This window comes from Humulus lupulus, chromosome 8 (assembly GCF_963169125.1).
Source record: "Humulus lupulus chromosome 8, drHumLupu1.1, whole genome shotgun sequence".
Lineage (NCBI taxonomy): Eukaryota > Viridiplantae > Streptophyta > Magnoliopsida > Rosales > Cannabaceae > Humulus > Humulus lupulus.
The window spans coordinates 13,691,853-13,761,556 of record NC_084800.1 but is presented as its reverse complement, the minus strand read 5'-3'; the positions used below and the strand labels follow the sequence as shown (position 1 = coordinate 13,761,556).

The window sequence follows — 69,704 nt, the reverse complement described above, 5'->3', positions numbered from 1 at the left end:
TCGCTAAACGAGGTTTTTAGAATAAAAGTGTGATTAAACAAAAAGACAAGGCTGTAATCTTTAAAAGTACACCATTTCAGTAACAGTTCCAAGAGTTTAACATTTGGGATCCCAAAACGAGGTTTGTAAAATATTTACAATTCAAAATAGATTTACATATGACCAATTATCAAAAACATAGCTTAGTACAGCCATTTCTCAAAATGCCCCCAACCAAAGCAGTCGGGCAAGCCAAACATGTACGCGCCGCCCCCACGCTCTCCGTACTCATGGCTGGTTGACTTTCTCTTTGCCCTTACCTGCAACACAGAGCACCCGTGAGCCGAAGCCCATCAAGAAAGCTGATGGCTGTCGTATACCACACAAATTTAACAATGATTTTTCTTTCAATACTTCCAATTATTTCAGTATAATAGCAAGCACAGGTCGAACCCACGAGGACTATCGTTCACTTTATTATTCAAGAATTAACACTAAAACTTAAAAGGGGATTTTGATTTTTAACTCAAAATTAAATAGCATAAACTAGAAAGCAATTAAAGATGGATATTACGATATTAAGAAGCCGTTAAAGGTTAATCTCCACCCTCAACAACCATTCCTAATCATTAATAATAAATATTATTCCAATTTCTCAATTAAACTATTAACCCCGCAGATGACGCTGAAGCAGTCAATTATCCTAGTCTCCCTATTATAAGTAATCAAGGCAAAGCGCCCAATAATTAACTCTTTTATCTAAGAAATAAATATATGAAGCATACAATCTATTTAACTTAGATAAATCATTAAGTTCTATGGAAACAAGTTAATCTAGGCAATAAATTAATGAAGCATATAATTCATTTAACCTAGGTTCTATTTTTCTTCACAATCAATTGCAATTTATCACACACACTTAGAATCCTAAACTATTAGGTGAGTAGTAATTCTAAGATGACAACTGAACAATGTAAAACCTTAATTAGTTGGCCACCTAACAAGAAATCACAAAATTCATAACATTCAATTGGAAAAATAGAAACAATTTAATATTGAGAGAAATTGAAGAACAATATTCATTATCAATAATCAAGAATTCATGTCTTGGGTTTTGAATTAACCCTTAACCTAAAAAGAATCTACTCCATAATTGTAATCATAATCACAAACATAATTATAATTAAAATTATAGAGGTTAAGGAAAGAAAAAAAACTAGATGGATGAACAAGATTGCTGTCGCGTTGTAGTCTTATTTCCAGCCCCTTCAGAGTCTCTTTTTCTCTCTAAACCGTAATCAAAACTTAATCTAAAATTAACCCTAATAATTATTTATAGTCTCAATTAAATTCTAATTAAAAAGAAATAAAAAATCTGAAAACGACGTCGCGAGCCGCGACCTAGAACGAAATCTGTGCCTAAATCTGTCCCTTAGGCAGCGGCCTGAGTTTTATGCGCAGCGGCCTGTCTGGAAGAAAAAATTCTGACATTACAATTTCCATTTAAAGTGCCGCGGCCTAAGTTTTATGAGCCGCGGCCTACCTCCGAATTCTTCAATTCTTGATCTTAGAAAGCTTCCACATTGCCACCACTTCCACATTTCAATCCCAAAAGCTTTGAATACTCCTAAAACTTTATTTTAACTACACTTGCCATCAAAATGTCAGATTTATCATCATAAAACGCAACGTAGAAAATATGTGGTAGAATCACAAAACTTAGTGAAAACTATTAAAAATGCTATCATAACACCATCCAATCATAGAAAAACTTAACAAATATTAATACAAAAATGACCTTATCAAAAACTCATACAGTTCGTAACATATGCATATCACACAATCACTATAGCAGATAACTCACAGTTAATTAGACAATCCACAAGATTTAAACACATATACGGCCGTGCCGTCCCAGAAGGGTTACCAAAGCCTAGGTTCTCGGTCCATACCGTAAGGATATCCCATCTATCCATTGGGGTCTCACCCTAACCACAAGCACCCCATGTGCTAAGTGATATTCCCGGCCCCACTGCCGTTCTCAGCCTTCTCCGTTCTCGGCCCTTCGCCGTTCCCGGCTCCTTTGCCGTTCATTCTGCTATAACCACATATAGCATTCTCAAACAACAATCAAACATATAATAATTCATTTAAAGCTACTTCCTAGCAATAATACAATCTAGGGCCGCGCCCTGCAACAACACTATGGGCCCATGCCCTGCTCTACGGGTGCTATAGTTTCCTTACCTGTATCCCACAATACATATAAAACACTTTTAATACTAACCAATCCCAAAACCACTTCCCGGGACCAATCCCGTACTCTCGGGACCTCTAACTCCCTAAAACAATGCATTGGAATCATCCCCCGAGTCCCCGGGCAAAAGCCCTAAAAATACAATATTTGGCTGTCAAAAATGGCCTAGGGCCGCGGCACTCCCATCAAGGGCCGCAGTGCCCAGAGGCTTTTCCCTCATCCTGATGCAAGCTTGCGCCGCGGCACCAAAGAACAGGGCCGCGACGCCCCTACGCGAACCCAGATTTCTGGGTTTTCTTCTGCATTTTTCCTCAGCCAAAACAACTCTAATTCAACCCAAACAAGTACCTAAGCCCCAAAATCAATTTAAAACCCCAATTGAACCATTTAACAACCTATAAACATCAAAAACAAACTCAATTACACAATCACACTCAAAATCCAATCTTGAGTTTCAAATTCCTGAAACTTAAACCATGGCTTCCAAGACTTAAACCAGAGCTTGAAAACTATAAATCATGCCTCTAAAATCTTAAACCACATCAGATATGGAAATTTAAACATGTTAGAACTCTTACCTCAATCAAAAATCTAGCTTGAACCCTTCTCAATTCCAGCCTCCTACCTCCTTCCTCTTGATTATCCTAACTGAATTTCCAAGTAAAACCAGCCAGATCTCCTTTAAATTCCCACACTCAATCTCTGAAAATTCAGACTCAAATCCAACGAAAACAGAGTACAAATTCTTACCTTTGAACAATCCTAGCTTAAATCTGGTTTTGGTTGCCTCAAACTCCTTTGAACTTCCTCCTAGGTTTCAAGTTCCAGCCCCCCTTCTTGCTTCCCTTTCTTTCTAGCCTTTTCTTCCAATTTTCAGCATAAACCAATATGTGACCAAGTGTTATACGTGAACCATCCTTCCCTTCAGCTCAAACTTATCTATCCTTAACCAATTGACCATTCTACCCTTCCCTAGAAATTCTCTCCTAACTTAACCTCAAGGGCACTCTTGTCCTTTCACCTATATTATAATTCTACCATATTTTCCATCTGAACTTGTTACTCTCAGCAGTTACTAATGGTTACACAGGTTACTCAATCACCAATAACCATTAACCTCTAATTCTCGACTCAACTTACAAAATTTCCCAGAGTACCCCTAGGCTCCTCCCGAGCTGGGTATAAAATCCCGTTGTGACTTTTAAGTTAACTAGCTCCCTAGGACCGTCTCGGCACGTGCATCACAATAATATCACCACACTCACGTGGTTCAAATCACATAACACAATTATAACATTTATGCCCTCACCGGGCTAAAATTACCAATTTACCCCTATCATGCAAATGGGGTCCACATGCATATTTATACCACCTAAACATGCATTCTAATCACATACTCATTTAAATTCATATATTATCATGTTAATTCACTTATTGCTCTCCAGGCACGCTAATCAAGGTCCTAAACCTTATTAGCAACTTGGGGTGTTACAAAATCCACCACTACGAATGTACAAAATTTGAACGAGCCTTGGATCTCGTTCACCAGTGTTACGGGCAACTGGATTTTCCCCATCGGGAGTATCGAATCTCCATTGAAACCGTAGATCTGGGTTGGGCATGAGGCCAGATCTGCCTCAGTCAAGCCAATCGCGACGAAGGCTGGCTTGAACAAGATGTTGACGGAGCTTCCGTTGTCCACTAACACTCAAGACACCATCTTATTGGCTATTTGGGGATCAATGACCAGAGGATCATGATGCGGGAAATGGACACTGCAGGCGTCGTCTTTTGTGAAGGTGATGGGGAGGTTCATCAACTTCGGGCGTTGAGCCGGCGCTTGCACCAAGGCGCATACCTCTTGGTCGTGGTCAAGCTCGCTGAGGTAGCGCTTTTGATCATTCCAGGACGGTCCTCTCAAATGGGGCCCGCCCGAGATGGTGGCTACGTGACCATTTACTCGCGGGGGCGTTGTCCCAGCAGGGTAGGGCATTCCAGGTCTGGGTGCCTGCACTGTGGGGGCCCCCTGAGGGGCCTGTGCTCCCGGGCTTGTCGCGTATCCTCCCTGGGGAGGCGGGTACGCTTCAGGTGTGCTCGAGATCGTGGACTGTCTGGGGATTGCTGGCAGTTCTGGAACGCCCATGGGCATCCTGACCCACTGGTGGAGATGTCCCAGCTTGATCAAGTGTTTGATCTCGTCCTTTAGCTGCCGACATTCTTCGGTTGTGTGGCCCACCTCCTTATGGTATGCGCACCTTTTGCTGGTGTCCCTTGGGTTCTTTCCCCCTTTGAACATGGGGGCTGGTTTCCGGTAATGAACCGTCCTTTCTGTGGCCAGGTATATGTTTTCCCTGGTATCCACTAGATTGGTGTACTCCGAATATTGGGGCTCGTATCCCCTTTTGCCCTTCTTAGAGGGCTCGGACCGATTTTGTCCCTTCGAGGGTGAATTTATATAATTATATTAATATAAATTCAAATTCAAATGTTATAAAATTTCATCATTATAACAATATATAATACAAGACTAGATATTTAATAACTATATTAATATAAATTTAAATGTAATAAAATATTATTATGATTATATCCTATTTCTTTACATATGAATTCAAATATTATAAAATATTATCATTATAATAATATTTGAGACAAGACTAGATATTTAATACTTATATCAATATAAATATAAATATTATAATAATAATAATAATATATAATACATAATCTTAATTTTTATTAAAAAAATTATCATTTGTGTTTAAAGAAGTTATCATATTATATATATTAAAAAAAATCGTAAACAATGTTTTGGTTTAATTTTTCATTTAATATATTTATGCTATTTTTTATATATAATATTATTTATTTATTTGAAATATTAACATGACAATGATACAAATTTAATAAATATAATTAATAAATTATATAAATAAAACTAAGTAAATGTGCATTGCGCGTTGCTTGTATCTAGTATATATATATATATATATCTTCTATATAATAAGTGTGTAGATAACAAAAATTCTTGATTTTAACGTTTTTTATTTTTTTTTCGTTAACTTTAACAAAATATTCTTATATTTAACGGTAGATTGTAAACATTTTTATATATAATAGAATATTCTTATATTTAATTGTCGATTGTAAACATGATTTAAACTTAAATCAAATTAAATAAATAAACAAATTAAAATATGATATTTTGAGATATTTTACAATGACAATTATTTAAAAATAATAAAATCATACGATTTATAACTTAAATAAAATTTAATTAAGCTTAAACTTAAACTTCACGTATTAGAATAATATCATATTAACACATATAACATAATATAATTTACAATCAACTAGAAAAAAACTTCTTTAAAAAAAAACTAGCAACAAACTTAAATTTAAAATCCATGTATAATATAAATATTATATTAAACATATAATATGTAATCTCTTGTTGTCAGTGTCAAATTCAAAACCTAGAGCAAACATAAACTTAAACAAAAATTAATTAATTAAAATATGATATTTTAAAGATATTTTATAATAATTTAAATAATTAAATCATATTTATTTAAAAGTAATAAAGCTATACATATCATTTTTTTTATCTTATAAATTTGTGCGATAGTTTATTTTTTATCAAGTGATTGGAGATCTTTTTCTTCATCAAAGGACATTACGAGTTATATTAGAAACTAAAAATAGTTGATGTATATATACTACTCTACACTATGACTTTTTTATATTCTTATTTTATTCTATTATTAATTTCTTTTTAAATATTATTGTAATTTATATATATGTCATGAGTCATGTAAATATAAATATATGTTAATATTGTGTTTAGATGTCATATATGTAGAGATTATTGATATAAATATTTATATATACTATAGAACTATAATTCATTCTATTATATATTGAAAAAAAAAGTGAACCAGTTTTTATTAAAATTATAGACAATGTTTTTCCCTGATTTTTTAATGCATTTAAGTCATACTTTATATTAAACATATTTTATTTATTTTTATGGTATTGTTTATTTATTTAAAATTTATATGATAATTAAAAAATAAATATGTTTGAATAAGCATGTCTATAACTTTAAAATTAAGCAAACGTGCATTGCATATTATTTTTACCTAGTATATATATATAAGTATGTTGTTTCTATATTAAAAATAGGATAGGTAACCATTTGGTACCCTGTTTTTTTGCAAAGTATTATTTTGGTACTATCTATTTTCAATAATGCTCATATGGTACCATGTATTTTAAAATCATACATATTTGGTACCCTAAACTCAAATTTAATTAATAAAATTTTACCAATTTAATCAAACTGCTGTCAATTATGTAAGTTCCAAATTTAAATTTAATTACTTAATTACATATAGCTGATGACAGTTTAATCATATTGACAAAATTTTATCTATTAAATCTGAGTCTAGGTTATCAAATATGTATAATTTTAAAATACAGGGTACCATATCAGCATTATTGAAAACAGAAGGTACAAAAATGATACTTTGCAAAAACATAGGGTATCAAATGAGTAAATTCCCTTAAAAATAAAGCCATGTTACCAATATTCTTTTACTCACTAACTTTAACTTCTATTAAGAGGGAAAACTAGTAGTGCTACAACCAGGGTTCAACCCTAGTTTTTCCCTCCTTCGACTCCTCCATTTCCAACCGTCATGAATTGATTCTAAGCTTCACCCAAACTCACAAAAGAACCCCAAAACCATATACACAAGTCCTAGGCATCATAATCAAAAAATCATAGCAAAAAACTCCCATCAATTCTCAATATCAACCTTAAAAATCCAGCTGAAAACCAAAATGAAAACAGAGCAATAACCAAACTTTTAATGGCTAGAAACTTACCTCAAGCTCAATATAAAACCCTCTTCAATGGTGGAACACAACCCTAAGCCCTCAAGACTCACTTCCCTAGCTTGGTTCTATTAAGCTCAAAAACTCAAAGAGAAAAAGAAGGAAAATGATGTACGAGAGAAGAAGATGAATGCTCTGTTTTACTTAAGCTTCTACAGCCTTCAAATGTCTATATCTATCATTAGGGTGAAAAGACTATATTGCCCCTAGGTCATTTAAAGTCCTTTAAAGGCTTCCAAGGGTAAAACCATCATTTCCCCCCTATCTCGTTAATCATAATTAACACCCTCCAATTCCCGTTATTTCTAATATTCTCAAATGCTAATAAATCATATCCCATTACCATTTAATTCCCAGTAATGTTCTAATCCTCAAATTACCCCGAGACTCACCCCGAGCCCCAAAATCAACCCCGTTATGACCAAACTGCTAACTTGCATTAAAAGATTGTCTCTTGCCGAATGGCTCAAACAAATCCACATTATAATGTGGCATCATCAATAATTCACCAACATGCATGAAAATACACAATTATGCCCTCAATGGACCAAATTACCAAAATGTCCCTATCATGAAATGTGGACCCACATGCATGCATTTAACATCATATAATAATATAATTCACCTAAACATGCATATAATCATTTAATGACATAATAAATCAATTATGGTCCTCCCAGCCTACTAATCCAACAATTAAACCTCATTAGGGATTTTGGGCATTACACTTAAGGTAAGAGGCATCTTCACTGGAATGAAGAGAGAGAATGAGAGCAATTTCAATTATTTTTTCTTTTAAAAGGTATTTAACAACAAAAGTTATCAGAATAAACGATCAAGACTAACAACGGCTAACTTTTATTAAGAATGAATATTTAATTGCAAAAATATAGAGGATAGGGACTTAAGTGCCAAAGGTGAGGTAGGTTGAGTGTTTTTAGTGCAAATAAGCCAATATATATCTCTTCTATATAATAAGTGTGTAGATAACAGAAATTATTGGTTTTAACATTTTTTTTAAAAATTGTTTTTTCGTTAACTTTAACGGAATATTCTTATATTTAACGGAATATTATTATATTTAATGGTAGATTGTAAACACGGCTTAAACTTCAATAAATTTAAATAAATAAATAATTAAACAAATTAAAATAAGATATTTTTGAGATATTTTACAATAATAATTATTTAAAAATAATAAAACTATATATTTTATAACTTAGATAAAATTTAATTAAACTTAAACTTAATATTATATTAAACATATAATATATAATATTTTGTTGTCACTGACAAATTCAAAAACTAGAATAAACATAAACTTAAACAAAAATTAATTAATTAAAATAAGATATTTTTAAGATATTTTATGACAATAATAATAATTAAATCATATTTATTTAAAAATAATAAAGTCATACATATCATTTTTTTATCTTATAAATTTGTCTGATAATTTGTTTTTTATCAAGTGATTGGAGCTATTTTTCTTCAACAAATTCACCAAAGGATATTGTCAAATACATCAGAAACTAAAAATAATTGATGCATGTATAATAATGTCTACACTATGATTTTTTCTATTCTTATTTTATTTTTATTATTAATTTCTTTTTAAAGATTGTTGTATTTTATATATATGTCATGTAGCCATGTAAATATATATCTATGTCAACATTGATATAAATATACATCTATTTTTTTTTATAGATGTCATATATGTAGAGATTATTGATATAAATATTTATATATAATATAGAATTATAATTCATTCTATTATATATATTTAAAAAAAATCAATTTTTATTAAAATTATAGACAACGTTTACAACTTTGAAACTAAGCAAACGTGCATTGTACGTTACTTCTACCTAGTATATAAACTAAGTAAATGTGCATTGCACGTTGCTTATACCTAGTATATATGTATTTATATATATACTAGATACAACGTGCAATATACACGTTTTCTTAGTTTTATTTATATAATTTATTAAATTTATATTAATATCATATAAATTTTGAAATAAATATCTTATTTTAATTGAATAATTTATTTATTTTTGTTTAAGTTTATATTTGTTCTAGTTTTTAAATTTGGGAATAACAACAAAATATTATATATTATATGTTTAATGTAATATTAAATATTATACATGGATTTTAAATTTAAGTTTATTTATAGTTTAAAAAAAATTGTTGCTAAGTGACAGTTGATTATATTATATGTTTAATATGATATTATTTTAATAAGTTAGTTTAAATTTAATTAAAGTTATAAAACATATAATTTTATTATTTTTAAATAATTATCATTATAAAATATATAAAAATTATTTATAAATAATTATCATTTTAAAATATTTCAAAAATATCCTATTTTAATTTTAAAAAAATAATAAAAAACTGTTAAAACAAAAAATTTCCACACTTATTATATAGAAGAGACATGAGAAACTAAAAATACCCAAAATAAATCTATAACAAACTTGAAAACAAGCCAAAAAAAATAAAAATCAAGACCTTAAAAATATAAAAGTTTCCCTAAAATCTTAAAATCCTATAACAATTTGCAAACAAAGATGTTTACTATTTAGTTAGAACTTGTATCCAAGATGATCATAATATTAGTGGGTTAGATGATGTTACACATGTCGATGTTGTTGGAAGACCCTATCATTTAATGAAATTCGCTACTTTATTAAAAAAAGTATTTATTTTAAAAATCTAAAAAAAAAAAGAAGAAGAAGAAGAAGAAGAAAAGAAGAGCGTGAGGATCCTCTAATCGATAACGAGTGAAAACAGTACAACACATCGCAGAAGTAGAAGACGACAAACAACATTAGCTGACAAAATTTGGAGAAACACGTCAAGTACTGTCAGACCCCCTTACCCTACTATACCACATTAGTCTATTACTTTTCCCCTTTTCTCTTTTTTACCATGAATCAATTTCAACTTCTCTGATTTTATATTCTTTTATTTGATATTATAATATAGCGAGGGGACAAAAATGTTGTACTATCTCGATCAATAATTCGTTCATATTATTTGTATTTTCGGTTCAGTCGAAGCTGGTATCTCCCATTGATTGGTGTGGTTGGGGTTTTAGGTTTCGAAGAAAGGTCAAATGTTTCCGAGATTGATTCAGACCCATGAAGGGATAATGGGTCAGGATGATATACAAATGCAAGGGATTGGTTCCAACCATGGACTCAATCAGAATCTGAGAGGAGACCCATGTCTCGTCTTGACCTCCGACCCCAAGCCCCGTCTTCGTTGGACTGCTGACCTTCACGAACGATTTGTCGACGCTGTTACTCAGCTCGGCGGCGCTAGTAGTTAGTGTTCTTCTCTCTTCCCTGATGTCTATTTTACTTTATTTGATCTTTTCATTAATTTCGGACTTCAGAGATCCCAAATGTGTGTTTTTGGGTAGCTCGATTTGATGTTCTTTCGGTAAACTTGATTTTTAGACTTGGTTCTCTTAGGTCACGTTACTAAGACCAGAATCGTATGGGAAAAAGTTTGAAAGGCAATGAAAAGGAATCGAAATTGAAGTTTTGTTTTGTTTTTTTTTATTATTATGTGAAAGATTCGCCAGTTGCTGCTTTAAATATGTAAAATGGACTAGTAAATATAGCTGTAGTACACTCTTGTTATAATCAAGAAATTCTTAGAATGGCAAATTGATTACAAGTAGCTAATTTGAAGAATTATTGTGTGTTGATCACTTTAGTCAATGATGCCTTTTCTGATTGTGCCTTTCTCTTGGTCTTAACGATTCTAGTATCTGTAATGGTTATGAGTTGGGAGGACAGGCTTTTTTGTCCTGAAGTTACTTAGGAGTTTAAGGTCATTGGACTTGTATTGTTCTATTGAAGCTTGTGTTCTTAAGTTCCTTATATTGTCGTGCAAGTTTCTTTATCTTTTTTGTCCTCCGTAGAATCAACTTGCTTTTAAGGTTGTTAGGATTTCTAGGAGATATTATCTTCTTTATTTAGGAGGCCTTTCGGACATACTTTCAATTCTTCTTTCCAGACCAATCATAGAATTTATGCAGTTTTTAGCTAGAAGATGTTTATGTATCTCTTGGTTTCTTCATACATTTTATGATCTTCTGTACTGGATAAATAAGCTGGATGCTCAGACTTATTTATCCCCTGGATCCCAACATTTTAATTTCTTGTTTCAAGATAAGTAAGAAAGAATTTGAACAATTTACATTCAGCCATTTTATATAGTAATTGTTGTACGTCTACTTCATTAACAAGCATGCTAACAAACTTGGTAACTTAATAAGGGCTTGTGAACAAATTGCGGTGTTGTTTTTATTGATTTGGTTCATTTGCAGTTTAAAGTAGGATTCAGGTTAGCTTATTTTGGCTTTTATATAAGTCTGATGAACCTCATATATCAAGCTTTCGCCACTCCTTAGTTGTTTATTTATTAGCACATCTTAACTTGTTATTTCTTAGTAGCTGATAACTGCTGGATTATCATGTGATTGGCATATTCTATTAATATAGTACCCTGAAATGATCATGATTGATAACTGCAGAAGCCACACCAAAGGCCATAATGCGGACAATGAATGTGAAGGGACTGACTCTTTTCCATTTGAAGAGTCACCTCCAGGTTTGTTTTCATTTTTTAGCTATTACTATGACAAACCAATTGGACTGTTTGGTGGTGAAAAGTAAATTCTTATTGACTTATTATTGATATGTAATGTTTCTTCCTATATTTCAGAAGTACAGACTCGGCATACAGTCAGGAAAAGATATGGGTGAGGCATCTAAAGAGTGGATTGTGTCATAACCCATTAGACCCCTTGCCACTTTTCTCTTTCCCTTTGTTTTATTCCCCAGAAAGGGACTATTATATCAAGAATTATGAACTCTACATTAGATATCCATGAATGATGAAACATCCATTGAAAACCACAGTAAGTATAAATCTTTTATCAGAATCTTGTTATTTAGACTGATTTCTTTAGCCAATTTATGCGAGGTATTTCAGCTTCATTCCTTATAGACAGCCCAAGAACTGGTAATTCTTCTCCAAATTTGCCTACTTCTGATATGAATGAGTAAGAAATGACTTCTTGTCTCTTTGTAAAATCATTTTATGGTTTGCTTTCATGTTATTGTTCATGGATTTGTTTAATAGGACTGAATTGTGTGAGGAACTGAAATTTATAGGGGTTACGAAGTCAAAGAGGCACTAAGAGCACAGATGGAAGTACAAAGTAAATTACATTTACAAGTTGAGGTAATTTTCTTTACCTAAACTTACATTTTTAAAGTGTACAAAACCTCTGTAATAGGTGGTAGTAGTGAGTAGTAACCTTGTGTTGAGGGACCTCAGAATTTGCTTTGACACTCTTGTAACAGCAAGGATGGACTTGAGAAAGTCTAACTATGACAGACTTCTCAAGTTAGGCTTTCTCATTCTTTTATAATTAGAATTATTATGTAAATTTGTTAGCAAGTAACTCGATGGTTAAGTTAGGTCCATCCAATTCTAAGCAACGCTCTTTTCTTTGCTATTTAGGCTGAGAAGCACTTGCAGATTCGCCAGAATGCTGAGCGAAGATATATGGCGATGCTTGAGAGAGCTTGTAAGATGCTTGCCGATCAATTTATTGGAGGTTCTGTTATTGACATGGAACACCAAAAATATCAAGGATTAGGGAGTAAAACACCAATAAGTCACACTGTGGATCCACTTGGCTTCTACTCTTCACAATCTACAGAGGTTGCCGGAGTGCAAGGCCCTGAAGAAGTGCCAAACAGTCTTTGTCCACTAAGAGCTGATTGCTCCACAGAGAGCTGCCTAACATCACATGAGAGTCCTGGGGGATTGACCCAAGGATCTCCAGGTGGAGGGAAGAAAAGTATGCTGAGCTTGGACTCAACCGCCTCTTTGATTTGGAGCGAAACCAAAGTGAGAACCCAAGAGGTTAACGTGACTCAAGTTGATCATCTTGGGATCACTAATTATGGCATGTAGAGTTGAATTCTGCTTCCATGATTCGTCATCTCTTAATTAGAGTAAGATATTTCTATGTACTCCACTCCATTCCTCAGAGTGTTGCTGTATGTGTAAAAGAAGGAAAAAAAAAAGAGAAGAAAAAAAAAAGGTTTTTCCTGCCTATGAAGTTGGCAAAAATGGGAAGTAGTCAGAAACAACGTTTTCCAAAATTGTAAATCCAAATGACCAGTGACTTAGAGATTAAGACAATTTGCGTCTCAATGTGATAAAACCGTGTCCCCAAATGCTTAAGTGAATTTCTATTTAACTTGAAAGCAATTTCTAACAATTTTTGCTTCAGCATGGTGATAAGCAAGTGCCCAAGTAGGCACTTGGCTCCAACAGGCAGCTTTTGTACCAATGAGATGAGATCCTTGAGTGCCTTGGTCTGCTCAAACTATTTTCTGTACCAAAATGATTGCATCAATGATTCTTGAACAAGTTTGCCGGTGTTAACAGTCATAGTTTTCAAGGTAAGAACAGTGGAAAGGGACATACACTCGTTTTGGATATATTAGTAGCAGTCAGTGGGCAACAAAAGAAGGCTCTGAAAGTGCCCAAATATCATGTGTTGCTACATAACGATAATGACTTCAAATGCAAGCAGCCAATTAAAGCTGATAGAGATTTTTTTTTTTTTTTGGGTTCTAAAAGCTGATAGAGAGTTGAACTAAAAGGCAAGTCCTTCTTTGTAAGTTGTGAAGGACCACTAAACTGGCCTCATAAACTGTTCGTTCAAGCTCTTTCTTCTTTTTGTCTTTACATAATTACCCTCCGTATTAGTGTTGATCAAACTGTGTTCTGTTGTCTTAAAGTTTGACCCAGTATGGTGTTCCCAGATGTTAACAAAGTTGGGTTTAATTAAAATAGCATTACAGGTAACAGGTTTGGTCATTAGTTATAGATTTGCCAAAGTGTCGGAGCATTGTTTTTGTAGCTTCGTTTTGGCCGAATTGTGGGGTATGTTCATTGTTAATGGATTAGTTTTAATTAGTGATTTATTATAATGAGCATTGATTAGCCACTCAACTAGGACAATTAATTATAATAAAGGAGAAGGCATAGTAAGACTAAGTAGGGAAATGGGCACTTTATAGATGCATTTGTTGATTTGTTTTATTGTAATTTTATAATTATAACAACGAGGAAATGGGACAAGTGCAGAAAATTCCAATTAGCACAGGTTGCTATTGAATATAAACATATATGAAAATGACAAAACTTGCCGGAACAATCTAAAGGACGGAATATTATTAGGCAGATTCCGTCTAAGCCGGTTTTCATGACGTTTTCCGTTTAATCACTATCCTCAATCCTCTTCCTCATTCTCAATCACATCAACGTTTTTTTATTAAAAAAAATAATATATATTTCTATATTTGTGTAACATGATAATTAATACACATTATAATATGGTTTTGTTTTCTTTGTTTAAATATAATTAAATGAACAATACTAAGCTGGCCATTCTCCGGAGGGATTGGACTTGGACTTTTATAATGCATGGGACCAGCCAACCTCACATAAATACATTTCTTTTCTATTAAAAAAATAACATATTAACAATTATATACCTATAATATAAAATAATTACAATATTCATCTACAAAATTTTATTTATAAAAATATTTTACCAAGTTATTAAAAAATAACAGATTCTAAAAGTAATATACCTAAATTTGAAATTTTCTCGAAATTCCGGTTGTTCCGTTTTTCTGTGTATAAAAAAGTAACATTTTAATTACTTAAAATATTAATAAGTTATCAATTAGTTATTTTTTTCACTATTTTTATATAGCTTTTTTGAATTTTTTTTCATTGTATGGGCCCCTCTCTCTCCACTATACTATTTTTTTTTATTAATTTCTTACATTCTCTCTTATCTTTAATTTCAAAAATCTTTTTTGGCCACATTGCTAGTCGGTTGGGCTCAAAAGTAGTACCATCATGACCTTCTCTTCAAGGTGATAATTTTGATACGTGGGAAGCATATATTTTTTGGCCATCGCCGGAGAAGATGACTAAAATAAAAAACAATATTTTAGTTTCTTTTTTTATATTGTGTTGACAAAAATTTAATATACTAAAATTTGTATTCTTATTTTACATATTGTATTTTAAACAACTTAAATTTATTTAAAAACATTCCAAGTAACTTTTTTAAAATAGATTCTTTAGAATATTGTTTGGTAACTTTTAAATAGAATATAAAAAAAATTACTATATGGTATATTAAAAACAACTTTTAATAATAAACTATAAAGTAATTTGTTATATTTTATTGTAACTCATTTGAGAAATGGCTAATCGACAACGTAAAATTATCTTAAGTAATAAGACACCATAATATAATTTTAAAATGACTAATCAGTGTCTTAAGATAAAAAAGTTTCAAAAAATAAGTATTGGAGATAACCAAAATGTATATAAAATAATATGCTATAAAAATAAATTTTTTCATGAGAAAAGTAACTAATTGGTAACTTATTAATATTTTAAGTAATCAAAATAATATTTTTTTAAATCCAAAAAAATAAGAAAAATAGGATTTCGGAAATATTTCAAATTCAGATATATTACTTTTAGAATTCGATATTTTTTGATGTCGTGACAAAATATTTTTGTAAACAAAATTTTGTAGGAAATTTTTGTAATTAAATTATAAAAAAACAATAAAGAATGTAAATTTCTCTTAAAAAATTAATCAACCCCTGTACTTATAGTAAATTGGGCTCGGATGGTAGCAATTAGTAATTTTTTCTTTTCTTTTTTTTTATTGGGAAAAAGTCAACGGTTGCGTCTATTGGGTCATTCGTAGTTTGGGTTTGACAAAACTCTCTTATAGTTTGGAAATTTCTATTTTCAACATCTAAATTGTGTCATTATTTGACATTAAAAGTATGATTGTTAAGACTTGCGAGCCAAAGAAAATGATGAAAAAATTCGCAAATATTTTTCTTGCCTTTGTTAGACCATCTTAAATATTGTACTAAATTTAGTAAAAAATAAATTAATAAATGATATATTTAGCACAAATTTTAGAATTATGATTGAATGTTATAAAATACTAATATAAACATTAATATTCAATAATCATTTAATATTTATTAAAAATAAAAAAAATTACATTTAAATTTAATGCCAATGAGCTAAAAATAATAACAATGGCAAAAAAAGTAAATATTTGATGCTTTATTAAATATGTTGTAAGAGTACTTCCAATAAATGCTCTTCTTTATTTTTTAAAATATCTTATCAAAACATTATTTCATTTATTTTATTATTAACTTTTACATTACATCATACATATATCTATTTTTATTTATATTGTTGATAAATATTTTTTATTATTTAAATTTTTTCTCTCATTATCAATAATATTTTTATATCTTTTAATACTTATTATATTTATCCATATATAATATCAAAATATAATTATACTTTATTTTAGACTATTCCAAAATCAATAAAATATAAATTAATACAAAATTTAAAATAATTCTTAATATAATAATTATAACAAAATATAAAAAGATAATATGTATATAAGTTTTAAAAAAATTACTAAAACATATAATATTATTCAAAATATCAAACATATATACATAGAAAAATTAGAAAAAATAATAAAATATTTATAAAGGAGTGAATAGTTGTATCTACATGTAGGAGTAAATAGTGTAATGACCTAATTTTTTTTAGAATAATAGCTCATTTGATGGAGAGGCATTTTATCACATTTGAGATATAATTTTAGATTATAACTATTTTAAATGAGTCATTATGAGTACTCTGTAGGTAAAATATAAGAAAAGAAGATAATTTGGAATTGTATTGAATAAGAATTTTCTGAGTATTAGCAAATATGTATGGTAGGTTGTTGGGGTGAATATTTGACCCGCAAAACTCAAAAACTCGCACAAGCCGTCTAACCTGCAACCCGAAAACCTTGTTTTTGACAAAATCTGTTAATTTCGGATCAGATTAGACCCGCACCTGAGTATGTTTGAGTCGGGTTCGGGTATGGTAAATACACATACATGGATTCGGGTTACACCCGAACCCAAACAAATAAAAGAAAATATTTTAATTTTAAATCAAATTTGATGACAAAAAATCAATTGAATCAAACTAACAACAAAGTTAAAAAAAACATGTGAAAAGTAAAAAAAAAAAAAAAAAGTGTAAAAAAGTTGATACTTTTGATTTTTTTTTACCAAGGCTCAATCCCACCTGAAACCTAACCCGACCAAACTCGAAACTTGAAATTACCCAAAAATTTGAAAAATTCGAAGTGAGTTCGATACCCCATTTCCTAACCCGAACCCGATATACTCGAAACCTGAAAATCCGACCTGTGTACACTCCTAATAAGTTGTATGCATTATTTTTTTAATACTTAATTATAAGAGCATTTCACAACATAATTTATTCTAAATAACAAAATCATTATTTAGATGATTAACAAATATTTTATGTTTCTCTCTTAAAAAAAGAAACAAACAATTTTATGTTTGAAAAAAAATTGCCCATTTTTCGTACACGTAAAATATGTATTATCTCCTATAATTTTCCAATATATTAGTTCACTTTGGAGTGAGAGATTCTAATTCGGAATCCCGCAATAAGATAAGATAAAGTTGATCATGACTTGAATGATCAATTAATTAAGCTCTTTCCTAACCAAAACAAAAAATAGTATTAATTAAAAGAAATAAATAACTACCATAAACAAGCATTACGGTTTAAAACTGTTTATTGAAAACAAACAATTACTTTTTAAAATTTTATATATTAATGGCATGTATAGGATGAGTGAATGGAATCTTTTTATTTGAGTTTTTTTTATGCATATATTATTAAATAAACTATACAATATTATGGTTATAAAATCATGTTTCGAGGGATCGGTGATTAATAATTGATGTGGCTATGAATTTCTAAATAATTACCTAAAAACTTTCCACATTAGAATATTACCCTACAACACACACTATAAAAACGGTTAATCAACCAGTAATTTATTAAAAAAAAGCAAAATTATGATTCGAGCATTATGAAGATCAGCACGAATGAAAAAATGTTTAAATTGTTATATAATGTAACCCTATATAAGTGTTAAATTATATGTAAATTTAATGATATTAATGGCGAAAGAATGAGTGTCTTTCACATTTTGATAATACCATCCCTAATTTTTTTAGTTAATAATTAAAAAATCCATTAAATCACAACTAATAAAGTGGTTTAAGACTGCTGATTAAAGTTTATTTAATGTCCAACTATACTTTATATTGAAGAGACATGAACTTCTATATTACTTTGAACAATCCAAATAATCAGTGGAAAAAAAATTAGGATTCCAAAAGGGAAATTTTACCCTTCATGCATCATAATATATTTAATTTTTTTTAAATGACAACATAAAAATTCTCCCTATATTATGCCCCCTCTTATATTTTGGACACAAATACCCTCCTCCCCTCCTCACTCAAATTTAACACTTCACTCTCTCTATCTCTTTCTCTCATCCCTCACCATTTTTTCACAGTTCGGAGGTGGAACGGATTGGAAGTTTCTTGGCATTTTTAAGAGAAAAAATCATGGGTAAGTATCATTTCATTAATTTACTTATGAATATGAAATGTCATAGTTAGATATTAGATTTGAACTGTTCCGCAGTTGAGTTTGTATTTTTTTCTGCAACTTTTGAACTGTTCTTCGGATCGGATCTGAGATTTCCAAAATCGATAGTACATCGTGCTCCATCGATTCCCCATCGATTCCATGTCGATGCTAATGCGAACATCTAAATTAGATGATATTTTCGATGTAATATCGATGGTGTATCGATGTTGCATCGATGTCATATATGTTGATTTGGTTCAGCGTCGATATGGCATCGATGTGGCATCGATATTACATCGAAATTGAATCGCATACATAGGGCAACCATCAGCATCGATGCCACATCGATTCCATATCGATACTGAGGCAAATTTCGACGTTAGTATCGATGTAATATCGATGGTGTATCGAAATGTCATCGATGCCATATATGACATCGATGGCATTTCGATACACCATCGATATTATATCGATACTGAGGCAAATATATAATTTCGATGTTGGTATCGATGGTGGTATCGATGTTGAATCGATGCCATATATGTTTATTTGATTCAGCGTCGGTAAGGCATCGATGTGGCATCGAAATGGTATCGCATCGAAATGGCAACCATCAGCATCGATGATGCATCGAAATGTCATCGATGTGGCATCGATTTTGAACTACAATACAGATTTTCATAGGCATCGATTTTGAACTACAATACAGATTTTCATAGGCATCGATTTACCATCGATTCTTCATAGATTACACTTTATTTTTTATAATTTTCTTATGTTTTTTTTTTGTAAATTTGCAGGTTCCAGAGTTAATATAATTGTTTCTTACAACGGTGTTTGGGAACAAAAAGGAGAAAAATGGAATTTCAAAGCTGGTTCGAACACTATAATACATGTACCAATTGATGTTGGTTACATAGAATTATTGGAGAAGTTGTATTCAAAGTTGAAAGTGGATAGGTCATTGTTTGACTTAAAGTTGGAAGTGCCGTTTACATGCAATGATTTTAGTGTAGATCCCATTGAAATCACAGATGATGAAGGAGTTAGTGCTCTTATTCTTGAAAATTCAAAGTCCTTAAAACATCGGGTTCCTTTATGCGTTAGTTCGATTGCAAAGAACATTGCTCTTATTGATCCATCTCCTAGAGCGAGTGTTAATATGGAAAATCATAATCAATCATGCACGGCTATTCCACAAACAGCTACTGGGCCAAGTGTATGCATGGGAGGTCCTAGTCATAATGAAACTTTTTTTCCCCCAACAAATCTCCCGCATGATGATGGGTATGAGTATGAGCCTTATGTCAATGACGATCCAGTTGCCCTTTTTGGTGATGATGATGAAAGAGTTGAGGGGTGCAGTAGTTCTGATGATAACTCAGAGGATCAGTTGTCGATGATACATGTGGTTCAAGTAGATAATTTAAATGTACGACCATTGCCAAGTCGTCAAGAAAGCCAAGGACGGAGGACTGCTGGATCAGAGAGCAGTCGTCCAACTACACAAGATGATGGAAATAGATGGAGTTCTCCAGCGTATACTGCTGAAGATATCCCATGCCCCTCTTATGTTATCCCCACGTTATCTGGGGTGAGTTGTGGAGTAATAGAAGTTGGGAAAGTTTTTGAGAACAAGTTAGAGTTGAAGACGAAGGCACACTTGTATGCAATGAAGCAGAACTTCGAGTTTGTAGTGAAGAAGTCAGGTACTGAAGTTTGGTATATCACTTACAAGGATCCTGATTGTGGGTGGAGATTGAGGGGGAAGAGAATTCCTAAATCTGATATGTTCGAGATAACTCGTTTCACCAACAAACACACTTGCTCACTTGACCTCCGACATAAAGGCCATCGCCAAGCTGCACCTTGGGTTATTGGTCATTGCATAAAGAAAAAATATCAGACTGGATCGAATGCGTACATGGCAAACAACATAAGAGAGGACATTAAGAATGATTATGGCATTGAGTTGTCATATGGAAAAGCTTGGAGATGTCGAGAGAAGGCTCTTTCTTATGTCAGAGGGACACTGGAAGCATCCTACCAGAAGTTACCATCGTACCTGTTCATGCTTCAACAGAAAAATCCCGGGACGTTGACAGATTTTGTCACTGAGGAAGATCGATTCAAATATTGCTTTTTTTCACTCGGAGTTAGTAGAAGAGGGTTTCGTACATGTCGTCCTGTGTTATGTGTGGACGGTACCTTTTTAAAGACAAAATACGGTGGGCAGATGTTATGTGCAGTCGCACTGGATGCAAATAACCATCTATATCCAGTTGCATTTGGTATTGTGGATAGTGAGAATCATGATTCTTGGAAGTATTTCATGTCAAAGCTAAAAGAAGCGATTGGGGAAGTCGAGGACCTGGCGTTTGTATCTGACAGGCATGCAAGTATTACACATGCCTTGGAAACTATTTTCCCCGATGCCTATCACGGTGCTTGCTACCACCACATTAGTATGAATGTGGTTGCTAAATTCAAGACTGATCATTGTCATGTGTTGATGTATAATGCGGCATATGCTTTTAGGAAATTCGAGTTCCACGCTAACTTCGAAAAAATCAAATCAAAAGACCCAGCCATTGCTCAATACCTAGAAGGAATGGGTTTTGATAAGTGGTCCCGTGCTTACTTTCCTGGAAATAGGTATGTCATTGTCAATTGTATTTTAATTTTTGAAATCTTCTAAATGTATGTTACTATTAAATTTTAGTTTTCCTGGATACTAGGTATAATATAATGACAAGCAATTACGCTGAAAGTTTCAACAATAAGACCCGGGATGCTAGGAGCTTTCCGATAACTACATTCGTCAAATTTATTCGCTTCACACTACAGTCCTGGTTCTGTAATAGGAGAGAAACTAGCGAGAAGACAACTACCACTCTTGCACCGACCTATGAGAAAAATTTGGTGGATATGGCTGAGAAAGCTCGATTCTTGATTCCTTATGCAATAGGGAGGCATGAGTTCCATGTGTTAGATGGTGAGCTGAATGGTGAAGTTGACCTCCTGAATAAGACATGCACATGCGGCGTGTTTCAGATTATTGGTATCCCATGTGCTCATGCACTATCTGGATCCCTTAAGCGAGGGGTGAACTTTTATTCGTTGTGTTCAGATTACTATAAAATTGAGACATGGAGGTCCTCTTACACATAATTTATATATCCTACTGGTAACGAGGAAGAGTGGATTGTTCCACATGACATTATGACAATAACAGTGAGAACACCTGCGCAGAAAAACCCGGTTGGTCGTCCAAAGAAGAAACAAGGTAGGCCTAAGACGAAACGCCATCCTTCCAATGGAGATAAATTGGTTGTTCCACGCAAGTGCAGCACTTGTGGAGGTCTAGGCCATAATAGGGCAACTTGTAAAGTTCGTGTTTGAAATTTATGGCATCAATGTTAAACTTTTTATTTGGGTACTAATGGTCTTTGTTACTCTTTTTATTTGTGTATTGATGGACTTTGTTACTCTTTATATTTGTGTATTAATGGACTTTGTTAATCGAAACGACATTTTTTATATACAATACTAAGGAGAAATATACTATTGTGTGTCATCGAAATCAAAATAAATGTTCTAACATCAAGGGTACACATTCTCATAAAAAATGTCAATACATAATTTATCCCTGAAGTACTGAATGTTGTCCTCGATGGCATATGATAAGGGAATGTCTCCAAGAATGAACTCCAAGTGTTTGATGGCGAATACACCGCAATCTCCGCTGAAACCAAGAAATCTTTATTGTGAGTGTATTGAAAATTAAAGGAGAACATTATTGAAAATCTGAATTTAGTACGTCTACCTGGTTCTAGACTGTGGGACAATATCAGTGGACATGCGCTGCCAATCAAAGTTTGGAACGGTGATCTTCGGTCTAGCTATTTTTAACTTGGGGTGTCCTTTAAACATACCAGAAGCGTTGAGTAAAGATGGAAGCATCCTAGTCCAAGGCTCCATCAACTCAGACAACTTATTATGGCTAAAGTTAGAATGATCTGAGTCAAATACAGTGATCATCCAATCAGCGAAATTTATTTCGCAAAGGACCCAGTGCCAATTTTCCATGCACCAGTGGAAGTAGACCTCGTTGCAATCACCCCAAGGCTTCTTGTACTTTTTGGCATCTCCCTTCAGGAAATCAAGAATGTCCGAGTCCCATTGGTAAGTCCTGCCATTTTTCTTGAATTCCTCGTATCTGGCAGGAATATATTGTGCAAATGATGAATCAAGTACGGTGGCTTTCACGGGGTACGTCTTCGGCAACTCAAAAAGACGTCTCCGTATAAGATAATTCGCAGCGTCGAGATGCTGCAAATAAATAGAGTAACGTTAAGGAAGAGTGGATTGTTAAAATGAGATAAATGTTCTAACAAACATAAGAGACTTACAGTTTCTGCCAACCATTCTTTTGCCACCTTCAACTTCAAGAACCAAACAGGGGTCCCATCACAACATTCCAACTTCCTCGGTCTGCTGTTATCAATCTCACCGAGTACCCATCGGTTAAAAGTTGTCAACATATCTTGATCCAACACCTTTAAAGGAAGGATCGTAACTGGGTCCTTGAACTTTGGTTTCTTGGCTGCTGGAGTATATTCCTCGTACCTTACTGGTCTCTGTCTAGTACGCTTACCTGTAAAGGAGCAATTAGTATCTAATCTTTTTAAAACAAAAAGAAACTCATGGATTAGTCGTACCTAAGACCGTCTGCACTGGCTGAGAAGGTGTGGCTTCTCCAACAGAAGGCTCGTAACATGAGGGGAGAATGTCGTACTCTACATCATCTGTTGGAGTGGGTGCATGAGTATGTGCAGGAGTAGGTGCAGGAGTAGGTATACTACCTAGTGTTGCCAGCTTCTCTAATATGACTTCTTGATTTTTAAGGACGATACCTAGAGTGGCCTTAACATCGTCCACTGCACCTGATAGTCTGGCTATCTCACCCAACACCTCCTCATAAGCCCCAGGAGCAGGAGCAGGAGCAGAAGTAGGTTCTGTACTAGTATCTGGAGCAGACTCTGTCGGGGCATCCTCCACAAATATGCCAGCCTCAACGGCTATCTCAGCCACCGCAACAGCCTCTGCCTCAGGATCGTAAGGTCTTCCATCCTCTGGTGCAGGCTGGATCATATTCTGCAGCATCGCATACCTAGGAGCATCCCCCTCTGTCCTCTGATATACGGCATCAAAGAAGTCTCGATCATTTGGTCGAGGCCTTAGGATAGAAATGCATGACAACTGTAATGGAAACACAACAATCAAATTAGAAATGACATAAGTTGATTAGTATAATTCAAAATTTCTTGAATTATTTAAATGTTTTATAACTTACATGTCTCCTCGCAAGTACATCCTTCAAATGCAAATGCTTCGGCTGGCCTATGCTCTCCCACTGTAGCATCCTAGGGAACTTGAATCCACAGGGCTTGGCGTGTTCCTTCTGTAAATCAAGAATCGTCTCGTACGCCCAATATTGCAAGGCTGGTGGATACCCCTTGCAAGTGTACTTTGCCTCCACCTTAAAACCCTTAGAAGACTCCGCCTCAATGATCTTCTTCACCTTCTTACCTGGTATTGTACCACCAATCGCTTTCATATCTCTATTGAATTGTTTCACAGTTGTATCAAATGAAAGGGATCCCCATGGATACTTCTCAAAATAATCTAAATCCTCGACCATCGACAATGAATCTCACCAAATAGCATTGTCGTTCTCAGCGCCCAATAGTATCCCCTCCACAAAGTAAACCAAACCGAGCTTGTACAAATCATCAGGTACATCGCACATACTAAAAGCTCGTTCCAAGATACTGAACCGAATGTCTTTTTCGGGTTCCACACTGAAATATGTATCAACTAGGCGGGAGGAAGTAATGTGAGGTTCAATGTCAACGGCAAGTGGTGGACAGGAGCAGCTCAGGCCGGTGATAATGGCGAACTCGTGCACCCCAAACTTACATAAGTTTGGGCCCATCAAGAAGTGCACCTCATCGCCACGCGGAGACTTGACCTTCCGCAAAAGTAGTGTGTGAACCAATGCCCCAGAGAACGAAAAGGGAGGGGCTGTGAAGAATGGTCCAAAAACAGACTCATTCACCCTCCCCAACAATCCATGCTCCTCAAATCTTTTCTTCAATTTTGTTAACCTCCCGGAACCCCTATAGGTCATACGACCGACATAATGATCCTCCATAGGGATCTCTAGTGGTGGGATACGTTTGGGTGGCATCTGCAAAATATCAAAAAAAAAAAAAAAAAGAATTAGTTGAATTTATAAAAAATACTCAATCTTTTGTTCAGCATCGAAATGGGCTCGATGTACCATCGAAATAGCATCGATGGAGCATGGAATCGATGCCATATATGTTCAGCATCAATATGGCATCGATGTGGCATCGATAAACCATCGTTTGCCATCGATTATGCATAAGTATCGACATGGCATCGATGTAGCATCGATGTAGAATCGATGTAGAATCGATGTAGCATCGATGTAGCATCGATGGCCTTTCGATGGTACATCGATGCAGCCTTTCGAGTCCACATCGATGCTCCATCGATGCCATGTCGATGCTGATGCGAACATCCAATTGAGATGTTATTTTCGATGGTGTATCGATGTCAAATCGATGCCATATATGTTCAGCATCGATATGGACTCGATGTGGCATCGATTATACTTCAGTATCGATTATGCATCGATTATGAAAGAATCGACATGGCATCGATATACCATCGATGGAGAATCGATGGAGCATCGATTACTCACTGTATGTCATCGATGGTGCATCGATGGAGAATCGATGTGGAATCGAAAGAACATCGACCCACAAAATTTTTGCAGAATTTGCAGAATGCACATAGAATCAAACCCATTTTAAGCTACATTTTTTGCAAAATAAAGATTAACAATCAAACCCATTTCATCGATTTATACATTACGATTCAATTTTTTTTTTTTAAAAAAGACATGAAAACCGAATGTCTTACCTTACCGTGGCCGGAGATGGAGAAGACGGTGGCGACGACGACTGTGGGGAGAGAGAGAGCTTCACCTGAGATGGTGAGGATGTGACGCGAGAGAAAATAATGAGATAGAAATGAGAGAGTTTGGCTGGGAAGAGAGAAGAATTTGGTTTGGCTGGGAAGAGGAAAGAGTTCGGTTTGGCTGGGCAGAGAGAAGGTGAGGGGTCTTGATATGGGTATTTTTGTCCAAAATTTTAAAATGGCATATATATGAGAGATTATTTTATGCTGGCATTTAAAAAAAATTAAGTATGTTATTACACATACTGTCTAAAATTTCCCTTCCAAAATAAAGTATTATTTATTACACCACACAACACCTTATTTTTTTTAAATCTTACTTTTAATTTAATTAAGAGAAAATTGCGGATAAATTATCTAAATTTTGTATTTACTTGTGAATAGATACCAAAAAAATATTTAGCAGTAAAAATACTTAAACTTTACTTTTACGGTCATTCCGTAAGTACCAACAATTAAATCTTACTTTTATTTAATAAATGTGTGGCTAAAATACCTAAACTTTGTATTTACTTGCGGATAAATACTTATTTATTTTTTGGTAGTAAAAATAACCAAACTTTAAAATATAAAAAAGACTAAATATATATTAATTAATTTAAAAATAAAAAACTACTGTAATTAAAATAAGAAGAAGATAATTAAAAATAAAAATCCATGTTCTAATTTCATTAACTCTTCAACAAATGGACTAATAAATGATAATGATGAATAAATTATATTTAAATGATAATAATAATAAATAAATAAATAATATTTATCTATTATTTTATTACATGGTATTGAAAAGAAAGCATAGGAATATATAGTCATATATATATATACTAGATATAACAAACGTGTAATATGCATATTTGCTTAGTTTTATTTATAAAATTTATTAATTATTTTTTATTAAATTTATATTAATTTCAAATAAATATTATATTTTAATTAAATAATTTATTTATTTTTGCTTAAATTTATGTTTGTTCTAGTTTTTTAATTTGAGAATGACAATAAGAGATTATATATTATATGTTTAATGTAATATTAAATATTGTACGTGAATTTTAAATTTAAATTTCTTGCTAATTTTTTTAAACAAGCAATTTGTTACTAATTTACAGTAGATTATATTATATGTTCAATATGATATTATTCTAATAAATAAGTTTAAGTTTAATTAAATTTTATTTAAGTTATTAAAAATGTATGATTTTATTATTTTTAAATAATTATCATTGTAAAATATCTAAAAAAATATCCTATTTTAATTAATTTAATTATTTTAAATAATTATCATCGTAAAATATCTCCAAAATATCATATTTTGATTTTTTTAATTATTTATTTTATTTTATTTAAGTTTAAGTGTTTACAAACTACCATTAAATATAAGAATATTCTGTTAAATATAAGAATATTCCGTTAAAGTTAACATTAAAAAAATAAAAAACCGTTAAAACTAAGAATTTTCGTTATCTACACACTTATTATATAGAAGAAGATATAAAATAAATATATTTTAATTATTTATAATTTTAAAATTATTACAGGATTTTAAAATGATAAAAAATAATTTTTTTAAAATTATTTTATCGTACTTTTACCGTTAGCAAATAAATTTTTGGTATTTATTTACAAGTAAATAAATTTTTTTGGTATTTTAGCTACAAATTTACTGAATAAAAATAAGATTTAACGGTTGGTACCTACGCAATGACATTAAAAATAATATTTTGGTACTTTTATCACCAAATTTTTTTTTGGTATTTATCTGTAAATAAATACAAAATTTAGGTACTTTATTCACAATTTTCTCTTTACGTAATAACTTTATCTTCTTCTGTCTAAAATTGTTTTATTTCATTTTCTCAAATTTGTTTATTTCTCTTCTATATAATAAGTGTTTAGATAACAGAAATTATTGGTTTTAAATGTTTTTTTATTTTTTTAATATTAACTTTAACTGAATATTCTTATATTTAACGGTAGTTTGTAAACACTTAAACTTAAATAAAATAAAATAAATAATTAATTTTTTTTAAATATGATATTTTTTTTAGATATTTTACAATGATAATTATTTAAAAATAATAAATAATTAAACAAATTAAAATAAGATATTTTTGAGATATTTTACAACAATAATTATTTTAAAATAATAAATATTTAAACAAATTAAAATATAATATTTTAGAGATATTTTACAATGATAATTATTTAAAAATAATAAAATCATACATTTTATAACTTAAATAAAATTTAATTAAACATAAATTCACTTATTAGAATAATATCATATTAAACATATAATATAATATATTATGAATTAGCAATAAATTACTTTTTTTTTAAAACTAGTAAGAAACTTAAATTTAAAATTCACGTATAATATTTTTTTTTTTTAAGAAAACAAAATATTATTACTAAGCTAAATCGGCTAATAAAAGAGAATTACAAAGAGCAGGAATACAATCACTTGTGAATTCAGGCGCTGTAGCTAAAAAGTGAGCCACCTGATTCGCGAATCGTTTAACAAAGTAGATAGAGGCATTCTTAAGACCAGAAAGGAAACTACAACAGTTAGAAATAATCAGGCCTAAAGGTGAAAACATCTGAACCTGATGTTGAATAGCATGCACTACAACTAAACAGTCAGACTCAACTATAACATTAGCCCAATCTTTCCTTTGGATCCAACTAAGAGCTTCCTTGATGCTTAGAGCTTCACCTAACACTGCAGTAACCTTGTCTCTCCTACGACCACACAGAGCTTCAAGAAAGAGACCATTACTATCCCTCGCCACACAACCAAAGCCAAATCTATTCTCAGTTTCATGAACAAACACATTGACATTGATCTTCATCATTCCATCGTGAGGTTTAGTCCAATGCTCTTGGTATGCGACTCAACATCTGAAAGGGATGGAAATACTTCTGAGCTTCTAACCACTGATGAAGACAAGACTGACTTATGGACAAAACTCGATCAACCGAAACCTTCAGCTGCTTCCAAACCAGATCATTCCTAGCTTTCCAGATAGCCCAACATGTCATGATAAAAGTAGCCATATCCGAGCTAGAGATATGAGAGAAAACTGTACTCAACCAACTTGTAAAATTGGCATTACATTAAACATATAATATATATCTTGTTATCAATCTCAAATTCAAAAACTAGAATAAATATAAACTTAAACAAAAAATAAATAAATTATTTAATTAAAATATAATATTTATTTAAAAATTTATATGAACATTAATATAAATTTAATAAAAATAATAAATAAATTTACTAAATAAAACTAACTAAACCTCCGTATTTTAATAGACCTCCATATTTCAGTTGCTTTCTATCTAGTAAACTTATAAATATAAAAGGGCGAGAGAGAGAGAGACAGAGAGTGTGACACACGCGTATAGACGAAGAAGAGGAGTCAATTTCTGCGGTAACTCATTTTCCAAAAAGACACACCAACACCTCCTTTTTATTATTATTGCTATTATTCGGTTTAAACTGCACGAAGCGAGCGAGCGAGGGAGCGACACAGAAAGAAGCGAGATACACATACATACATACATAACATAACATACACCACACACATACACATACAAAAAACCCAAGCAAGCATTGTCTCAAATTGGAGGGCTGGAGGGAGGGACGACGGAGACGATTTCAGTTCCTTCCAGATCTGTTTACGTAATTTTTCTTCACCCTTTCCTCTTATCCTTCTCTGGGCTTCCAAAAATCTGAACTTTTTACTTCAATTTGGGTTTATTTTTCTATGCTTCTACCTATTTAACTTTGTCCTTCTATATATGTTTTGTGATTGGTGACCTGAATTACGTTGTCTTTTTTCTTTTATTTTAATTTCTCTCCTCCACTCAGTTGTTGGTGTTTTTTATTAGTTTTTTTAGCCCTAATTACTTGATCACTGTGATTTAATTAACTGCTTTGTGTGCTTTGATTCAGATGTTTTTTGCTGCAAAAGGATTTTATCAATTATTGTTTATTTAAGGGGTTAGATGGGGTAATTGGAAATGGGAGGTTTTCATTTATGTCTTCATTGACTGTAAGGTCAAAGAAAACAAAGTTTTAGTTTTTGTGTCCAATTATCATCTTAATTACTTTCTTAATTTTTTATGACGAACTTAGTTGCCGAACTTTTCATGCTCAAGCTAGGGAAATTACTTAATTTTTTTTTCCTGTGAACTAGTAATGATTTCTTTTTATTGTACCCCGAACATATGACTTAAGTTATAAAGAGTTTGGGGTTTTGTTTTTGATGATTCACTAGAAAACTTGGAATGTAACTGGGCAGGTTAGTTTTTTGTCTGGTTATGACTACATCTCTTTCTAGATACATTAATAATTGAGTCTTGTAGGATAGACTTTTGAGGATATTATTAGTTGGTAGTTGTAATTTATATGGGCGGGTCTATAAGCTTTTGTATTTTCTTTATCTTATCCGTACATTGTATGACACTCTTATCATTTAACTGCAACTACTCAAGCTTAAAAGTGTTACAAAGAGACGTACAGTAGGCTTACCATCTTGCATCCGGATTTATTCATAGGAGGGACAGAGAAGTCTCAATTTTTTATCACTGGAAGAGTATAAGAGAAACAACAATTTGTTCCTGTTTCTTGCCTATATTAATTAATCTCAGCTATATTCCATTTCTTGATGATCTATCATTTCTTTTCTTATACTCTATTGAGGGATATATTTAGAGCTATATTCCTGTTTTCTTGTTCAATGTGGATCTTTTATAAATATTGGATTGGGGAACTTTTTTTATCTGTTGCCGAGACAAACTATTCAGTATTTAATGTTCATTAGATGCATATGCATTTCTGATGGGTAGATTATAAATCTCTAAGATTATTATCTGGGTATTGATTTTTGATTTTAGTTTCGTTTTGTTCTTTCTACTTATGAATAGTTTATAGCTTTCTGGTTTGTATCAACAGAAGGCTGCCTCTGGTACAGACATTTATGTACATGGTTGACATTTGGATAGTGGTGTGAACACTATGGATCCAGTCAATGGAGGGAACAGTCTTAGCAATCCCAGTCTTGCCTCAAAACAAAGGTTACGTTGGACCCATGAGCTTCATGAACGATTTGTTGATGCTGTGGCACAACTCGGAGGACCTGATCGTGAGTCACACTAGCTTCTATTTGCTTCGAGGCTGAATTTTCACAATATTTTTTTTCCCTAAAATTCTAGTTATGTCATTTGTTTGCTGGTTTTCAGAATTCATTCAATTATGCAACATTTATCAATATTATTTTATTTGATGTATCACTGCTGGGCACCGGGGTTTTGGAAGAAAGAAGGGGAGGGGGGAGTTGTTTATATAATATGGTAGAGATCGCCATTGATAATTATAAAACAACAAGGTAATGATATCTTAGTTAGATGGACTAACTTCCTCTCTTTTCTGTATTCTTCCCAGGTGCCACTCCAAAAGGTGTTCTCCGAGTGATGGGTGTCCAGGGTTTGACTATTTATCATGTCAAAAGCCACTTACAGGTATATATGGTTGAGTGAGTCATTGTTCTTTATAAAGTACTGGATTTGTTGGACTTAGCATCTATTGCTCCTCATTGTTTATTTTATTTCATTTCACTTCTGTGATGCATCCAGAAATATCGGCTTGCAAAATACTTACCTGACTCTTCATCTGATGGTATGTGTATTTGATTCAGTTGGTTCCTTTGTTTTTTTCCCCTTCCCTGGTAGCTGATAGATTCTATTAATAATTATATCATGTCCTGATTCGTTATGCATTACTGCAAGGGAAAAAAGCTGACAAGAAAGAACCTGGGGATACTCTTTCTAATATGGAGGGTTCATCGTAAGTAGAGTTTTACTTTATGTTATTCTATAGTTCTATTACTAGTATATAAGTGGATCTATCAAGTCTAGTCTTTTAATAAGAGTTTATGATAAAAGAATCATCTGATTAAATACGGGCATGCTATTGCCTGGTCTCACAGATAATGACGTGTAACTGAGCTAGGAGCATGAAATCATGAATGATGAAAATATCTTGTTCAATATTTCCGAATTATCATCAGTAGACTGATTTATGTGAGAATGTGTGTGCTGTTCTTAGCAGTGGGATGCAAATTACTGAAGCATTGAAGCTGCAGATGGAGGTCCAGAAGCGTTTGCATGAGCAATTAGAGGTTTGTTTTCTCTTTCCCATTAAGCAATATAAGCAGTACACTGCAATTGTTATTATTGTTATTTTTTTTACCTATACAATATTTATAACAACCTCGATGAAGCATATAAGTTTACCATGTCAATGCACAACAGGTACAGAGACAGCTTCAGTTACGTATAGAAGCCCAAGGTAAGTACTTGAAAAAGATTATTGAAGAGCAACAAAGACTAAGTGGAGTTCTTTCAGATGGGCCTGGTTTGGGTGACAATTGCCCAGAATCTGACAAGACTGAACCAGTAACCCCTGCTCCAACATCTGAGACACCCCTTGAACTCCTAGACAAGACTGCCAAGGAACACACCCCAGCTAAGAGCCTTTCTGTTGATGAATCCTTGTCATCTCACCACGAACCATCGACCCCAGATTCTGGCTGCAATGATGGTTCCCCAGCTGAGAGCCCTGAAGATGAGAGATTAGTGAAGAAGCAAAGGGTTAGCATGGGTGGGGCGTATACTAATCCAGATTTAGTGCTTACACACCAAATATTGGAGTCAAGTTTAAATTCTTCTTATCAGCAACCACAATCTGCTTTCCTGGCTGGTGAGCAGTTTGAATCATCAAGAAGTACCGTTGGTAATGATGATCATTTGGAAAATGTCACAGCTGGCAATATGTAATTCACTGTCTCGGGTAGCGCCTGCACTTGGGACTGTTCCAAGCTGCCTTGTATGAGTGTGTTAATTATGTAGATGTCTCTGATCAGGTCAAATGATGCTGGTAATCATAGATGTTTTGAGTTAACTAGGTTCAACCAAAGCACATTCATAAAATGTAACCGAGGTTAATTACATGGGAGAGTTACTGTGAACAAGGGTAAGAACTAGTTCAGTTATCTGCTAACATTATATAACGTTAGATCTTATGCATAATTGTTGTCCAAGATTCCTGTTATTCTTCAGTGGATGATGTTTGAACCACGTTTTAGAGAATTATCTGTATCTGTGCTTGGTTACAATCTCAGTTTAAGCCATATGGTAAAAACAATTGACCCCCTCAGCCATTGTTGGCCACCCCCTAGCAGTGGATATTCTCCACAAGGCATTCGCTCTCAACAATGTCATCTATGCTTTTAACTTCCAAGTTAGAAGTTTGACAGCCATCATCATATCTTATCTTTTTTTTTAATTTATTTTAAAGGTGTGCACATGAAAGGAGGAATCTAGCAATGCACCCACTCTCAGCAGATTGTAGAACTGCATCTGATACTAAATGGCACAACAGGAGTTAAAACCCGAATCCATATACCTTAAAACAAGACCAAACTGAAATGATCAAACCCAAACAGGGAAGGTGGGCAATACATTGATGACATTGACAAGACAAGATAAAACATTAGTAGCTAAGGTAAGAACCCTCTTCTCCTACACAAACAGTCATGTTAAATACTCTCATCTACACAAACAATCATGAAGATCGATGTCTCCGATGGTTAACTCTCTTAAGAATGCAAAGACGTAGTCGTCTACTAAGGGCCTCTAACTTCTCAAGTTTCTCACTCTTGGGCTTCTTTGGAACGGTTGGCGCTTTCTTCTTCTTCTCCTCTTTTGCAGGTACTGACTTCTGCTGCGTGGTACTTCGAAGAGGTGTTGCGAACACCTTAACGGTCTTCAACAATATAAGAAGTTCATTAGAGAAGTAAACCAATAAAGAGAGGCTATATTCAGAGAAAGAAGAGAAATACCTGATCACCATTTTCTGCAGCTGTGCAATCTGCAGAAGATTCTTCATCACTGCCTCCCAATGATGAGCATCTTCCCCAACTTTCTCTATTTGAGCTTGTATACGAACAACATTCTTCATTTTGGGAGTCTGGCTTCTCCTGTAAGTTCACAATGAGAGAAATTATACGAAGCAAATATCTATGACATGGGGAAACCTACAGCTCACTATTAGCCTCCTTCCATGGTCATCTTTAAAATCAAGAGTCCAATGGCCATTCCCTATTTTGAGGGAATTAGAAGAAAGATCAAGTGGGAGGGGATGAATGTAAAATATTTACATGAATTTTAGCGATACTCAGGTGCACTGCATAATTTCCTTAAGTAGGTGATACACAAACAGCATTGATGGGGGAGGGAATAAAACTGTGGCTCAAACCATGTATTTCTCAGGAGAAGAAAAGGTTTTCAGTTGTGACTCTTAAACTCAATGATAATGAGTCCATGACCATTTGGATTTGGAAGGTGAAAAGAAGGTAAAATAACCTGTAATTGTGATGATTCACGTCTGCTAAGTGCATTAATCTCATCAAGTGCAGAGTCCTGTATTAATCATGATAGCACAATATTTCAGCACAACGTAACCATAGCAGCAAATAATTAATGAACCAGAAGAGAAGATTCATACAGTAGCCACTGGAGCAATATTAGAAAGAAGTTTATCCACAGATTCTGTGGTTGAGATGATGGGAGGAGCAGAAGAAGAACTTGCTGCATCAGTACCAACAGAGCGAACACCAGTGATTATCTCGTATAGCAAACCCTGAAAGCAAAGGGAAGGAAAATCATGCAATAATAAATAATGTTTCATACATGATATTCAACATTTGTGGTCCCTGCAAAATCTTCTACGTCCAAAAGTTGCCTTATTGTGGCCACCCTCAAATATGACACACAAATAGATGCCGAAGCTTTCGAACTTAGGTTTTTCAAGTATTAACTAAGCAACAACCTATTCACTCATGAAATCGTTAAGAAGAAAAACATTAGCTAACAACTCACACGAAGCAGAACAGACAAGCGCTTCAAATTATTATAATAACACGACATAAAATGCGTATTACCTCATCCATACCAGCACCAACCTTCAAATCCCCCAAATCGTAATATTTCTCAGGCTTACATGTAACAGAAGGTATTTGTGGAGGGTGGAGAACATTGTAAAAGAAAATGGATACTGAATCATAGAAGAACTGTGGTCGAGAGGAGTTGTGATCACCATCAAAGTAAATAACATTTTTATCACCCTGCAGAATATCAGAAATACAATTAAATCTTTCAAATTATTCCAATTGAAAGTGTCTTACTTTGTGAAAAGTAATGGATTCAAATTAAGGGAGTACCGCATATGAGTTATGGATGACATTCGAATGTTGGGGTTGGATGAATTTGTCATCCTTTGCATGTCCAAATAATGCAGGAATGAACGTCTTGGGTGCCACCTGCTAGCCGCCACAAATAAGCATAATTAGTTATCTAGTAAAATTAGGTTCACGGATTTCTTGTTTATAGTAGGCTTATTATTTACATAGACAAACCTGTACGCAATTAAGATCCATAATATCAAACTTTGCCTTCTTCTCAATCACCCGCCTCATGTACTGCACTGCCATTTTAATCTAATAAAGAAAAAAGAAAAAGCAGATTAGCAATAAATGGAACATGAACAGAAATCGAACAATTTTCCAAGACACAAAACCCATGTCTTGCATTCTAGCTCAATATATTGAGAAGAAGTGAATAAACAACTACAAATAAAGGAATAAAAAACAATAAGAACCCACAAAACTCAACAAAACAACAGTCAAATTATCTAAAGAAAGATAAAAACTGAATGAGGGATAGCATTGATATGTTTCAAAATAAAAAAAGTTGACACTATTCTAAATTATAAATTTGGTCCACATTTAAATAGAATCTTTAACCTTAGGTTTCCCCTTTTTCGATCATAACCTCAATATAGAATTTTGAGGTAAGAGGAAGAGATATTTACAGTAAATTTAGGAAGCCGGATTTTGTACACATCTACAAGTTCCATCATCAGATTGTATAAATTTGAAAATGCACTATCCAACACCATTCCAGCTATGGAAGGGTCTTCTGCTCCATAAAGAAGGCTGCGTGCATCATCATATATTCCATAAAAATTAGTTATGTCAAAAATTTACAAATGGAGATTTCACACCCCAAAAGATAAAAAAAAAAAAGATGGCGGGAAAAATAACTATTTATCAATGAGTAAAATGAAGATAATTTATGGAAAAGAAAAATATTAGGAGACATCAAACTTGAAAACCAAGAACAAGCAATTGAAAATACAATACTTAAAAAGCAATTATGAGAAACATATCCAATGGTAGATTACAGCAACCAAAAAAAATTGTGAATTTCCATAAATTCGCTTAAAATACAAGATGATAAAGATTAAGTACCAGGTAACTGCACCCATGGAACGTCCCCATAGACCTATGCGTGAAATTTGTTTGTTGCTTCTTAAATATGATACAACAATTTTGAGATCATCTCTCTGCACAGAGTAGTGAAAATTTAGATAATTCAATAGACAGGAAGCTAAACAAGGGAAAAAAAAAACCAACAACGCAGAAAGTTTTATACCTCATGCCAACCAAGGCTAACATAATCACCATCTGATAAGCCTGAACCCGAAAAATCAAGAGTGAAAACAGTGATATTTGAGGGAAGAAGAATTACAGCAGCCTCATTTGCATCTGCCCGGCATCCACTGCATTGTTAATGAGAAACATAATAAGGTTCTAAATTCTCTATATGAGATAATAGTTAACCAATTTATTATGAACTAAATATATGATGAAAAATTAAAATACAAACGATTAGAAGTTCCATTTCTTTCACAAAAATTCTGTCTAACAACATACCTGTTCCCATGGCAGTATATCACACAAGGAAGAGAAGCATCTTCAGGTAAATCTGAAGGCAGATAATGACTACATCGCAACACATGGCCCCTTGCATTCCTGAGCTGCAAAATTCGATGAATAAATAACCTATTACGCTCAGTAACTAACTATAATGGAAATGCACATTGATGAAGTTCAATGAAGACAACAAAAGACTCCAAAACAGTGGCAACTAATGTCCATACTTGCCTCCAAGTCTTGCCGTTTATATGTTCTTCCCGCAAGAGAAAAATTATTTTCCCAAAGATACTGATCTGGATTATACTCTGCCCTGTACATAAACGTCCCGGATGAAGTTAAAATTAACATCCAAAGAAAGATTTTTTTTTTATCACCAAAGAAATGTTTCAATTGCTAAGAAACAATAACTCGATGATACAGGCCAAATAATTGATTTTTTTTTTCAGCCTTCATAGTTGAGATTTTTAATTCATTAGTGTGCATTAAAGAACAATTATAATTGCCTATAAAAAAAATTAAAATCTTACCTTTAACAGGAAATGCTTACTGGGGAACTAAATTTCCTTAATTTTTCTTTTGTGAGTGAAATTTCCGCGTGAAATAACAGTTAAAATATTTGCAATCCAAATTGGCAGAAACTAGATACCTCTATTAAACTAGTTGTCTATCACAACTCTTAAAAAAAATCGATGCTAAGCACACCAAACAATTACTTAAACATCCAAACTATGTGAAATTGATTATCTCTGATGAACATTTTCTTTTGACTGGAAAAGGAAAGTACATAGATGATAATAGAACAGAACGAAATGGGTACCTGGGCGGGCGAATTACAAAGTTGATGAATTGATCGATCATCTTGCTTTCGAAATTTGTATCATGAAAATTTTAATAAGAAGAAAAGGGAAATTTTTTTCCAGAAAAAGCTTCTGTTTCAACGTCAATTCTCTGCCATTCACAAATTGGGAGCCCTTTCGTATCCCCCAGTCCAAATTTCCAACAGTAAAATACCAAGAAAAGCTTTTAGCTTTGAGCTTGAGTTAGCAACACCTTACAGAGAAAAAAGTGGAAATTTTTGTGTAGGTCTACAAGCAAGATCCAATACTCTGAAAAGTACCATACTAAAAAGCTGCAACCCTTTTTTCGGAAGAAAATTATAGAGAAGAGAAGACCTTTAAAACTCAAAGCAGGTGGCCCCCACCATCACCACTTGCATATCCAAAATTTCCCAGATCTCCAAACTTTCACAGCTAATTTCTTGGTTCTGGGTTTTCTTCTCCATTTTCAGAAAAAACAAAAAATGGGACCTTTGAAAAGAAAAAGAAAAAATTCTCAAGCGGCGTGGGTGAAGGAATTTTGGTTTACAGGACTTAAGGGACCAACAAAATGTGACCTTTAGCTGTTTGCTGTAAAGGACAGCCAAAAAACAAAGAACACCAAGACCAAACCCAGAAAGAGTCGTTACGGAGAAGAGGAGGAGGGGTTTCTTCTCCGTACTGGGTCAGAGAATTGGCAAAGGAAACAAAAAATTGCTAAGAAATTTTAGCTGAGTGAAGGAAGATACAACCGCAGCCACTGGAACACAACACAGCTCACGGCACAGCACCCCACTTGTCCTAACAATATTTTTTCTTTTTCCTTAAAAAAAATAAGAAAATAAAAAAGAAATATTTGACTTCTCTGCTTTTGAGTACCTTAGTCCAAATTACAAAGTTGAGTATTATTTGCCATGACAAAGTTGGGTATTTTTATTTTTGGAATTGAACAAAACAATACAAAAGCGTAGTTATCATCTATTATTATGGTCATATTTTCACAATCTATGATCTATTTCTATTATTCACTGCCATGGGCCAACTGTGTTCCCTTGTGATGATAATTTACTACTAACAATAACAAAAAAACAAAAACAACTTAGTGATGAATGTCATAAAGGACATAATTATTCTACATTTTATTTAAATGTTAACGGATCTAACTGTAACTTACCTTAAGGAAAAAAAATGGAAATACTTAATTTTAAAATTCTATTCCTTTAAAAAAAATTAAAATTCAAAATGCGAGGAGATGCTTCAAATAAATCCAACGGAAAATTCAATAATATGAACATATACATTGAAAAGTTTTATTATTATTACTGTATTTGTAGGAAAGTTTGACATTTCAATTAAAGGGGTTTAGTTTCAGCGTGACTCTGAATTCATTGAGTAAGATCATTGGTTCTATCTTCGATCTATCATTTCAAAAACCATGCGAATGCCAATCTCAATGTAAATGCTAATTCGAGAATAAATTAACAATCTCAATATTTCTTCTTTTTTTTTTGAGGAAATCAATCTCAATATATCTTTGGAACTGGTGAAGCAATGGAAAATCTCGATAGTTAGCAGACAATTATAACAATAATAAAATTGAATTAAGATGATAAAATTCTCAATGATGACTTAGTATCTTTTACAGTTGGCTATCTTGTGTACTTTTTACAACGGCCAAAATAGACCAAAGAACGAGCACACAGTTCCAGCTCTTGTATTTCTACTATCAGCCTTGCCAAGTTTTAATTGAGATTTCCAGAAGGAAAAATTCACCAACAGCAATACAAAAGACTCTCTGGCGTGTTCGAATAAATTTCGACAACAATGTACTGGCGCCCGTCTGTGCAAATTGCTAGTCAAGTGTAGATGCTTGTCATTTTCAGAACTCTCCGGGAGGGGAATTATCAGCAAGAAGAATTATTAAGGATGCAAAGCATTGATCTGAACTTCCGAGTGCTAGAGATGTGTCAAGGGGCAAGATTTTTGGTTATGGTGTTAGTACTAAAAATTTATATAGTTATTTCAAGGACTACTAGCTACTTGGTTTTACTATGCCCTGCAACTTCCACCCACCAAGCCCTGCCAAAGCAAATGCCTGAGGCAAAACAATGAATTAGTTACGAACAACAAGATTAAAAAACTACCAAAAGTATGACCAATTTCTTCACAGGCATATATAAATAGTTGAACCAATTGGGTGCATACGGAAAACCTGTCAAAATATGATTACAATACTGACATCAATAACTTAAATAAACTCTGCAAGGCTGCAAATATAAAAGGGGAATCATTTTTTTCGCTATCTTTTTTCGAGGGGATTAGGGCCAACAAACCTCACAATCACAGTGTACAATGGGAGTTAAAAGTTATAGTTTCTTTACATTCTTTAATCATGTAGGACTTCTCCTTTCAAAGACAAAATTTGAGAAAAATGTTCGTTTATTAACAAGGACAGAGTATTGCCTAAAGAAAGGAAGCCAACCTCAGTCCAAGATTTCCCAGTGGTTTCAAGCAAAGCAGCATTGCATGTCTTTAGTTCTATGGAGGCACCAGTGAACATTGAGGCCGCCTCTTCCCAACCCTTATTATGTCCCATGCACCTGTAAAGTTAATGACAAACATCATCATTAAGCTCTGTGTCCTCCCTTTGTTACTAAATCTCGAAGAGCATAAGAAAGGTTTTATGAAAAGAAAAACAAAAGTATCAAATGATAAAAAATCCGCACATAAAGAAAAAGTGAGTTAAGGAAGTAGATAGAAAAAACTTTGAAGAGAAAACAATCCTATCAACACAAAGGCAGGCTGAAGACTCAGCCTGCAAAAGTCAAAGTATGGCAATGAAATTTATATATACATATAAAAATAAATGTCATTGCCATACTTGACTTTTATATATATATGTGCTTTTGATGGCATTAGATGATATTAGTTGAGTTTATATTACATTTGTGTGGATAAGTATATACCATAAGCAAAAACAATAAAACTAACATAATTTTTGTACAAGAATATTTATTTTCCCTTTTTTTTTTAATAACTGGTCAGGTAGGTTAAATGGATGGTGAGCAGGACTTACATAACAGTAAGTATTTCATCACTTGAATATCTACAGATAACTTGTTGAAGGTGCTCAGCAGTCTGTCCATCCATGGCTGCAACTGAATAAAAGCTTGAAACATATCGTACTTGGGCTTCCAAGAACCCTTCAACTTCTTCCTGCATAATCTTAAGCGTCTCCCTAGTTCTCAATGCATTACTACACCAAAAATTACAAACAGAAAACCAACAAAATTTCAATCTCCAAAGCCAACAAGAACTCATTTTGCCTAATCAAAAACACCAATTTTTTTTCAAGACTACTCTAATCTCTATATTCCTACCTAGACAAAATAAGTTGAGGAACCCAACCCAATTCTTGAAGCTTATGAGCTACGTTGATAGCATCAGATTTCCCTGTTTTACTCAGAGGCCGATCATGATCTGGCACAATTTAAAATTTTAAAAATGGCTCAAAGACATAAAAATTCAGCACCCAATTCAAGCTTCGATTCAGTACATAATTTAGTTGAAGAAAAGGACGTAACCCAGATGGTCAAACCTCGTAGCGAACGGTCACGCCATGAACTCTTGGCGTGGCGAAGGAGAATAAGGCGTCGAGCTACAGACTCAGCTGGGGACGAAGGGATTTCCGGTTCGTCGTCTTCCTCAGAGACAGTTCGGCTTGAATCTTCCACACCCGTCTCAACCACCATAGACGACCGTCGAATCAAGCGTCTGAAGCTTCTCCGGCGGGTCGAGGAGGGTTTCGAAAAACTGGGTCTTGATGGAAACTGAAACTGGGTTTTGAAAATGGGATAGTTTAGCTGTAATGTATTAGAGAGCGTTACTGCATTCATACTGGGTATTTCAACTAAACCCTGAAAGTAGAGAGAGGGAGAGAGAAAGAAAGAGATAGAGAGAAGGGAGTGAAGGAAGGAGTGAAGTACGAAGAAGACGAAAGAGTTTCAGTTTCGCCTAATCCGCAGAAAGAGTTTCACGCGCTGGAGCGTAGCTTCAGTTCTCTCAGAAAACGGCGAGTCGTTTTTATCTTAAACGACATGAAACGAAAACATATTTGTGATACTATATATAATGGATAAATCGTGTTGAAGAAGTTGGAATGGGAGCAGTTACGAGATCGGAAGGGAATGAGGTTTGTCGTACATAGGTGGGGGCATAAGCGTAAATCTGATTTGACTCTTCATCTACACCTGTCCTCCCTCTCATCTCATCTTCACCCCTCTTCCGAAGAAGAGAAGACGATGCAGAAACAATCTTAAACAACGAAGACATTTAACATATCGTAATGAAAAAAGCCTCCTTTTTTATGTAATATATATTGAATCGAACCAAAAGCAGTTGTCAATAGTAACGCCGACTCAGACGACGGTACTTTCGCCGTCGCGATACGCCCTGTGTTTGCATGTATATTCCTTAACCATACTCTAACTTCAACTTTGTTAATTATTAGGTTTCACTGAAAGAAACATTTTTTTTTAATTAATTAATCTATTTTCATTTTTTTTGGATGCAGATCGCGTGGTGATCGACGTTCTAGTCTTTCAATTATAACAGCGACTTGTTCAGAGGTTCAATTTTTCTTTGGGGTGGGAATTAAAAACCTTTTCTTTTTCTCTTAATTATTTGATGCTTTGATGAATTTACACACACATATATAAATATACATATATATAGTGTAGCTTAGGGTTTTGAAGTTTCATGCTTGATATATGATAACGGTTTGTGATGGTTAACCGTAGTGATTATTAGCTGATTGATATCTCATCTATGAGAGAAGAGTATGTTTGCTCTGAAGGATGTTGGCCCAAAATCTGAAGGAAAGACATTGACCCAAAATCTTTTGTTTCATCAGTTCCGTGGTCAACTTTGCCTGTATGTTTGCTCTGAAGGATGTTGGCCCAAAATCTAAAGGAAAGACATTGACCCAAAATCTTTATGTTTAATCAGTTCCGTGGTCAATTTTGCCTGTTAAACCTAGTAGTACCCTAAAGACCTTTAAGTGAACTTTTTTTTGGACAAAAAACCTTAAGTGGAACTTTGATTAGTGCCGGAAGTCATATTGTTGAAAGTTGAAACTCAGGGACACAAGCTCTCACACACTGTTACTCCCGATGTTTCTATAAACATTATTCATGCTCCAAAAATGTGTATATATATATTATTAATAATAAAAAGATGGTGAAAGCAATCTTGACTTTTTGGCTAAACTACCATAATTTATAGTGTGTATAGTGCCTTTTATCTGGGTTATGCCTCACATCATTCATCTCTATTACTTCCTTCAGCATAGATGAATACATAAAGACACTGAACCTGATATTTAGAATCGTCAACGGAATTTCTAAAGTTACAACACGCTAAGAGATTTCTGTACTTAATTTTAGATTGATTAATTGAGTTTGTGTCATCTAATTGCTATTGGTGATGATGAAGCTTTTGACTTTTTGTAGACCAATTTACACTATTTTCTCAGGTTACAAAAGGTTTTTTATAATTTCGTTATGGAGATCTTATTATACAATAGTTCTCTGTGTTTGCATTTGGACATTAACTGATACTAGGTGAGTTAGTATTCTCCTGGGGTAAGGTGTCATGACTGGATTTGTTTTCTATAACTTTCTTAGTATGAAATAGAACTTAGTTGCACTATACTAGCAACATTATAAAGTAAATTTTAGTCCAAATCTCAAAGTATCTGTGCTTTATTATATTTAGTTATACACTTGTATGTTCATTCTTTTACTCAGCAAATTTGAAGCAAATTCTTATAATTCTTTGTTGGTTATATTTTGTTATGATGCTTTCCCCCTTGTCATTTTATATATCAATATTGACTCAGGTATAAGCACTTTGGCTAACATGTCTCATTACGAAGGGGAAGAGATGGATCATGTTGCAGATGATAATGAAATGGCAGAAGGTGATGACATTATGTATTTGCGTGGTACAGAAAATGGTGATTCAGATTCAGATTCAGATGATGAAGAATATGATAATTTGGTTCGTCCTGGTTATCTCACATTGATTATCAGCTATCATCATACACCTGTTGGAAAAATATAAATTGGTTAAAAAGTACTCATATTCCCCTATCTTCTGCAGGAGAATAAAATAGTAGATACATCTGCAGCGGATGCCAGGAGAGGGCAGGATATTCAAGGAATTCCTTGGGAAAGATTGAGCATCTCTCGCGAGAAGTATAGGCAAACTAGAGTAGAACAGTATAAGAACTATGAAAATGTTCCACAATCAGGAGAAGGCTCAGTGAAGGTAAAATGCAAATAATCTTTTTTTTTGTGCTCATATCAGTATCAGACCAGTGTCTTTATTGGGTTTCTTTTTACTAAATGCTTCGTTTTTTCCTCCTAGGAATGCACACCAACCAAGAAAGGAGGATTATATTATGAGTTTTGGCGAAATAATAGATCAGTAAAATCAACAATCCTTCATTTCCAAGTATGTTGTTGTTTACATTTTTTTGTGTTATTCCATTTTTATTTTTTAAAATTATCATACTTCGTCATCTATGTATGAAATGAAAATTGATATATATATATATATATATATTAGTATTGTGTTTCTGTATATGTGACCTTCTTCTTGCGTACTTTTTTTTAAAACTAGACATCTCGCCTAATCCTACAATATTTGGAGACCCAAAAGCTGTTGCAATTGCTATGTATGTGTCTAGGAAGGACTCGAGCCTAAGATCTTGTGGTTGCAAATTTATTGCCTAGCTATTTGGGCTACCCCTCTTGGGTCTCTTGGCCTACATTCTAAAAATTGTTTCGACTGATATTTGATATTTAAGGTTTATCATATGGTGATTGATCAATTTTGAGATTAGTTAATAGAGTAGACACATTACTAGGATTGTAGGTTGCAGATATCTTTGCTTTTCTGTATAGATTTCATCCTCGCAGACTTGGCTCTCTCTATATGTTTAAAATTATTTATGTATGTACTATTGTTTGCAACTGCAGTTGAGGAACTTGGTTTGGTCTACTTCAAAGCATGATGTGTATCTTATGTCAAACTTCTCTGTTATTCACTGGTCTTCATTGAGCACGAAAAAAAAGGAAGTTCTTGATGTTTCTGGGCATGTAGCCCCCCGTGAGGTGCCATATCTTTTTCTAGACTAATACTTTAAATTATGATGTGCAGTAGTTGAAAGCTTTTTTTTTTCTTCTCCACTGTTTCAATGATATACCTTTTTTGGAGGGGAAACTAAGTTATGTACTTGGAACTGGGATTTCTAAAAGTTTTTTTTTTTTAATAGAAACACCCTGGAAGTCTTCTGGAAGGATTTACTCAGACCCAAGTTAGTACTCTGGCTGTAAGGGATAAGTTGTTAATTGCTGGAGGGTTTCAGGGTGAACTTATTTGTAAGGTAACTATTTCACTGTTAGTCACATTGTGTTTGTTCTCACTGCTCGTAGCTGAATACCACCTGGTCGCTGGTTTCATTATTCACCTTTCTCTGAATATATAAACTGTCTGCATTTATATTTATCATGTATAGATTTGTTAAGAAAATGTGCAACATTCAATGAAGGAAGAATGAAGTCCCCTATTTAGTGGTTCTTTTTCAGTCAAGCCATCACGTGGTGATAATAGTGGTTCCCATATGTAATAACATAAATTTTTGAGTTTGATTTGCCCTTGATGATGAATTAAAACGTGGAAATACATTTTTTTCCTGTTGATCTGCAGTATCTGGATAGACCAGGAGTAAGCTTTTGTTCCAGGACAACTTATGATGAAAATGCCATCACAAATGCAATTGAGATTTATGATAGCCCCAGGTTCCTATCTTTCTCATGTTATGTCACTCACTCAAATTTGTTAATTGCACAAGTGTTATTGTTTTTAAGCATGGGGCTTACCTAAAGTTGACTTTTACCAGTGGTGCTGTTCATTTCATGGCTTCAAATAACGATTGTGGAGTGAGGGACTTTGATATGGAGAGATTTCAGCTTTCCAAGCAATTTTCTTATCCTTGGCCTGTAAATGTAAGTGCTTTGCATCTGTAGCACTGCATATAAGTTGATTTTGCTTGTCCAGTCTATATTAATATTTCCCATTTAAATTTGTCTCACAATCTGTTATCTTGTTCTGCAACTTAAATCCATGGACTAAAATTGTTTTTTGATATTTTTTGTGTTTCATCTCTAAGTGATTAGAGACGAGGCCAGGCTTCTCTAAGCTGAGGCCTCTTTGTTTTGGCTTAGCAAAAGGTCAGATTTCATTTAAGAGGTTCAATATGGTAGGGGAATTCTATATTTAAATATTGAGCTCCTCCAGTACCTCTCTTTACTAGGGCAAAGTTATGTATGTTGCTAGCATGGAAAATATTGCAACTAGCAGAGTGCTGAATCAGATAGAAGCCAGTATCACACTTGATGGAATTTAATAATTTATCTTATATAGGCTATGATATATTGATTTCATGTTTTCTATTGCAGCATACATCCTTGAGTCCTGATGGCAAGCTTCTAGTTATTGTTGGTGACAATCCTGAAGGAATGCTAGTTGACTCACAAACAGGAAAGGTAGATTTTATCTCCTTTTTAAAGATATCTATTAAGCTACAAGCATCAGAAAGTCTTTTAAATGACTAGGCTAATTTGGTAATTTTCTTTTGTAGACTATAATGCCTCTATGTGGACATTTGGATTTCTCCTTTGCATCTGCATGGCATCCTGATGGCCGTAGATTTGCCACGGGGAACCAAGACAAAACTTGTCGTATCTGGGATGCTCGGAATTTATCAAAGTCTGTCGCTGTGCTCAAAGGAAATCTTGGAGCCATTCGTTCAATTCGTTTCACATCAGATGGGCAGTTTATGGCAATGGCTGAGCCAGCCGACTTTGTTCACGTCTATGATGCAAAGAATGGATTTGAGAAGGAGCAGGAGATTGATTTTTTTGGGGAGATCTCTGGTGTGTCCTTCAGCCCTGACACAGAAGCTCTCTTCATTGGTGTCTGGGACCGCACTTATGGTAGTCTCCTTCAGTACAACCGCAGCAGGAACTACACATATCTCGACACTCTCTTGTGAATTAAGAAGTTTATTACTAGTAAGTTTGTACAATTGTACGTGAAATCTCTCTTATGTCCAATTTTCTAATATCCTAAAATATGGTGGATCCAAGTCCAACATCTGTTGTTTGTGTCTGGTAGAGAAGGGGACGAGGATACATTGCTGATGTGATTATTGGTATTGTTTGCTGTGAAATAAAGGTGATTGTCAATAGTAGAGGGTGGGAAGAATAGGTTGATCTGTAAAATAAATGAGAGCATGTAAACTTGCGTTTTAGTGCAATCGGTAAGGAAACTCAAACTATTATGAATTGTGTTTTTTTTTTCGCTTTTGGTATTTGACCTGAAAGCGGCTAGTTTCGTTATTCATAGAGAATTTGCATTTTTCTTGGGTAGTCAACCTCATTCAGCTCTTGTTTGGATCCAAGGTGAAAAAATTAAGAGTTCTCTTGATATTTAAAGACGACATTTGCTTCACTGTAATTCAATCAATATGTGAGCTGGTGCCTGGTAGCTTCTGGCTGCTATCGGATTGTAGAACTTTTATGTGCTTTTGCACCCTTCCATTCGTACAAGATTTGCAAATTAAAGACTAGGATTAGTTTTGGAATATGTCGAGATATGAAATCGTATGTACTGTCATCGGAATGATTCAGTGATAAAAAAAATGAGAATTATAATTTGTCTTAAGGTGTTTACTTAAAATTTGGAATGTGTTAATTGATTGAATTGCCTTTTTTAATAAAAAAATAATATAGATTAGTATTTTAGTCAGATAAATTGTCTTTTGATCTTTCATTTAGTGGAATTTCCATTTTGAAATTCAAAATAGAATTTAAGAGTTAAGACTAATTGCATTTTGAAAAAAAATATATATTAATTTTTTGGTCAATTATTTTAGTCATATTATTTTTTTCTCATTTCTATTTCTTAATTTTATTCCGTCCAACCAAACGTCTAAAAGTCAGAGTATGATTCTTTAAATTATTGGGTAGCGAATCACACACTAAGTTGTTCCATTTTTAATTTTAGGAAACATATATTGTGTGATAATATTATCTGTTCACCCTAAGCACACATGAGATAAGATAAGCAAGGCGACCATGAGATTTGCAACATATATTATGTGGTGGGAATAGCATGAGGCCTTTTAAATATGCACGTACTCTTTCTGTTGGCCAAATATTCAACCTTTTATTGCTCTAGTTCGTGCAAACTGCAGTTGGGATTTCACATCACCTCATCTTAAAGCCTTTATCATAGCTTCCTCCAGTCAACAATAATAGAAAATTTTGTCAACACGATAACATACACAATAAATGACAATAAAGTTCATATCCGTTATCAGGTAATAGCATATGGAGTTTACAATAAGGATACGAAGCTTTGAGATGTTGAGTAAATGATATTTTAATACAAACAATAATAAATTACAGGTTTTATGGATTTAGTTTGATTTGATATGTACAATTGATAAAAGTAAAGCCCAGCAACTCGGCCTAGCTACTTCTACGCTAGCTTGACCCTGACAGTAGTAATTATTCATTTGTAGAAAACTTTTGGATTTGTTTTTCTTCCATTATATGTTTCTACTTTTGGATTTGTTTTTGTTACATTTTGGAGATTATGTTTTAATAAATTATATTTTAGATTTTATGTTTTATAAAATTGTTAAAATAGAACTATAAATTTAATTTTGGTGAATGTTTTTTCAATTAAAATTATAAATAATTTAATAAACTAACAATTTAGAATAAAAATAAAATTATTCTGCTTAAAAATTATGTTATATTTAATTTTTTATTTCTCAAAATTGACTTTAGAGTTTTATTTTAACTATTTTACAAAATATAGAATTTTTCAAAACAATCAGTAAAAAAAATAGTACAAAACACGTAGTCAAACACATGTATAAACTCCAACATATAATTACCACATATAAACTTAGCTTTACACGTATACGTACGTTTACATTTACTTAATCATAATCTTCTTATTTCACATACAACATATCAACATATACCATGCATGCACATATAAATATAGTTGTATCTATATCATCTGGATCCTTAATACCGATCCAACAAAAAATCACCAAGTCAACTAGTAATAATCTGTCAATGTTCATCGGCAGCCGCCGGGGGCGAACCCAATTCGGGATTTGGCAACATCATAGGCCACCTTATAAGTTTGCTGCTGTCGGTTTCCAATGATGACATAGTCGTTACTTTGTGCAAAAGCCAAACAACTGACACCCTTTTCGGCTTCTAAGATCGAATTTTTAGGTCCCAGTTTGAGACCAGCTCCGCCTTGAAACAGAAGCTGAATCTGTGGCACCGCTGCAGAAACGGCGCTCGGGCTCCCTTTGAAACAAGTATCCAATATCGAAATAGCTGGAGCCTTGGCGAACTTGGTCGATACTATTGCAGCAAAAGCTTTACTTAAAGCAGTGTACAAAGGAGTCGGCAAGCGAGTGATGACGGTACCGGAGTCTATAATACAAAGCACTCTGTAACTTGTAGCAGCCACTCCCAATGGCTTCATTCCGACCGTTATAGCCGTTAATTTCAGAAAATACAAACTGGGAATCTTAGCACTGGCCACCATGGGGGTGTACTTAAAAGCTGGTGATGAAACTGCCGTTGTTCCGATCGACAAGACGCCACCTTGGCCGCCTTCAAACGAAGGAAGACAGTACGAGAAAGCGTATCCGTACTTGGCCGAAACCTGGTTTATCAACGAGAGCTTGTTCCGGGCAAGGCCTAGAATCCCGGCGGCTCTCCCGAACAGGCCTTGGTTATCTTGCCCGCACCCGTAAACGAAGCTGGGCAGAATCTGGGTCGGGGTTATGGTGAGACGGTCTTGACTGAGATATCCAATTGAGAACGACCCGTCTCCATAGCTGGTTGTGTAGAGACAATTTGAGCCAGCGTCGCAAAAGGGGTCGTTGAGGGTCGCCTGCTTGAGCGACGAGCATTCGGGGCTCCGGCACGAGAGGTGTCTATAGGTTTTGGATGCCTTTGGGTCGAAAACGGGCTCCACTTGGTTATGGCAGTAGATGGTGCAAGGTTGGCATTGAAGCCAGGAGAAGGAGCTACCTGTGTCGATGATCATGGAGTAGTACTTGGGTGGGCTTCCAAGGCCCACTTTTACATAGTAATTACCCGACCCGATTGACATACCCGAGTTCAATGTCACGCTAACGGATTTGAGATCTTTTGGATTATGAGAATAGGTGGAGAATGAAGAAGAAGTCATAGTATTTGTGTTGTTTTGTGATAGCATATAGTAGAGCGTTTTGAGGCGTTCATTGTCGTTTGATACTATATCTTCGAAATGGGATTTTGGGTTGAGAGATGAATCATTGGTTTTCACATGATAAATAGACAGTTCGAACGAGTCTTTCTCTGCAAAAGAAAAAAAAGTTTCATGGTTGTATTAGAAAAAACAAGCACAATAGAGACAAACAAAGTGATATGGTTATTATCAGATAGTTTTGTACAAAAACCAGGTATTGCTAAAAAGAAAAAATTGGGAGGAGAATTATATAGATATATACCTTGAAATACATGGGCCGTTGAGCTGGATACCGACACAAGCAGAAGGTATAAACCCAGAAACCAAAGTGACCCCATTTCTGACACTCTGTGGGAGCTGAAAGTAACTATGCAGAGCGTGTTCTCTCCCTTAGAACTTATACCTTATATATAAGAGAAGTTGAAATCAGAGAAGAGCAACAGAAGCATTATGAGCCTACATGCTTTGACACCTTCGAAAAGACTTGGTTAATTAAAAGCTTGGGAGTTTTGAGTTTTGACTATAAAATGAAGTTGTGTTATTTGTATTGGTCACTTCCTTTATTACAATGGTTTAGTTTTTTTTTTCCTTTCATTTTATTCACATTCTTTTCCCCTCAATTGTGGTGCCACCAGTGTGTGGACGTATGGCATACCATGCTAAAAGCAGTGGGGCTATGATTTTGGAATAGAGGGGAACTAGTCATATAACATGTCATTTAAAAAAGAGACCCCATCAAATAATGACTGATTTGAAAACTGTATACTGACAGCCACCCTCTAACCACAATCGTTGGAAATATAATGCAGAACGTGAAGCAAGTGATATTAATTAATAGCTCAAAGAAAAGTAAGAGGGATTGATTTAGACATTAGATACAAATAATTTTTACATTTTCTTTTTAGTGATGAGATACTAAGAACTAACACATTCAAGAAGCAAACAATTGTAATGAAGGTGCTAAAATAGACAAAGGAAAACCGTTATGGCGAATTTGGCAATTTTGTGTATGGATTCAAGATTTACTAACATGACAGGTTTAATGCATCAATATTTGCATGATAATGATACTAATAAATAAACGAGTATAATAACTACGAGTAAATTATAAGATCTAAATAGATAGTTGCTCTATCCAAAAAGACTAATCCAAGTGAATCAATCATTGCCAAAGCTATATTATTAAATATTGCCATTTTAAACTTAAAATATTGATCACATCATGCATGTTAAGGCCTGACTATTAGTGTAATTTGGGATAAACACAAGGATGACTTTTTTTAGCATCTAATACACAGTATTACCTCCATATTAAAAAATCACACACAATTATCTCTTTTTTATAACGATTTTACTAAATTATCCTTGTTATTTATTGACTTCTTACCTAGTAGAAAAAACACGATCAATTTTCCATTAATGAAGAAAACACTATTAGAAAACATTGGCAAAAAATCGTTTCAATGGCATGAGGAAAGTGATGAATAAATTGGCTATTTATCTTAATTATTTCTGAAAAAATAATAAGTGTGTTCTTTCCAAATTATTTCACTTTAATTTTTATCAATGTTCTAAACTTTCTATCTATTTTCTTGTTTGTTTTTAGAATTTTTTTTGTAGAAACCGATTCACGATCTTATTTTCTCTTACATGTTCAAATTTCATTTTCATACAATTTTATTTACACAGATTGATTCAATGACTAATTATTTTCTCTTTAAATATTTTTAACCTCGATTTCCTTTTAATTATAAACTCATTGTTTACCGTGTTTATTGAAAAATAAATAAATTAAAAAAGTAAACTCATTATTTACAATTTAATTGAAACAAATATTTATCTATACAATTTTGTTAAAATAAATGCTTAACGGTTGATCTTAATTTTAATAATTTTTTTTTAATAAATACTTAAAAGATTAATCTATTTTTTGTTTTACAATTTCGTTTGAATAATTTCTGATATAGTAAATTTGTTGTTAACAAATTCGTTAAAATTGATGATTAAAGACTAAACTAGTTTGTCAACTTTGTTATTAAACGATAAACAACTTGTTTATTTTTATAAACAACTTTGTCAAGTTAGTAAATGAAGGTAGTTTTGAAATTGTCTCTTTAAAATAATATCGACAAGAATTTATTTAAAAAATAGTATACATGTTTAATCAATGTGTGAAATATGTATTTCTGGCTATTTCCATGTAATTTTGGTGTTGTGTCGGCAGCGAGAGTATAATTGAGAAATAAGAGTGAAGGTTATTTTGTTGTATTACAAATTTTAAAGGACTGTAAAATAGACCTTGCAATTATTCAATTTTGATTAGTTGGTGAATAAGAGAAGAAATTGACAGCTCGATAGTCCCTTCGCATTCATTCAATTCTTAATTATATTCGTTTTCTCTTCTTGATCATTGGCCGACTTGGCGATTCACGAAATGAATAGACTACTCTGGTTCCCAAATGATTCAATAAGCCAAATCTATCAACGTAAGTACTAGTGATGTACTACTGTACTCCATTAATTAAAAGTAAGTCCTGAGATTTAACCATCCTCCTCGGCTATGTTAAGGAAAATCGATCTATTATTAAAAATATAATGATGTGATCCGACTAAATTTCCTCTTATTCAGATAGTACAAGGTCAAGAACATATGTGATGACCTGAATGTTGAATCAAACCATGATTTCAGAATTTCTTTGTGCATACCATAATGTTCCCAACAAACAATGTCATTGGATGGTTCAATAGACTGCTCACGGTTACCACAAGCATAAGCATTTAACAAAAAGCAAAAACAATTAAAGACTACGTACAACCATTGCTGCATAACCGACTGTAATCATGGCTATCATGCCAATAGTCCAATTCTAAAGGTTATCGGTCTCTGTCTTTTACTCATGACACGAACGTGACAAAGCATGGCGTTGATGACTATTCAACAATGGGTCCTATGATTATGAAAAGTTGATAACCTTGCTAACATCTTACATATGAGATACAATCCGTTTTCCTGTCCTTGTTCTTTTTTATAAACAATTCACATGTAGTAAAAAGTAAACTCCAACTTAAGGTGGCTTCATAAAAGGGTACAACATGACCAATAAGAACTAAACATCAACTGGTCCAAGAAAGGGTGCCACCGAGAAAACCCTGAACTTAAAAATTGGAAATACAAGTAGATCAACGCCGGAAAGCATTGCCTTCTAAGGACCTACCCTGCGTATAATGTGTTCGTCGACGAACACTTTCTGCAATTGATTTGCTACCCCCCTTTTCAGTACCATACACACTTTTTTGAGCCTCATCCAAGAAATTTTTGCCCCTAATTATGGCGGCCTGAGTAGCTTCCCGAGCGTCATCATCATCAGCCTTCTTCAACCGTTTCCATCTTTGCTCCTCATGCAACTCGGCATCCATTTGCATCTCACGCAGCCTGGCAGCTCGTTCTTCTTCTGACATTTTAGGAGCAGCATTGCGCCGCTTATGGTGTGACTCCTGTCGATCTTTAGCTACATATCTTTCCTTCTCTGACTTTTCAAGATTTCTCTCAGCAACATTTTGACCATCTCTCACAGTTTCTCGTTTGGATTGGCCATCAGGTGACTGCTCTCTGTACTTAGAACTCCGATAGCTATTCTTCTCATTACGACTTGCTTCCCTATGTGAACTGTCGTCTAAATCAGAATATTTATCATAATTTGAACTCTTCTTATGACTTGATTTCCTACGTGATTCATCATCTGAATCTGAATACTTGTCATAATTTGAACTCTTCCTATGACTTGCTTTCTTATGCGATTCATCTTCAGAATCTGAGTATTTATCATAATTTGACCTCTTCCTATGACCGTTCTTTGTCTTTTCCTCTTCAGATTTAGAAGATGATGAATGCCTTTGATGCTTTGAGCTACTATGACGCTTCTTCTTTCTATCTTCCTTTTCTTCATGAGACTTTTTCTTGGGCTTTCCTTCAACCTATAAGAAAAATGATAAGCAAGAGAAACAGTTATAATACAGATAATTAAGTAAAGACATCAAAAAAAAGGCACACTCGCCAAACCAATACTAATATGTCAAGTAAAAATAATAATAAACAATTTGCAGCTTCTCCATTGCACATGAGAATTGTGCTAATACTTTCAATTGATTATTCATAAAGAATAAAGCATGCAAATAAACATACAAAAAAATAGAATTCATTAGATTTAATTCTGATGGATGTTTACTTCCAGTCACACTTTCAGTTTCTAATTTATCTATCTGAAGAGACACAAATGAAGCCAACCCAATAATCAGGCATTTAGTTTGCTCCCACAAAGATCCGATGTTCGAAAAGAGACTTTAAAAAGATGGAAAAGAAACTAAGATAAATAAATATAATTTTATATAGAACTTTGTTTAGGGGGTTATGCTCTATTCACTTACTATATAAGCTTAAGTACCATAAAAATAGAAAACAGCATGCGCTGTTTGCCCAATACTCTAATCATGGTAACCCATAGCAAATATGCTAAAATTTAGAAAATCTTAATAGCATTGCAAGACTCATAATGGTTTAAGAAGAGGAACCATTTTCTGCCATAAATTATACTTTCCACAAATACTGAACCGGATTTAAGAGGCACCAGACATACTACAAATATTGAAAAACAAGTAGAATAGAATCACACATATTTATGTCCCCTATCTGAGATCTCTTTCTGCTTTTTTGGAACTGTTAATAACCAAAACGTGACACATGTCCAAATTCTGATACTTAAGAAACGTGACGTACTACAAATATTGGAAACAAGTAGAATAGAATTCACACACATATATGTCCCCTATCTAAGATCTCTTTCTGCTAATTTGGAACTGTTAATAACCAAAACGTGACACATGTCCAAATTCTGATACTTGAGAAACTCCATTGCAACCAAAAACTGTTAAAATTCCCTAAGTTACTTTCAAGTGTAACACTTAAACCAACTCCAAATCAACAAACAAAATTTTGAACGATCATTTATTAGCAAATTACAGTTAATGCTTCTTTGGAATGATGATAATCATATACTTAAGAAACTCAATTGCCCTTTAAGTTACCTTGGTCAGACAATTTCTTAACAACCAAACAATCATAGTTAATCAAACTTAATTCCAAGGCTTCATCAACTTTCATGTATGTAGCAGAATACCCTTAAATATGTATACGAGTAGCGTATGTTTGTGCTTCTTTGAAATGATGATAATCATATACTTAAGAAACTCAATTGCCCTTTAAGTTAGTGCTTCTTTGGAAAGAAGATACTCGTATACTTAAGAAACTCAATTGCCCTTTAAGCTACCTTGGTCAGACAATTTCTTAACAACTAAACACTCATATTTGATCAAACTTAATTACTCCCAAGGTTTCAACTTTCATGTATGTAGCAAAATACCCTTGATTATTTATATGAGTAGCGTATGTTTTATCTTTCAGTCCGCAAAAGGAAATTTCAGATAATCATATGCTAAAGATGCAGCAAACTCTTCATCCAACTAGAGAAGAAATATATGCCAACTCCTTGGCTTCCTTACGCTACTGGCCTCAAGCAACTTTATTCACTTCTCTCCTATGCCCAAACTACAAGGCCTATTTCATTTAGCATAAGCTAGAATATTTACAGGCTATTAAAAGAATTCTAATATATTTTAACCATAAGAAAAAAACACACAAGTATAAATTGGCATCACAAGAATGAAAATATCTGATGAAATTTTTATATAAGGCAAGAAAAGAAAGAACTTACTGATTTGCGAATCATGGCCATCTGCACAGGGTTGTTCTTAATTCGGGCCAGGGCCTCTTGCTCACGCTGTCGAATCATAAGTAAAGGATCGGAGTGGAGCTTCCTCCAAGCATCGTTAGCAGACTGAGGCTTGTCTTCGAACAAAGCTCCAGGCACAGCTGAAGAAGACTCCGCTTGCTAGCTCCACACCCAAAATATCAATCTCAGACTCGTAAAATTGGAAAATTGAAACTAAAAAAAACACAAAAATAGAAAAGTAAATACCTTGGAGGCTGCAGAAGTAGAAGAGGAAGGTCCATCGTCGGGCTTGGGGAAGGCTTCGAGGGCTTTAAAACCATCAGAAGCGCTAGCTTTCCCTACGGCCAAACCCGAATCGTAGAGAAACTCCAACCTCTCCTGCTTGCTGGAAAGAAGACGAATAAGTCAAATTAAACAAAACTGAGAAATAACCCTAACAATTGTACTTGAGAGAATAGAAAAAAACATACGGAACGAGGCCGGCCTGTTCCTGGAGTTGACGAAACTCGGAACGCTCTCTCTCCTCGTGAATCTGTTTGCGAAGCTCCTCCAACTTCTTCTGCTCGGCGTCGTGCTTCTGCTCAGCCTTCCAGACGTTCTCTATGTTCCTGAGACTTCCCGTGTGCCATCCTTTCTTGTTCAAGAATTTCAACGCCATTGTTCTTCTGGTTAGTCTTCGTCTTCGCCCTTAATTTCAGAAACTATTGAATTGAGATCCCTCCCTACCCTTCCTCTCCACCCCCAATCTCACAAAACAACAATTGGAATTAATTTCCCTTCCTTTGGTTATGGCGGCTTCTCACGACATAAATTTATTTTGCTTCGGTGTCGTTCAAATTATGTTTGCCCTTAAACGACAAATCGTTTTGAAATTTTATCAGTTTATTGTCGTTTTGAAATTAAGATGCCATTCGCCTTCTTTTTGTAGCCTTGTAAACGACTTAATACTCGCCACGTTTCGCCTTCAATTTTAACAACGCGTAATGTACCCTTATTTTTCTCTATATTTTTGTTTTATCCCTCTCAACATCATTTAATTTTTTATTCAATTAAGCCCTTGATTTCAACATAATCAACAGAATAACCACGAAAAAAATATTTTTTGACAAAAAAAATAAAGATACTATTTAAAACTCTTGCTATTGAGAAAAAACTACACGTGTCTTTGTTATATTTAGAGTTTATATTTTTTTGGACCATGTTTTATTCTAATATTTATTTGAAATTTATCTTTTGACAAATTATTTTTTAGATTTTGTATTTTATAAAATTATTCAATTAGACACTTAAAATTCAATTTTAATAAACAAAAAATTAAATATAACAACACAGTTGTTAAGTAAAATAATTGTGTTTTTGTTCTAAGTTGTTAGCTTGGTGAATTATTTGTGATTTTAGTTCAAAAAAACTTTGATAAAAAATATAAAACAAAACAATATCAATTTAACTTTTATTAAACTAAAATTTTTAAAAACTTGGGCAAAAGTTTTCTCATTTTTATCTTATTCTATTTATTTATTTGAATAGATATATTTTTCATTGTTATTTGAGAATAACTATTTATTTTGATATTGGGGAGAGATTGGAACTTACAACATGTGAAGATAGGTGTAATAATAATAGGTTATGTCTATGATTACATCTGAACATAAATGTTAGTGTAAAGAAAAACATAACTTATATAATACTTGAATAAACGCAATATGATAAATACAATATTTATATCTACTAAATTAAAAATACATAAATATTATAATTATAAATAATACAATATAAATAACTTATAATATATATAACAATATTATAATTATAAATAATATAATATAAATAACTTATAATATATATAACAATTATAATTAATTTACACAATAATTATAAAGAACAAAATTAAAAGCCGAGGCCTGTGTAACACACAGTTTCCATAAAACAGATTCGCCGCCTTTACGAGGTTTCGACGTCTATCTCCACCGAACCAAATATGCCCGAACTCTACCACACTATAAAGATAGGTGTAATAATAATAGGTTATGTCTATGATTACATCTGAACATAAATGTTAGTGTAAAGAAAAACATAACTTATATAATACTTGAATAAACGCAATATGATAAATACAATATTTATATCTACTAAATTAAAAATACATAAATATTATAATTATAAATAATACAATATAAATAACTTATAATATATATAACAATATTATAATTATAAATAATATAATATAAATAACTTATAATATATATAACAATTATAATTAATTTACACAATAATTATAAAGAACAAAATTAAAAGCCGAGGCCTGTGTAACACACAGTTTCCATAAAACAGATTCGCCGCCTTTACGAGGTTTCGACGTCTATCTCCACCGAACCAAATATGCCCGAACTCTACCACACTATAACAGATTTAAGAACTCTAAAGAGTAGAAAGAGAAAAATAATATTGAAAATATATATATCTTAATCTTCAATGGAAGACAAATATATATATGTAAATATGTTTTGCTGTAAAAATAAACTAAGACCACTAAGGTCTATATATAGACTTTTCCTAAGGCACACTTTTATTCACAAAAGATGTGGGACAAAAACCAATTGGTTTTTTATTCATTCAAAAACATCCAACAATCCCCCACATGAATGAAAAAACCGACTCAAGAAAAACCAACAAAAGAAATAGACCCAGGTGATAGAGTTCAACGGTAGAAACCTGCATAGGATAGGTAGGTGTTACCCTTTGAACCTTCCCTTGTGTAAGTATATTTACTTTACTGGCTGATCAGTAGACGCGATGTCTTTGAACTGTTCTGCCGTTCGTGTAAACGATGATATACCACACACAGGAATCTTTCCTGACATATATTGGTTCTCAAGATTATGTTCGTTTTGGCCCTGAACATTTCCCTGGTTCTGCAAGAGATATTCTATGAATTGAGCCCTTATTCAATCCCTATAGAAGCGGCCCATCTTCTCTCTCACATAGGTGATTTTCTTAATTAAGAGTAACCCGTATTACTCTGCTCGACATTTCGGCGCATAAGAAATCATTAAAAGCATAGCTTAACCTTTTCCTTACGGTTATCACTGTTTCGTCATATGAATGGACAATGAGGATAACCCCCCACAGTGATCCAACATAGTCTTTACAGTTTTAGTTGTCCCTTTGAACCTAGATCTTGGGATCTCCAATCAACTAGGTGGGGTGTCTACTGTATTGACTTTATTCATTCATGGGCTTTAGACCCATTCCCCTCGATGATTTTTCAACCAACTCTCTATTTAACCCTTTGGTTAGCGGATCCGCAATATTATCCTTTGACTTGACATAGTCAATAGAGATAACTCCAGTTGAGAGTAGTTGTCTAATGGTATTGTGTCTACGACGTATATGTCTAGACTTACCATTATACATATTATTATGTGTCCTACCAATTGCAGATTGACTATCGCAATGTATGCCAATAGCTGGCACTGGTTTAGGCCATTTTGGAATATCTTCTAAAAATTGACGAAGCCATTCAGCTTCTTCGCCACACTTGTCTAAGGCAATAAACTCATATTCCATCGTGGATCTAGCTATTACCGTTTGTTTAGAAGATTTCCATGATACAGCTGCACCACCGAGTGTAAACACATATCCACTCGTAGACTTTGAGTCTTTCATATCAGATATCCAATTAGCATCACAATACCCTTCAAGTACTGCTGGATATTTAGTATAGTGCAGCCCATAGCTACGAGTAAATCGTAAGTTCCTAAATACTCTTGTTATTCCTTTCCAGTGGTCCGACCCTGGATTACTCGTGTATCTACTCAGTTTACTAACTGCGTAGGCTATATCAGGTCTTGTACAACTCATTAAGTACATTAGACTTCCAATAATTCTAGAGTACTCTACCTGAGAGACACTCTCCCCTTTGTTTTTGAACAAATGTAGACTCGAATCTATAGGGGTTCTAGATACACTAGAATCTTCTTTGTTGAATTTCTCAAGAATTTTGTCCACATAATGTGACTGACTTAGAATGATCTTATCAGATGTCCTTGAGGTTTGAATCCCCAAAATGACATCTGCAAGACCCATATCTTTCATGTCAAATTTCGAGTTCAACATACTCTTGATAGATTTGATCATCTTATCACTGCTTCCAACAATGAGCATGTCATCTACGTAAAGACACAAAATGACATAGTCATTATCTGTTTCTTTAACATAAATACATTTATTGCATTCATTGATTTTGAAGCCATTTGCCAACAAAGTTTGGTCAAATTTCTCATGACATTGTTTTGGTGTTTGCTTTAAACCATATAAAGATTTCACCAATTTACATACTTTTCTTTCTTTTCTTGGGGAGGAAAAACCCTCGGGTTGTTCCATATAAATTTCTTCATTTAAATCCCCATTTAGAAAAGCAGTTTTCACATCCATTTGATGTACTTCAAGATTGCGTAACGCAACAATAGCAAGTATCATCCTAATGGAATTTATTCTCGTCACAGGAGAATAAGTGTCAAAGTAATCAAGGCCTTCACGCTGCTTATAACCTTTAATTACAAGTCGTGCCTTATACTTATCAATTGAACCATCAGATTTCATTTTCCTTTTAAAAATCCATTTGGCCCCTAAAGGCTTACATCCTGGAGGAAGATCTACTAACTCCCAGGTGTGATTTTGAAGTATGGATTCAATCTCACTATTAATAGCATCTTTCCATAAAGAGCCTTCAGTGGAGTTCACAGCTTCATCAAAGCTTTGAGGTTCACCTTCTAGCAAATAGGTCAGAAAATTTGGACCAAAAGATTTTTCTGTTCTAATTCTTTTGCTACGTCTAGGTTCATCCTCACATTCTTGACTTTGATCCTGACTATTTTCAGCAATAGTCTCATGTGTTCGTTTCAACGAACTTGAATCCTCTTTTGATCTAAGAGGAAATACGTGTTCAAAGAACGACGCATTTTTGGATTCCATTATCGTGTTTTTGTGTATGTCAGATATTTTAGACTCATACACCAAAAACCGATACGCACTACTATTATGTGCATAACTAATGAAAATGCAATCAATGGTTTTTGGACCTATTTTTACCATTTTTGGTAAAGGTACAGCCACTTTGGCAAGACACCCCCACACTCTTAAGTATTTGAAGGAAGGTTTCGTTCATTTCCATAACTCATAAGGGGTCTTATCTTCTTTCTTTTTGGATATCTTATTTAAAAGATAATTAGCTGATAAGATAGCTTCTCCCCACATGTTCTGCGGCAATCCAGAACTAATCAACATCGCATTCATCATCTCTTTCAATGTACGATTTTTCCGTTCAGCAACACCATTTTGCTGAGGTGAATAAGGTGCAGTGGTTTCATGGATGATTCCATTTTTTACACAGAATTCACGAAATGGTGATTCATATTCACCACCTCGATCACTTCTCAACACCTTAATCTTTTTGTTAATTTGATTCTCAACTTCGGTCTTATAGAGAACAAATTTCTCTATAGCCTCGTCTTTGCTTTTCAGCAAATACACATAGCAATATTTCTTGCTATCATCGACAAAAGTAATAAAATACTTATTTCCTCCCCTTGTTTGAACAAATTTTAAATCACATACATCGCTATGGATTAAATTTAGGGGTTCATTATTCCTTTCAATCGTTTTGAAGGAAGACCTTGTTAGTTTTGCCTTAACACAGGTTTCACACTTATGATTTGAATCAATGTGGAATTTTGGTATGTGATTCAAGTTAATTAATCTCCGTAGAGTATCATAATTAACATGTCCTAGTCTACCATGCCAAACATTGGAAGACTCAAGCAAGTAAGTAGAAGAGTTATTAACTTTATTGATAATTGGTTTAACAACCATTACACTGAGTTTAAACAACCCATCAGTTACATAACCACTTCCCACATACATTCCACTTTTGGACAGAACAACTTTTTCTAACTCAAATACAATTCGGAATCCGTGTTTGTTCAACAGTGAACCAGACACTAGGTTTTTCCAGATCTTTGGTACGTACAGTACGTTGTTCAGAGTCAGCTCCTTTCCAGAAGTCATTTTTAGGATCACACTTCCTTGACCCGCAATTTTAGATGTGGCAGAATTTCCCATGAAAATCTTCTCGCCATTATCTAAAGTTTTGAACAGACTCTTGTCTGAGCATACATGCCGAGTGGCACCAGTATCAATCCACCATTCCATTGGGTTGGAATTGACTAGGTTTATCTCAGACACCATGGCTGATAGATTTATTAGATCAAACTTAAAGAAAATTCTTAGGTTAGCCTGGAAGGGTAAAAAACTCAACCATTTGTGGTCTAGCCTCTCGTAGAATATTTCTATTAAGTATTTATCCAGCTCAAATATCTCTACTAGATAATTTCCAAAGAACACTAGAAGAAGGGTCTAGCCCCTGCCTCAACAGGGTCTAGTTTCTTTGAAAATATTCAGTTCCCAGAACTAATCTAGTGAGATTTAAGTTCAAACAAACTTTTCGCAATAACAATATCTTTCAATATATAGATATAGAAATATCACTAATAGATATATTCAAATATTATATTTAAACAATAATATGTTTTAAGATTGTAAGAAAAACATAACTTATATAATACTTGAATAAACACAATATGATAAATACAATATTTATATCTACTAAATTAAAGATACATAAATATTATAATTATAAATAATACAATATAAATAACTTATAATATATATAACAATATTATAATTATAAATAATATAATATAAATAACTTATAATATATATAACAATTATATTTAATTTACACAATAATTATAAATAACAAAATTAAAAGCCGAGGCCTGTGTAACACACAGTAAAACAGATTCGCTGCCGCCTTTACGAGGTTTCGATGTCTATCTCTACCGAACTGTCTATCTCTACCGAACCAAATATGCCCGAGAAAGAGAAAAATAATATTGAAAATATATATATCTTAATCTTCAATGGAAGACAAATATATATATATGTAAATATGTTTTGGTGTAAAAATAAACTAAGACCACTAAGGTCTATATATAGACTTTTCCTAAGGCACACTTTTATTCACAAAAGATATGGGACAAAAACCAATTGGTTTTTTATTCATTCAAAAATATCCAACAGTTAGTTGATTGGTAAAGAAACTAATTATTAGTTATTTAAATAAATATATTTTTCTATGACTTATTATTTGATAATATATATTGTTTTCATACATAAGTAATTTTTCATTATTACTCCTATTTTTCAAACTAAAGTGCTTTTTTTCTTAATTATTTTGTAGGTTTTTTTTGTTGATATTTTTTACTAGGTGTGCTTCTTTTCATTGTTGATTCATCTATATTAGGGATCCCTGTATTTTAGTAATTTAGGATTTATTTTTTACATATTTTTTAAATTTGATGTCTACTTTTCGAATAGTATCACTAAGTTATAATCTCATAGATTAATTGTGCTTGTGCATGCTTTCTGGCTGGTTAGATAACTTATTTAGATGAAGAAATTTTCTTATTTTCTTCTTGATGTCGTAGTAGGTTATGTTTTTTCAATGAAGTAAAAAATTGACAAAATATATATTTATTATTAATACAAAATAAAATTAAAAAACTTAATCATCTAACGTAAAAAAAAAAGAAGATAATTATTATATTTAAATTTTAAATAAAGTCTATATGTATTTTTAATAAGGAGAAATGACAAGCATAAATACTAAAAAAAAATACAGTGTAGCACTTTAATACACTTTTTTTACAGCAATAATACCCAAAAATTGTTAAAATAGTATGTCCCTCACTACTTCCTCTATTAGAAGTTAGAACTTTATTTTCATTTTTTTTTATCAATAATAATATTTCTAATATCAACGAATATTTAGTTTAAAAGTCTATTGTATGGCAGCAGGTTGTGGTTAAAAAAACTACATTTTTTTATTGAGTAATAAAATTTTCTTTTTCTAAACAAAAAAAATACAAAAATTTATAATATATTAATTTTAACATCTCAATTAATATGTTTCAAGACAAAAGTCATTTAGCAACCATCAAAGAAGAAAATATCATTGTCAATGGAAATATTTCTATAATTTTATAGAAATATTAGAGATATTTTTTATATCATTGGAAATTTAGGAAATTTCGTGAATATCACATATATTTGTCTAAAAATATGTAGAAAGTTAACATTATTTTGTGTTGATAATTGCATATATCAATTTTAATCAGCATATCGCCACATAACTATTGAGATTTGTTGTGAATTCCTAGAGGCCATTTTCCTAAAATTATGCTTTAGCGAAGTGGCCATTCTAGTGATGCAGCCAGTTATGAAAAAAAAATAGAGATTTCTAGAAAAGGTGGTCCTATGTGTGCTGATCCTTTTGAACTAGAGACAAGAGATCCCTCTCTTCTGTTCTTCATTCCCCTTTGAAAGAAGTTTGGTAATGGAAAAGCTTCATCTCCTAGCCCAAGACATGGCTTCATTGAAGGCATCCATATTCGCACTTCCAAGGACAACCACATTGATGTATATTGTGTCAAGGGAGGTGACGATAATGGGTGAGAAGATCACAAAACAATTGGCCAATTGACAATCAGGGAGGTGATGTGGATAACGAGGCCAATGAGAGTGCATCTGTTCTAAGTGAGAAAAGGTTGCCTAATCTGAAGGGGAAGAGTAAGAAACATCTAATTCTTCTCTTTGTGAGAACATAATATATGGATTCGAGCAACGTTGTCGACCAACAGTCTGTTTGGAAGCATAAGAAGCATAAGATGAGGCAAAATGAGTTAACTTGTGGGGTGTGGCAGCTTATAAGGCTGTTGTCACCAATAATGGTTTTGTCTTAGGTTCTTTCAAGCTACCATTTTCAAAAGGTGTGGACACATACAAGTTGTTTCACTTCATATTTATCTCCAGCCTTGATGATTAGTAAGTCATTACTCCCACCTTAGTTGAATCTTAATTTGTTGCCAATTTACTTAACTTTTATGTTATTCCTTTATTTGAAGTGTAATTGTAACATCCAAAATTTGTTAATAAGATTTAGTACCTTGATAAGTGTGGGAGAGCGTAGTTGGATTTATATGTGAATTATGTGGATTTAATTGAATATATGAGTGATTCTGTGGAATGATATGAGTTATATTATAATATGAATGTTTAAGTGTGTTAAATATGCTTGTGAGCCTATTTTTTATTAGAAGGGCATTTTCGTAATTTTGACTTGTTGAGGGTATATCTGTAGTTATATGGTATGTGAATGGGACCACATTATTATGTGGATATATTTGTGATATTCGGCACGAGATGATCCTAGCGAGTAGTTTAGCGAAAAAGTCACAACAGGTAAAATGCCCGGCTCGGGGTGGGCTTAGGGGTAATTTGGTAAATTACCAGGATTAATTGAGTAACGGGTATTAAATTGGTGAGTATTTGGTTTAGTAAACTAATTGGGAAGTCGTGGTAAAATTGGAGGATTAGCAGAAATTTTGAGTAAAAGACCAAAATGCCTTTGGGATGCTTTGGGGATAAGTTAAGGGCTAGGGGTAAAGTGGTCTTTTGACCACCTAGCTAGAGAAAGGTAACTTAGGCTGATGGTTTGGGTCATTCACGTGTAACTCTCTCCCTCTCTCATTTGAAAGCTCTCCCTTAAGTCCTTGAAGAGGAATTCTTGAAATTCAAGCCTAGAAGCCATCCTTGGTGGGAATTGAAGCTTGTGGCAAGACACTTGAGGCTGCTAGGAGTGTCTGCACCTAAGGGATTCGAATTTTCCTAGAGGAATTCAGAGGTAAGACCCATATTCTTGTCATTTCAATGGTGTTCTTGAGGTTTTGGATGATTTTGGTTTATGAATTGTTAATTGAGCTAGTTTTGTGTGTTATGAGTTGTGGGTTAGGTTTAGCTAGTATTTTAGGGTAAAATTATGGTCGAATTTTTTTTAAAAGTCTAGTTGAACTAATTTTGAGTCTTGATTTTGAGCTGGGAAGTTGCAGTGATTTCATTTGGGGAAGAACACTTTTGTTCTAGGCTTGATTTGCGTTTCTGGAGACCTAATGCGACCGCACTAGTGTCCCAGAAACCAAATATTTGAAATTCGATTTGGGGGCTAGAGGCTTGGGGCGCGACCGCGCCAGTGCCCTAGAAAACCCAATTTTTATGTGGGCGCGACCGCGCTAGGTGCCCCAAAAAGTGATTTTTCTTACTTTTAGGATTAGGGCTCGGGGAGTTCGAAAATCCATTTTGGGGCCCACTTGGGGGCTCGGGGGACGTTCCTAATGTCCCGACATCTGGGAATAGTGATTGTATAAGTTGGGGTTCGAAGTGAGCCTCGGAATTTGGATCCAATCCCTAATAAGATTATGTTTATGCTGTGACTATTTTTTTTGCAAGGTTTGGGATCGGGATTGCACTTGAGGTCGTAACGTTGTTCCCACGAAAATCGAGGTAAGAAAACAACACCCTGTATGTGATTATGCCTTGAGCCCCTGTTAACGAGCATGATTATAATTATGCATGTGAATACCTGATTAAGCATACATGAATGTGTTGTATCTGATTATGTGATAAATGAATTATATGTTTGATTGCTCCTGATTGGAAAGCTCGTCTTATGAGCCATGGTCGACATTATGCGTGCAGAACGCAGTCTGCTGTGGCTAGGCCACCTTAGGAGTGCAGTATGAACTTGTCCGACTCGGATGCCACTTGAATAAATAAAAGTGCAATATGCACTTGTGTGACTCTATGGTCGCATACCTAGATAATGTGTCTGCTTGAGTTCAGTTACTACTGCTAAGCTTGATGTTTATGTTCTGTTGTATATCCGAATTTGTTTGATTAAGTTTTCTTGTTGAGCATTGGCTTGTGGGTGCTATGTGGTGCAGGTAAGGGTAAGGAGAAGTTGGGCTAGCCATGAGTTGGAGAGTTTTAGGGGCAGCGTGTACATATGCAGTCTGCTCGACCACCATGGCCGGAGTATCACAGAGGAACTAGGGTTGGACCATATTTTGTCGCTTAGGTCAACTTATTTTGTAATCTTTTGAGTTGTAAATAAATTTTAAACTTCTATTTTGGGATCTCATATACAGACTGAAACTTTTAATGAAAGTGTTTACTCCTTTGACCAAAAATTTTAATACCTAAACTATTAGTTACTTTAATCACACGTTTAAGTCCAAATGACTCGTTTAACGAGTCCAGCACTATTTTAAACACATGTTGTAATAGTCATGTATTAGTAGGGTGTTATAGTAATTATTTCATATCATTTGCAAAGTAGCTACTTGTTGGTGAAGCACGACACACTAGAAATTGATCATGCATGCATGCCATCGATAAAGCCCAATAAGTGGGTTCACGAAGAGGCAAGAGTTTAATTTAACATCACTCTATTCCATAAGATGAACATGATACTTTTTGGGTATGATTAAATTTGAGTTGCTTATCCTTGCAAATTATCACAATCTACACTCGCATACTTACCTTTGAGGAGCAAAATAAGTATATTGGAAGAGTGTAGCCTAGTCTTTGATTTGAACCTTGATAGATTTTGACTATGTGTCAGGATTGGTTAAAATACAAAGCTCAAGTGGTTTACACAAGTTAGGTGTAAAATACTAAATGGTTTCACATAGTGAAAATGTGAAATTTGACTTTGTGTTGTAGGCATTCAAAAATTGTGTTTTTGGGTCTAAAGTGATACATTGAGGTATCTAAGGATGCCCAAAAAGTTTGGGAACATTTGGAAGGGTTTAAGGCTAATTTTGAGAACTTTGGGCAGAGCAGGTTCCATTGCATCGCCCAAGGCCGTAGGGTTTTGAGAAACCCAGCAGACAACGCGTCACCTGAAGTGTTAGTACAAATACGTATTTTAAGCTCCAAATGATGTTTTCAAAATCTCTAATCATATTTGTTAGACTTAATGATGATGTCTACACTATAAAAGTATTCTCTTAGAGTTTTGAAAGACTTGATCACTCTCTCAAATTTTTCTCTAACCTCTCTCTCTAGTTCTCAAGATTATAAGTTTTCTCCAATAAATTCATAAATAAAGTGCTTGTCTTTGTGAATTTAAAGGCTTGTTCAATCTCAATTCTCATTTCCTCTTAGAAAGGCCCCAAGCATCCATTAAAGGCTAGGAAAAAGATAATTTAGACCGCGATACTCCTCATGTATAAGCCTTGGTTGTGTTTTTATTGAAGAAGAATAAGTTCAAGTGGTGTTCTAGCAATGGTTTGAAGTTATCAAGAAGATCTCAGAATTTTGGTCTACAAACTAGGGTTTGCATAGTCTATCTCAATCTTTTATTAGTCGTTGTCAAGGTAACTTGTGTGTAGATTCTTAATTTTGTGGTGGTGTAATCTCACTCTCCCCCAATACTATGTTACTAGCTCATTTAAATTATCCTCTTTGGGATGGTTTAGCTAACTTCATTCTTAAACTAAACGCAAGAGAAATGATATGGTAAGAATTACCCACTAAAACGTGCTAAAAGAAAATTAAATTAGCCAGAACACCATTGGCATGATTTTTGTTTTTTGAAGGAGGTATGTATTTTTTTTAATAGTATTTTCCATGTGAATAATTTATTTTTGAATTTGGTTTGGCCTGTTTTTGTTGGTTGGAATTAAGTTCCTCACTTAGTCGCCCATGTTGTAGATGGTTATTCTTGTTCTATTGTAAGTGGGGTCCTACGCCAATTGTTCTTAAATTTATTGAACATTGGTTCAAAGATTGCGAAGAAATGGGATTCCCTCCACCGAAACCAAAGGCATTTTGATTGACGCCACAAAATAAATGGTCAGCCATCCAATTTTTGTTTCATAAGATAGTAAACTTCATCAATTTTTAAAGTAATCACTACGATTTGCATTCTAGATGTGTGGTCCTTAAATTTCATCCCACAAATGCAGTTGAAGAGCCTAGACACTATATTTAAAATTGACCTTCGAGCCACCAAGCAACCGGGGTTTAGTTTCACCACCTTTGAGATATCCTTTGAGAAAGACTTACTGGCGTATATGTTATGAAATACATGAAGGCCATTAGTGAGGCTAGTTCAACTGTTTATGAGGTATCATAAAATTGTCTGTTTTAGTCTAATTATTAAATAAATGTATACAATTTTAGTTATTACATTCCTGTTTTGGCTATGAGCAGTTTGATGCTGTTATGGAAAGGTTTTGGTTTGCACATCATTTGGTAAGCCATGAGGTGAATAAATTGACAGATTGGGTGGTTAGTGTCAACCATGAACATTTCTAGAGAATCAGCGATGCCTATTTCATCGACCTTGTTATTGACTCTGTAGTGATTAAACCTCTTCTGGAGAATTCTGATCATCCTGAACAACTTTTTCGTAAGGATTAACCCCTCGGTTGTCCTGTGAAGAGTCCAACTAACAATCATTTCTCTAATTAGAAGGAAAAAAAGAAAGACTATCAAAAGTTTTTACTTTTTCTGTTGCCTTTTGGGTTTGTTTGGTTTTGGAGTCATAAATTCTTGCATTAAACCCTGCTCCAATCACTAAGAGCATCTTCAACCACAAGTTTTTACTTTTTTTGTTGCCCTTTGGGTTTGTTTGGTTTTGGGATCATAAATTCTTGCACTAAACTTTGCCCCAATTGTTGGGAATTGTTCCCTTAAAGCAATTTGTAGTTGACAATGGTTTTAATGAAATAAATAAAAGAATTGAATTATTGTATATATGTAGCTTATTTACTATATTATTGTTAATAATATTAAGTAAATATCAGAAAATTCTCAAGTTCATCTATGTGGTTTAAATCTCATATCAGTATGAGAGGATCGAGATTGAGATAATGAACTTAAATAGTTCACAGTAAAATATATATGGAATCTTTAGATTAATTACTGCTAGTACGGTTGTAATGCCTCAAATTCCCTAATAAGGGTTAGGACCTTGATTAGGAGGCCGGGAGAGCCATAATTGATTTATTATGTTATTAAATGATTA

At 33.6% G+C, this 69,704-nt stretch overlaps 9 protein-coding genes across 15 annotated transcripts; 4 read left to right on the top strand and 5 right to left on the bottom strand.

The window, feature by feature from the left end:
* The first annotated feature begins 9,878 nt into the window (after window positions 1-9,878).
* LOC133794666 (protein PHR1-LIKE 3-like) lies at window positions 9,879-13,446 on the top strand. 2 transcript variants are annotated; one of them, XM_062232017.1, is made up of 7 exons: window positions 9,879-10,008; window positions 10,248-10,476; window positions 11,697-11,773; window positions 11,888-11,924; window positions 12,158-12,227; window positions 12,340-12,409; window positions 12,692-13,446. In XM_062232017.1, exons 2-7 carry the CDS (start codon window positions 10,266-10,268, stop codon window positions 13,148-13,150), a joined length of 924 nt encoding a protein of 307 aa, XP_062088001.1. In that variant the 5' UTR covers window positions 9,879-10,008; window positions 10,248-10,265; the 3' UTR covers window positions 13,151-13,446. The 2 variants fall into 2 exon arrangements, with proteins under 2 accessions (XP_062088001.1, XP_062088000.1); XM_062232016.1 differs by lacking the exon at window positions 9,879-10,008 and having other exon boundaries at window positions 10,068-10,476.
* Window positions 13,447-20,928: 7,482 nt separating this feature from the next.
* On the top strand, window positions 20,929-22,201 carry LOC133795053 (uncharacterized). Its single transcript, XM_062232506.1, has 3 exons — window positions 20,929-21,454; window positions 21,538-21,860; window positions 22,035-22,201. Exons 1-3 carry the CDS (start codon window positions 21,036-21,038, stop codon window positions 22,199-22,201), a joined length of 909 nt encoding a protein of 302 aa, XP_062088490.1. The 5' UTR covers window positions 20,929-21,035.
* Window positions 22,202-22,402: 201 nt separating this feature from the next.
* On the bottom strand, window positions 22,403-24,503 carry LOC133795052 (uncharacterized). Its single transcript, XM_062232505.1, has 5 exons — window positions 24,156-24,503; window positions 23,521-24,061; window positions 23,212-23,456; window positions 22,626-23,131; window positions 22,403-22,544 (listed from the first exon to the last, which is right to left on the bottom strand). The coding sequence occupies exons 1-5, from the start codon at window positions 24,501-24,503 to the stop codon at window positions 22,403-22,405; spliced, it is 1,782 nt and encodes a 593-aa protein (XP_062088489.1).
* A 4,842-nt stretch (window positions 24,504-29,345) lies between these two features.
* On the top strand, window positions 29,346-32,965 carry LOC133794667 (myb family transcription factor PHL7). Of its 6 annotated transcripts, none has more exons than XM_062232021.1 (7): window positions 29,346-29,555; window positions 30,831-31,020; window positions 31,320-31,396; window positions 31,511-31,553; window positions 31,664-31,721; window positions 31,986-32,055; window positions 32,189-32,965. In XM_062232021.1, the coding sequence occupies exons 2-7, from the start codon at window positions 30,894-30,896 to the stop codon at window positions 32,711-32,713; spliced, it is 900 nt and encodes a 299-aa protein (XP_062088005.1). In that variant the 5' UTR covers window positions 29,346-29,555; window positions 30,831-30,893; the 3' UTR covers window positions 32,714-32,965. The 6 variants fall into 6 exon arrangements, with proteins under 6 accessions (XP_062088005.1, XP_062088007.1, XP_062088002.1 ...); XM_062232023.1 differs by having other exon boundaries at window positions 29,347-29,555; window positions 31,673-31,721; XM_062232018.1 differs by having other exon boundaries at window positions 29,348-29,555; window positions 31,983-32,055.
* Window positions 32,966-33,320: 355 nt separating this feature from the next.
* LOC133794665 (uncharacterized) lies at window positions 33,321-38,380 on the bottom strand. Its single transcript, XM_062232014.1, has 13 exons — window positions 37,532-38,380; window positions 36,943-37,024; window positions 36,712-36,815; window positions 36,431-36,557; window positions 36,247-36,341; window positions 35,808-35,931; window positions 35,353-35,433; window positions 35,158-35,256; window positions 34,879-35,061; window positions 34,443-34,577; window positions 34,301-34,357; window positions 33,778-33,915; window positions 33,321-33,701 (listed from the first exon to the last, which is right to left on the bottom strand). Exons 1-13 carry the CDS (start codon window positions 37,570-37,572, stop codon window positions 33,501-33,503), a joined length of 1,467 nt encoding a protein of 488 aa, XP_062087998.1. The 5' UTR covers window positions 37,573-38,380; the 3' UTR covers window positions 33,321-33,500.
* Window positions 38,381-39,097: 717 nt separating this feature from the next.
* LOC133794664 (uncharacterized protein At3g52155, chloroplastic) lies at window positions 39,098-41,585 on the bottom strand. The gene is made up of 5 exons (XM_062232013.1): window positions 41,128-41,585; window positions 40,910-41,009; window positions 40,606-40,785; window positions 40,012-40,129; window positions 39,098-39,624 (listed from the first exon to the last, which is right to left on the bottom strand). The coding sequence occupies exons 1-5, from the start codon at window positions 41,423-41,425 to the stop codon at window positions 39,562-39,564; spliced, it is 759 nt and encodes a 252-aa protein (XP_062087997.1). The 5' UTR covers window positions 41,426-41,585; the 3' UTR covers window positions 39,098-39,561.
* A 102-nt stretch (window positions 41,586-41,687) lies between these two features.
* LOC133794663 (uncharacterized WD repeat-containing protein C2A9.03-like) lies at window positions 41,688-47,026 on the top strand. The gene is made up of 11 exons (XM_062232012.1): window positions 41,688-41,993; window positions 42,103-42,175; window positions 43,429-43,589; window positions 43,692-43,859; window positions 43,959-44,045; window positions 44,573-44,707; window positions 44,869-44,979; window positions 45,303-45,394; window positions 45,496-45,601; window positions 46,055-46,141; window positions 46,237-47,026. Exons 3-11 carry the CDS (start codon window positions 43,449-43,451, stop codon window positions 46,648-46,650), a joined length of 1,341 nt encoding a protein of 446 aa, XP_062087996.1. The 5' UTR covers window positions 41,688-41,993; window positions 42,103-42,175; window positions 43,429-43,448; the 3' UTR covers window positions 46,651-47,026.
* Window positions 47,027-48,539: 1,513 nt separating this feature from the next.
* On the bottom strand, window positions 48,540-50,483 carry LOC133794661 (aspartyl protease family protein At5g10770-like). Its single transcript, XM_062232010.1, has 2 exons — window positions 50,191-50,483; window positions 48,540-50,038 (listed from the first exon to the last, which is right to left on the bottom strand). The coding sequence occupies exons 1-2, from the start codon at window positions 50,264-50,266 to the stop codon at window positions 48,756-48,758; spliced, it is 1,359 nt and encodes a 452-aa protein (XP_062087994.1). The 5' UTR covers window positions 50,267-50,483; the 3' UTR covers window positions 48,540-48,755.
* A 2,243-nt stretch (window positions 50,484-52,726) lies between these two features.
* On the bottom strand, window positions 52,727-56,489 carry LOC133794662 (uncharacterized). The gene is made up of 4 exons (XM_062232011.1): window positions 56,185-56,489; window positions 55,961-56,099; window positions 55,697-55,873; window positions 52,727-53,903 (listed from the first exon to the last, which is right to left on the bottom strand). The coding sequence occupies exons 1-4, from the start codon at window positions 56,370-56,372 to the stop codon at window positions 53,109-53,111; spliced, it is 1,299 nt and encodes a 432-aa protein (XP_062087995.1). The 5' UTR covers window positions 56,373-56,489; the 3' UTR covers window positions 52,727-53,108.
* Window positions 56,490-69,704: the final 13,215 nt, after the last annotated feature.

Excerpts from the sequence above, each read along its gene's own strand:
- LOC133794661 (XM_062232010.1), bottom strand. The coding sequence starts at position 50,266 with ATGGGGTCACTTTGGTTTCTGGGTTTATACCTTCTGCTTGTGTCGGTA. Across the intron at positions 50,039-50,190 it reads AACGGCCCATGTATTTCAAG|AGAAAGACTCGTTCGAACTG; the intron begins GTATATATCTAT and ends TTTCTTTTGCAG.
- LOC133794667 (XM_062232018.1), top strand. The coding sequence starts at position 30,894 with ATGGATCCAGTCAATGGAGGGAACAGTCTTAGCAATCCCAGTCTTGCC. Across the intron at positions 31,397-31,510 it reads ATGTCAAAAGCCACTTACAG|AAATATCGGCTTGCAAAATA; the intron begins GTATATATGGTT and ends TGATGCATCCAG. Across the intron at positions 31,554-31,663 it reads ACCTGACTCTTCATCTGATG|GGAAAAAAGCTGACAAGAAA; the intron begins GTATGTGTATTT and ends CATTACTGCAAG.
- LOC133794665 (XM_062232014.1), bottom strand. The coding sequence starts at position 37,572 with ATGATCGATCAATTCATCAACTTTGTAATTCGCCCGCCCAG. Across the intron at positions 37,025-37,531 it reads TTTGTAATTCGCCCGCCCAG|GGCAGAGTATAATCCAGATC; the intron begins GTACCCATTTCG and ends GTTTATGTACAG. Across the intron at positions 34,578-34,878 it reads TTGGTGCTGGTATGGATGAG|GGTTTGCTATACGAGATAAT; the intron begins GTAATACGCATT and ends CTTTGCTTTCAG.
- LOC133794662 (XM_062232011.1), bottom strand. The coding sequence starts at position 56,372 with ATGGCGTTGAAATTCTTGAACAAGAAAGGATGGCACACGGGAAGTCTC. Across the intron at positions 56,100-56,184 it reads GAACAGGCCGGCCTCGTTCC|CAAGCAGGAGAGGTTGGAGT; the intron begins GTATGTTTTTTT and ends TCTTCTTTCCAG. Across the intron at positions 53,904-55,696 it reads TGGCCATGATTCGCAAATCA|GTTGAAGGAAAGCCCAAGAA; the intron begins GTAAGTTCTTTC and ends TTTTTCTTATAG.
- LOC133795053 (XM_062232506.1), top strand. The coding sequence starts at position 21,036 with ATGTTATGTGCAGTCGCACTGGATGCAAATAACCATCTATATCCAGTT. Across the intron at positions 21,455-21,537 it reads GCTTACTTTCCTGGAAATAG|GTATAATATAATGACAAGCA; the intron begins GTATGTCATTGT and ends CCTGGATACTAG. Across the intron at positions 21,861-22,034 it reads CGGCGTGTTTCAGATTATTG|TGAGAACACCTGCGCAGAAA; the intron begins GTATCCCATGTG and ends TGACAATAACAG.
- LOC133795052 (XM_062232505.1), bottom strand. The coding sequence starts at position 24,503 with ATGGTCGAGGATTTAGATTATTTTGAGAAGTATCCATGGGGATCCCTT. Across the intron at positions 23,132-23,211 it reads AAGAATGGTTGGCAGAAACT|CATCTCGACGCTGCGAATTA; the intron begins GTAAGTCTCTTA and ends ATTTATTTGCAG. Across the intron at positions 22,545-22,625 it reads GTCCCACAGTCTAGAACCAG|CGGAGATTGCGGTGTATTCG; the intron begins GTAGACGTACTA and ends TCTTGGTTTCAG.
- LOC133794664 (XM_062232013.1), bottom strand. The coding sequence starts at position 41,425 with ATGAATGCAGTAACGCTCTCTAATACATTACAGCTAAACTATCCCATT. Across the intron at positions 41,010-41,127 it reads GCGTGACCGTTCGCTACGAG|ATCATGATCGGCCTCTGAGT; the intron begins GTTTGACCATCT and ends AAATTGTGCCAG. Across the intron at positions 40,130-40,605 it reads GATGAAATACTTACTGTTAT|GTGCATGGGACATAATAAGG; the intron begins GTAAGTCCTGCT and ends TTAACTTTACAG.
- LOC133794663 (XM_062232012.1), top strand. The coding sequence starts at position 43,449 with ATGTCTCATTACGAAGGGGAAGAGATGGATCATGTTGCAGATGATAAT. Across the intron at positions 44,708-44,868 it reads GGCATGTAGCCCCCCGTGAG|AAACACCCTGGAAGTCTTCT; the intron begins GTGCCATATCTT and ends TTTTTTTAATAG. Across the intron at positions 45,602-46,054 it reads CTTATCCTTGGCCTGTAAAT|CATACATCCTTGAGTCCTGA; the intron begins GTAAGTGCTTTG and ends TTTCTATTGCAG.
- LOC133794666 (XM_062232017.1), top strand. The coding sequence starts at position 10,266 with ATGTTTCCGAGATTGATTCAGACCCATGAAGGGATAATGGGTCAGGAT. Across the intron at positions 11,774-11,887 it reads ATTTGAAGAGTCACCTCCAG|AAGTACAGACTCGGCATACA; the intron begins GTTTGTTTTCAT and ends CCTATATTTCAG. Across the intron at positions 12,228-12,339 it reads CCTACTTCTGATATGAATGA|GGGTTACGAAGTCAAAGAGG; the intron begins GTAAGAAATGAC and ends TGAAATTTATAG.